Source organism: Setaria viridis, chromosome 9 (assembly GCF_005286985.2).
Source record: "Setaria viridis chromosome 9, Setaria_viridis_v4.0, whole genome shotgun sequence".
NCBI classification, from domain to species: domain Eukaryota; kingdom Viridiplantae; phylum Streptophyta; class Magnoliopsida; order Poales; family Poaceae; genus Setaria; species Setaria viridis.
In genome coordinates, this window is record NC_048271.2 from 47,718,678 (window position 1) to 47,788,826 (window position 70,149).

At 48.9% G+C, this 70,149-nt stretch overlaps 4 protein-coding genes across 6 annotated transcripts; 2 read left to right on the forward strand and 2 right to left on the reverse strand.

Annotated features, from left to right (window-relative positions):
- Positions 1-8,834: 8,834 nt before the first annotated feature.
- LOC117839071 (oxysterol-binding protein-related protein 3C) lies at positions 8,835-13,444 on the reverse strand. The gene is made up of 10 exons (XM_034719316.2): positions 13,102-13,444; positions 12,274-12,367; positions 11,173-11,289; positions 10,772-10,844; positions 10,574-10,692; positions 10,362-10,483; positions 10,043-10,219; positions 9,727-9,871; positions 9,432-9,610; positions 8,835-9,304 (listed from the first exon to the last, which is right to left on the reverse strand). Exons 1-10 carry the CDS (start codon positions 13,212-13,214, stop codon positions 9,058-9,060), a joined length of 1,386 nt encoding a protein of 461 aa, XP_034575207.1. The 5' UTR covers positions 13,215-13,444; the 3' UTR covers positions 8,835-9,057.
- Positions 13,445-15,571: 2,127 nt separating this feature from the next.
- LOC117838085 (scarecrow-like protein 9) lies at positions 15,572-19,258 on the forward strand. 3 transcript variants are annotated; one of them, XM_072290647.1, is made up of 3 exons: positions 15,572-15,789; positions 16,325-18,689; positions 18,828-19,258. In XM_072290647.1, exon 2 carries the CDS (start codon positions 16,370-16,372, stop codon positions 18,572-18,574), a length of 2,205 nt encoding a protein of 734 aa, XP_072146748.1. In that variant the 5' UTR covers positions 15,572-15,789; positions 16,325-16,369; the 3' UTR covers positions 18,575-18,689; positions 18,828-19,258. The 3 variants fall into 3 exon arrangements, with proteins under 3 accessions (XP_072146748.1, XP_034573853.1, XP_034573854.1); XM_034717962.2 differs by having other exon boundaries at positions 16,347-18,689; XM_034717963.2 differs by lacking the exon at positions 15,572-15,789 and adding an exon at positions 15,802-16,232 and having other exon boundaries at positions 16,347-18,689.
- Positions 19,259-32,830: 13,572 nt separating this feature from the next.
- On the reverse strand, positions 32,831-34,922 carry LOC117840995 (uncharacterized protein C24B11.05). Its single transcript, XM_034721555.2, has 7 exons — positions 34,761-34,922; positions 34,417-34,488; positions 34,218-34,283; positions 34,019-34,116; positions 33,794-33,919; positions 33,435-33,704; positions 32,831-33,297 (listed from the first exon to the last, which is right to left on the reverse strand). Exons 2-7 carry the CDS (start codon positions 34,460-34,462, stop codon positions 33,076-33,078), a joined length of 828 nt encoding a protein of 275 aa, XP_034577446.1. The 5' UTR covers positions 34,463-34,488; positions 34,761-34,922; the 3' UTR covers positions 32,831-33,075.
- Positions 34,923-50,723: 15,801 nt separating this feature from the next.
- Positions 50,724-53,732, forward strand: LOC117836596 (laccase-10). Its single transcript, XM_034716061.2, has 6 exons — positions 50,724-50,931; positions 51,143-51,294; positions 51,624-51,871; positions 51,964-52,092; positions 52,188-53,144; positions 53,246-53,732. Exons 1-6 carry the CDS (start codon positions 50,836-50,838, stop codon positions 53,374-53,376), a joined length of 1,713 nt encoding a protein of 570 aa, XP_034571952.1. The 5' UTR covers positions 50,724-50,835; the 3' UTR covers positions 53,377-53,732.
- The last annotated feature ends 16,417 nt before the right edge of the window (positions 53,733-70,149 follow it).

Consider the following 70,149-nt stretch of genomic DNA (forward strand, 5'->3'; position numbering starts at 1 on the left):
TCCCTCCACCCCCCAGGCGCTATCCAATCCTCATCTTGCTCCACACTGCAATTGACAACCCTCTCCTCTTGGAGCCTTGTGACAACGCTCGGCTCTGGCGCAATAGCGGGTGAGGCGGATCTCGGCGGGTAGATGACGGCGATAAGGAAGGCACACACATAGGGATAGGGACGGATAAGGTTTGATGGGGTGTTTATATCATTTCTCTTATATACATGTTCTATTTTTTTTGAAAACTACGTGTGAAATTTAATTCATCGAGTTACTCATTTTTCACACCTTTTATGCTTCATAAGTGTAGCACTTAGTCATTGCCTTCAATCTAGAACTAAACACATTTATGCTTTCTATGACTATTCAATTTGAACTAAAAAGAAAACAGAACCAAATGGTGAAGTATGGCATGTTCTTTTCTCTGATTTTTAGCATCCGCTATTACCGAATATATGCACATCTCCACTGCTCAATATTTTTTATTTGAATATAAAACATATGTTGCTCCAATGCTAAAAAAAGCTAATTATCTGAGTTCCCATCTTCTCTTAGTTACAAATTGTATTTTCAGATTTACAATAATCATAAGGTCTGATCAAATTTCAACTAAATCTAACTTATCGTTGTTCTATGGTCAAGCGAGAGCTTATTTATGTACATTGCCATTGAAAGACACAGCTTTTATAGATTGCTTCGAAATCAGAATAATATTTTTGGTATTTTAATTGATGTTCAATTCAATCTAAATGCCAAACTTTAGATTTTCACCAAATTAGTCTCTTTTTCTAGACATCATTGCATATCAGCATATACCTGTTTGTAATATGCATGGCCCATCTGCTGAAATTCTCAATACGTTATTCATATGTCCTTATTCAACTAAAATGGTTATACCTTTCATTCTTTGTGAGATTATATAAATCGGTTTGGTAGTAAACAGAATTGCAGGATTGTCAGAAATAGGCATGAAGGACCGTTAAGTATTGGGCTTTCCATTTAGAATTTGTGTCCTATAATTCAAACATACACGAAGGTCCAAAAGTATATCTGGCTTATTCAATATTGTTGTCATTTACCTTAAACGTGTACAGTTTACATGTTCTTATGTTTGCTTATGCAACATTATAGTTATCTAACAAAACCTGAGTTTACTTTTTGGTTGTTCTATAATATTAGTTTGTAGTGTTATAATGCCTGACTGTAAAGTAACAGATGATTCGCTACCAACCTTTTGATTGTTGCAGAGGACGTCCAGGTTGAGATCTCCAGGTATGACTCCAGACACCTGGCACTCAAAAAATCACAAATATGATATCAAATAATCATGTGGGCAGGTAGCAGATGGGCACTCATAGGAGAATGGGCAGGCAACCTGTCGCAGGCTGCATCCTCCAGCTGACCGGAGGAAAGGTGCCACCGCCGCACCTTTGCATGCCCCCACGCAACATGGCACCCGGAAGGAGATCTACTCCGGACAAGACGGAACAGGGGCTGGTGGCAGCGGTTGCCTCGGCGATCCTGAGGCTGGTAGCAAGCATGGACGGTGGCCTCGCACGGGGTGGCAAGGACGACTGTGGGGAAAGAAGCGAGGGGAGGTGGCGGCGGGGAAAGAAGTAAGAATAGGCACGGAACGATCCAAGGGTCCAAAAAAGCAGGAGGTCACGAGGAGGGGCGTTCCTGGGCGCGGGGTGCCCTCCTTCCATCGTAGGGCGCTCGGGCTTCCCTTGCCGCTTCTCACGGTCACAGAGGGCGCAGAACACTAGAGCGCGGGACGATTAGACGGAGGACCCCTGACGTACGACATTTTAATCTTGATTTTGGTTTTTTTAGCTGGAGAGATAAAATCCTGGAAAGAATTCAACATGCCCCAGCATGAAGTTACCTACACTCTTGCTAAACCCTCGTTCCCACTTTGGTCAAATACCGTCCAAAGCCTCCGCCCCCCTTTACCTTGCTGTCACGGGAGCTCATTCGTTCAGAATTCAGAGATATCATTCACCCCTGGGTTCGATCTGGCCCCAGCCGTCAGCGACACGGGCGCCGACGCGGCCCGCGGCCCCCGCTCGCAGGGAACGTGGGGGAGACGACCACGGGAGGGCTTGCTTGACGTGTAAGGCCGGCAACGTAGCCAAGCCAAAGGAAGCAGCAGCGGCAGCGGGCTCGATCCCAGTCCGGCTCGAACGGGGAGCGCGTGCTCGGCGGCGCGCAACTTGCGGTCCCTCCCCTCCCTTGCAGTTCGCAGCTGCAGACTGCACTTCAGCCCCCCTGTTTCGTTGGTGTGTTGTGCTCTTCCTGTGGATGGTGGTGGATCCCTGGCTCGGGCCCCTTGCCAAACCAGGAGGCAACCTTTTAGGCTGGCCATGTGCACTTTATTACTCCTGTACTACTAGCGGTAGTCCCTTGTGTTAAAACCCTTGGACATCGCTGCCAACCTAGCATTTTCCGCTTAATGTAATGCGACATTTAAGTTGCCGAACTTCATCCTGCGCAGGTCCTAGATTTGAATCGTCGACGCCTCGACGGCGCCCAGCAAAAGAAAGAACCGCGCTTTGTTACCTGTGGTCCATATGGGGGCAGTAATAAATCGGTTTGCGGAGTGCAGATAGGGACATACAGTAGGGTCACTTTGGTGGTAGATAATTTGCTCATTTTTATATGGCTGCTAGAAAGAAAGAAAGCAAGCGTGGTTAGTTGAACGGCATGCATACCACGACCCAGCTACGCAGAGAGCAGCGAGCGCCCATGCCTTCCAATCATTCCTAACCCCTCTCTCCCCGAGAAAGAAACCCCAGCTCCAGTCCATCACTGCTGACACGAGATGCTCCTCCTCCTATCCTATCACAATTCACACAAGGAACGGCCAGCCAGCTGCAACCGTCCCATTCTCACCCAACCGCATCCTCAGCTCATCCACGGAAACGGGAACATGAGGACTGAGGAGGGACGGAGAAAACGAGAGCGCTCCGGAAAGGCGTCCGTTCGCGGGCGAAACCGGGGCTCTTCCACGCGCCATAACACCCGAAAAATGGAACGCCGACGCCGCGCCAAGAGGGGAATGCGCCGGGGCTCCGTTCCCGGGCACGTTCACGTCCCCGCTGCCCCCCAGAGGCCCAGAGCGCGGGGCGCGGGGTTAGTTAGCTGGCGGCGACGCCATTGTCATTGCCGTTTTCCATTACAGGGGTGTGTAAGCCGGCAGCGCCTGAAAGCACCGTGCCTAAATGCCGATCACTGTCGATGCGTCTCCTGTGTCCCAAAGTCTATACCACGTATTCAAGTGTGCTCTGGGACCACTTTTTCAATTCCCCTGCTCTACCACCCTTGCTTTCGCGATTGGTTAACCTTCTCAAAGTGGACCTTTCAGCATAGTCCAAGCCGACCTCCCTCTCTCACATGGTCCGTTGGACGATAGGAGAGAAAACAGAAAAAGGGCTCGCTAATCATGTTACCATGCCATAACAAATCCGCATCGATCACATGCTTTGGCGCTCCATCCATGTTAATACGGGAGGTAATAGCGCACCGGGCGCGGGACAAAATCAAGCGTTAGGGGAAAACTAAGTGAGTAGGTCTCACTCTCACATGCATGGACGAGCCCTTGTGATGAGTATGTTTGGTCTAACCGCAATCATAGAACGCTTCAAAAAATAGGAAAGGTCACGGTCGCCTCAGATCTGTACTGCATACTAGCTAGCACCACCACCAACAATAATAATAATGTTCAGCTTGGGCGAGCGCAAATTGACGGCTCATCCGTTGGGTGGTCAGAATAATCTGGTGGTGGTTGCCAATCTTCGTCCCAAAATAAGAATGAGGAGCAGTGATCTGGTGTCACACTAAATAATGCAACAACCGTACTGGAAATTATCTGTTCTAGCAGCAAATTGTAACAAATCCAGCCCAAAAGAGTTGAATCTGCGGCGATGAATTGACACAGGATTTTAATTAATCCATCCATCAGAAATTCAGAGCACTATATAATTAGCAGTACAAGCACACAGTACATTGGTGGTTTATGTGAGGTGAGATCAGAAAGCAGAGCATCATCAGTACTGACCACAGGATCCTATGGCACTGCCAGAAAGTATTGTAACAAATTGGGCAATCATTAAGAGATTCCTCCCCTCTAATTAGGGCCCCATCCATGGGGGGAGAAAGGGAATAATGAGGCGTGCATCACATTGGTTGTCTACCTGTGGAGAGAAGTAGCTGATGGCCTGATGCCACTCTCACCAACTTCCCCGACTAAGACGAGAGAGGGGGAAAACATGCATGGTGCCTATTTTATTGCGTATATTAACTAATGCTATTAGCCAGTATTTGTTTTTTCTTCTGTAGTAGTATAGTTTATTTCTCATATATGTTTATAGGGGAAATGTCCCATACTCCCATAGTCCCATTGGATCATTGGGGTAGGAGGGGTTCATGAGAGGGTTTAACAAGTGAAGAAGGCTCACATGGCAGGTGTGAGCTCTAGTGGGCTGATCACATGCTTATCAAAAAGGGGCTTCTTCCTAGTTGCTGCCCGGGGGAGGGGAGGATCTTGTCCCGCTGGGTGCAAAATCTACTCCAATCTCTACTTTCCAAATTTAAAATTAACATAATTTTAGGATGATTAGGGTTTTAGTGTCGGTTTGTGAGAGCTCAAACTGTACTATCACAGTTGTGTCCACACAAAAACCACAGCCATGATACATTAGGTAGACTGTACCATCAACTTACATCGAAATGAAATGTATCTCTGCATCTATCCAGATACTTGTAAAACCTCTAAGGTGGTAGGGAAGGGTGATACTCCATGCATTGACTTCCTCTTATTAACAGAGGCAGACCAATGAGTTGACCTTTTCAGTGAGCAAATATATAGGTTTCCATTATTCCAAAATTGTTTTTTAGCCTATATTGGAGGCCATCAGTACTGGTGCCCTCCCACCTTGATCTGGATGTGATGCCTAGCTATCTCCTACCTAAGACTGTCCACCAATGCCATTGTTGCAGACAGATTAAGAAAGTGAGGTACCTAGCTGCCCTACACCAACTAGCATGAATATACTTCCCAAATTCCTTGCTATCTTTTCAAAGTAGGATAGTACTATATATAAAAAAGCCCACTTGGTAGATCAATTTTTTTGTTCTTTAAAGCAACGACAAGAGATTACAAAACTAACAGTCTGGTTTTCTCCGTATAGATTAGAGGAAAAGTAAGGTGTCATGTGAAGGGAGGCTCATGTCACATGCTACTCTACAAGAACAGGTTGTTGCTTGCCGGAGGAACAGGTCACGCTTATGATCAGTTCCCCCCTCGCTACCCATGAGATCAAGGTATCAAGCAATTAATTAGATGTATTTTTCGTCTCCGGTGACCTTTTTTTAACTCTTCCTTTTGCTGAACAAACGTTAGCCAGGTTGGGAAATCACATGGATCGATACGCTTAAGGTAGCAAGAGCTGTTTATCAGATCACATGCGTTGTGAGAAAGAGAAATTATTCCTTCTTTAGAAGCGATGGAAAATGTATTCTTTGGACGCTGCTGGGAGTTTCATATCAAGACACAAGTTTACGCGGACTAGTTCGCGCTTAATAATGTATTCTGCTGAAAAGGCATATTTTGCTAAATAATTTGCATGGGATGTGTATTTAAATGGCAGTTGATCCAGCTCTACTATTTTTTGCTAGATCTCTCGAAAAGCACACACAGAAAATCAGCATGACAATAATTGAGTAACATAATTGCAATTAAAATAACAAAAAGAGAAATTCATAAAGATGTGTAGTGGTGTGCCGACTTCACAGGCACTCACTCATGTCACTTTACGTTCCCCTCTTTTCTTCGGTTCAAATTGACCTTAGAAGGCTTCAGGAAGGGTATATCCTTTTCTTGGGTCACATCCAACCCATCTGTTTCGTAGGGGGAAAAAGGGGTGAGGACGAATTTACAGCTAAATTGACATGTACTGACTAGACTACCTGGTGTGAGTACAGTTCCAGGAACCAGCTGCAAATGCTAGTTTAAATTAAGTGGCTGCTGTTGCATCTGGATTAGGCAGCTGTAGGGTGTGATATGAGGTGAGATTGTTAGGCTGCCTGGTGGCTGCTGGCTGATGTGTCCATGCAAAGATTCCATCATGCTCCGCAGCCTGCAGGGCCCCACACATAATAACGGTATACAATGACAGCCACGCCGATCGGATAAAGAAACAAGGCAGCAACTGTGCCTGTCGATGGTGCATGATCTGTTTCTGTTTACAGCGGGTGTGAGCACTGAAGCCAGGTGGGCGACATCTGCACAGTGAGGGTTCCAGCTTGCCGAATTCCGGTGTCCTGACGATGATTGAGATGGTTATTTCGATGGAGGCGCCGGCGACCCTACGAAGTTGTTCGTGGCTACGCGCGAGGTAGGGCGTTTTAGCGGCATGGATCTACGTGCTGAATGGAGGCTCAGCTTGCGAAATCTGATCCCGGAAATCTGAGAGCTTGGCGTGATGGCGTCCGAGCTCCGCACTGGATGGATACGGGCAGGGGCTCGCCTGATCTCTCATCCATATGTCGATCCACCCCATCCAAGTGGGAGCCAATAATTCGTCGCCCCCAAGTACACATGGACGCATGTGGCATTGAAAACATTTCTCTCCCTTTTCCTTGAAAACTATAAGCTCCGGGCAAAGCCGGTGCTGGTCCCCTCTCCGTCTCCCTCCTCTATCCGCGGTGCATCTCCGTGCCTACCGAAGCCGACGAGCCCAAACGGAAAAGAGCAGCTACGGGGACGGCGGGCTCGTGCCGGGCCAGCGCGGCACACATGCCGATGGACGACGACGAGGAGGACGCCGCTTTGCCAGTTCGCCGTGCCGGCCCCAACGCAACGCAATCCAGTGAAAAACAAAAGATGGCTGGCAGGAATATCTCTGCTGCATCGCCTGTGCCCAGCCAGGGTAGGGAACGGCGGGGGGCGGGGGCCAGTCGGTGGAGGCTGGCAGCAGGTCGCGCGTCCGTCAGGCGTCAAGTGCCCTCCGCGTCATGGGAGGTCATGTCATGTGTGGTTGCCGGCCGCGCCCGCTCGTGCGCCGCGCTGTCCCCGTGTGCGCTGCGCTTCGTTCCAGTTCGATCAGGCCGCCCGGCATGGGCCAAGCGGGCACAGGGTGTACCTACCCAACGTGCCTGGCGCGTTCCGTGCAACGAGCGCAGGGCCACACGGTTGTTAACGAGGCTAAATTTGTTATCGCCGAACTGTTCGTCTCGCCGTCATCTTTGGTTGCTTTGCTTTATATGATGGTGATGGCGACGCGGTTTACTGGGAAACGAAATGCGCGCGTGACGGTCCGAGGGGAAAAGGGCGGGGCGTCACGCACCCGAAAGATGCAGTCCAAGGTAGGGAAGGGCCCGGCGAGGTGGGAGGTGGTCCATCCACCGTGTCTGTTGTCCAGAGCTAGAGGGACGCCCTGATCTGACCTGACCTGACCTGACCTGACGGAAGTGTGGTTCCGGCCGGGTTGGGTTGGGGACGGATGGGGATGGTGGCCGTCCAGCTAGAGCGGAGAGGGACAGTTGGGTTTTAGGCGCCGGGCTCCTCCATGCATCTTGGATCCTATCAGGGACGGCAACTTTTTCCGGTAAGTAAACCTTTCGATTCAGACCACAGCTGGGCTTCGTCCTTGCGAGTTTTTGTGCGTCCGGAACCGGCTCTCGAGTCTTGATCGCCGTGACAACGACGGACATGAGTGAGTGTGTTACTAGTAGCAGCGGCGTCGTTCGCCTGTCCGGCCCGGGGCTCCCGGTAGTTGCAGAGCTTCTCGTGGCGAGCCCACGCGCCGACGCGCGCGTCGGGATTGGCATCTGGCGGAAGTGATCTGAATTGGGCGGGACCACTACCGTGGGACGCCCTCCCTTCCCTTCCCTTGGTGCTTGATCCAATCATATCTGCGGCACGACAAGTGGCCACCGTTCCTCGAATCCTCCTCATCTCCTTCCCGTCCGTTCCTCCGTTCGCGACGCGCTACACGTGACCGTTATCGCCTTGGCCGTTCTCCCTTTTCCCGGTCTGTTCTGGGGATTCTCGTTCCAGCTACGCAAAGGAGTTGGTGTGTGCGTTCACTGTTAGCTCCAATCCATGCACGAGAGTTCTCACTGTCAGCTAAGCAGAGGAGCTAGCCTCCAGTCCGTGTAGAGAATTTCTGTAACCGCTCAACGCTACTGGAGGCCTGGAGCAGCTATAACTGGCACTGGCAGCCCAAAAAACTGGTTCTGAAGGTTCGAATGAACTGAGAACGTCTTGTTTTCAGAATTAAGATTCACGCGTTTTTACTTCAAGTTTCTAGTGAATGGCAGCTGTGTCTAGAACGCTGGAATTTTCTCTGGAGTCTTGTAGCGAGTAAACAGGTTCTTGTAAGTTCTCTGTTTTTATTTTGAACTCTGAAGACAACGAAGTGATTTGTTGAGCACTAGTAGCTCAAGGCAGCGCTTGGCATTTGGTGCGGCTGGACCGGGCGGGGCCTGTACCAAAATGCATTGCTGCAAGATGCCAAGGCCAGGCACACAGGTCCACTCGCTATTCATCACCAAACACTGCCATTAGTGCCACCCATCGAACACAATGACCCACAGCCGCTTGCCATGCACGATTAATCAGCCAGCCCTGCCTGCTTCTGATCAGATCAAGTACACAATTCAAATGATGCATCGGGCCAATGGTTTCAACTTTAGCAGAGATGACAGCCAACCTTCTCCGCGCTACAGTGAACATAGAGACACAGGCCAAACGAGAACAAACGCAACGCAGATTACACTGCTCCATCCGTATGTATCAGCGTCGTTAACTTCGATTATCATGCATAGACACAGCCACCCAATGGCTCAATGAAACTCTGCAATTTCCGCTAGATTAACGACAGTAGATGGGCTACATCAAATACATTACTTCCTGAATAATTGTGGCTCGACTGGGGACGAGGAAGGTCATAATGCTACAAAGAGGCATGAAAACCGCTGATAGCACAACAATCAGCGCAAACCGAGGCCTGGGAGCGTTTTACACAATAACAATAAAGCTTGGCAGCTTCAGACCATGGGAAATCATGAGGATGATGAGTTGCCGTACTGCCATGGGTTGAACTTGATGGAAGTGACATCTGTCTCGTCACCGACACTGGAGCCATCGATGGCAGCCCGGTGCTCAGTATATTTGCCATTGTATTCATAAATCTCCAACTCACCCCAGGGAGTAGGGGCGACTACATCCGTCAAGTTAAACCATCTGGGTGTAAATTGCTCACCCTTGGCCTCACGAGTTCTTTTCTCAGCTCTCTGTTGTTCCTCCAGCCTGAAAAGTTTGGAGAAACTCAGGTGTAAGGACAAAACTAGAAGGCAGGCACCATGCTCAAAATTACAGCATCAAATAAAATGGGCGTACAAACGAGTGGTCTGAATTCAAGAAAAAGGGGCAGTACCTGCTCTTTTCTGCGCCAGACTTCGACATGTCACCCTTCTCGAGCGCGTATCGGTCAGGCCTCAACCGGGAATCAGATGGCAACAGCTTCTTAGGAGCAGTGTCAAAGCTATTTATTTTGTGAGCAAAGTGTGTGTACTGGTACTTGTCATTCTGTGGGGTTGGAGCAATCCTCCAGATCTGCAGTACGTTTAATGTATGAGCAGTTAAGTGGATCTGACATCCGCAAATATGGGACTGGCATTGCATGAATATAGCAGAAGTCCTAACTAGAAATGATAAGTGAAAGAAACTACCTCCTTCAGCTCAGTGCCTGGAATAGGTTCGCCCTCTTGATCACATGGTTGGCAGCTCATAAACGTATTCCATTTCCCTGTAATCATTATTTTGGGTTCTTCCTCTGCACTGTACACATACCCATCCACCTCATACCGGCCAGCCCTGAAATGTACAGTCTGTTGAGACAAACCCTTGGCAAAACAAAATTGAAAGAACTGACCCCACCCTCGCAACGAACTGTAGACAAAAAGTAGTATAATACTAAAACTGAATAATTGGCAACATGAACTGTCAATTACTGATGCAACAAGAAATTGATGGCCAAGATCATACCCGAACCAGCCGCATGGCTGGAAATATAGCACAGCTTTGTCTCCAGTTGTCAGGTTTGTCATGACCATCTCTCCAGGTGAGTCAACCCATGTGCGCCCAAATATCAGGTTGTTAACCTTTGTTGGTGGTGGCACCAAATCCAAAACGACACCAGATTTTTTAAGTGTCACTCTAGTCCTGTGATATGGAAGTACATAACAGGGGTTAAATTTAGTGATTTCAATAACTGGTTCCAATGCAACCTTCAGAAAGATTTGCAGTTCATTATCAACTCAGCACAAGCCAGCTCCAAGAAACAAATACAATTCTAAATAATCACCTTCCAACTGGGTAAACTTCCAATGAATTTCCCAAGAATTTGGTCTTCAACTTAGATGTGATATCATAAGTAAAATGCTCATTCTCACAATGAGCAACACCCATTGGAGGATGATGGCTTACCTGAAAAAATAAGGGTAAAAAATGTAAAATTAGCAACATTTGTTGATGAAAGTTGTTGGCATTCCAGATATCTGCATTCGTATGGCTAACCTGCTCCGCAAGAAATGTAATGCCCTGGTGGTTAACCATTTCATAAGTCTCTCCAAGGATTGGATTGAAAGGCTTCCATGTACGCTGATATGCAAAGTAGACCGAAACAGCCCATGCAGCTGAAAAATTGACTAAAAGCTAAGTCAACCATGATACGGCATTAGAGTGGTGTTGCAGGTGAGGGAAGGAGAAACTCACAAGCATAAGCCATACGCATGTATGGATCCTCAGATTCATCTGCTTTGTCTAACAACTCACAGTATTCCATCAACTGCAGTCAGTAAGAACAGGTAAAAGCATCAGCACAAAATCATCACATGAAAGATAATGGGAAGTTCCTTTCCGTATGGGGCTCATTTAAGAACAGGAAGAGACTTATATAACAGAATGGGTGACTAAATCCCAGCTTTTAATAGGTCACCACAGCCATAAGGTAGCTTGTAAGATCATTATACCATACATTAGTAATTATTTGGTCAAGGGAAAAACTGCCACAACATCTACAGTTTATGCGCAGAAATATTTTTGAAAGTTGCAGAGGATCAAACAATTGCAGACACACCCTTTAGCGCTCTAATTCATAACTTAGCAGTACAAACCTCGGCCATTTTCTGAAGCATTGTCATTGGTTCAAAAATGATGACTGGAAGTGTCACAAGTGATGTAACATCCGATCCTATGTATTTATGCATCATCTTCCAATAACTGTCACGATCCTGCAAAATAGCCACAGTATCAAAAAACAGCATAGGGGGTGCAGTAATTGGCACAATCAGGTTGAACAACTAAAATACAGAGTCCAAATGACTCATTACTTGCATTCATAAACCAAGCAATTATCAGATTGATAGTTTTATCTAGAAAGAACCAAGCAGTGTGCAACATGAAAGTCACTACACTAAACATGTCGTTCTATATATGAGTACAAATTACTATGTTTTATAGCCTTCAATACCCATGTTCATGTCAAATGGTCAAAAGATACAGAATTTGAACCAAAATACCAAATCACTCTCTACTTCATGACCTATGACTACGAGCAAGCCTGCAAACCATGAATAGGAGTACAGTAAACATGTGATTCCATAGTCAGACAAATCAACTTAGGGTGACACTGAGTCACTGACCAACAAGGTAAGGGTCTGCCAACCAAATGAGTAGATTCATATTCATAGGAGACCAAGAAGAAATCTCAAGATTGGAAGATGGCAATCAACCCCAACACAAAATAATAAAAATACACTCTAAGCATACATAGTCCAAGAAAAATGTGGGAGCACTGTAGTAATCATTAAGGATGTTTAAAGGTTTTGTGATATCCAACAGGGTAGAAGCAGAATATTCTTGTACACTTGATGAAAAAGAAGTATTAAGAAATTAATTTAGCAGAAAAAAATGTATGTTTTTTTAGTTCAAATCAATTTCCCCAGTAAAATGTGAATCGTGTTCCCAATTTGTGTAGTGTTTAAATATAATTTATTCTCGTGACTTCATAGCAACTAGGGATGCAAGTTGCTTTCGAATGGTGTTCTTGGGTTGGCTAATTAATTACAGTAACTTGCCATCATAGTTCATTTCACTCCTCTACATTACACGGCATGCCACTGTAGTTCATTTTATCAAATTTTGGGTCGACCCAATGATCCAAAGGAAATATAATATAGCAACACACTATGCAATGATAATTCGCTTATCCTTACCTCCTGCTTCCATCGCCCCCTCAAGGCCTCTTCTTCAGCGTCATCCGTGCCTCCATCAGGGTTAATAACTTCAAGGCCTTCATAACCGAGCAACCTACAGATATTACACAACAGCTTATTACAAAGAGCCAAGCAACGGCAAACTGTCTCATCTACTACAAAACAATGAATTTGCAGAGGATACCAACGACAGCCAATTAACCATGTGCATTTCATGAGAATTAAAGTCCAAAAAAGGCAAAGCATAAGTATAAAGTGGAGAGAAAAAACAGGTAAACTTGAAAAGTGAAGAGGCAACAGATGTTGCGCACGTCAAAGGAGGTCCATTTTGAAGCAAGTCAAGCCATAGATCGAACTGTTGGCATCGAAATTCAGTACGGATCACATCATATAAACTTTGAATTGTACACTTACATACCATCTAAGCTTCAAAGCATCATATGTTAGTACTTAAATACATACAAAGGAATTATCATTCAACCTAGCATCCACTTTATCACTGTAAGTGAGAATCTATGGCATCAGACTGACAGAAAGGTAGGCATAAATCACTGTATGATAATTGCAAAGCTACTGATCGAACGGTACCGTACAGTTACTAAATAAACAAGCTTGAACTTAGACGAAATACTCAATTCAAAAATTCGCCAGTAACACCGGGCAGGATCAGTAGCAGCAGCCGGGATCGGACTCGGGAGCGCCAGATCACGGAGCGGGGAGGTCCCGATCCCCGCCGATCAGCTCTGTCAGAGCTCCAACGGGGTAGCTCAAGGCGGATCTGAGGAGAAGAGCGGGAGAGAGGGGACGCTATGGGGCCGGACGACTCACCCGTTGACGGATTTGTGCACGGCGGTGCCCCAGCTGCGCACGCCGGCGGCGAACGACGAGAAGAAGCCGCCGCCCGAGGAGGCGGCCCCTCCGGCCTGGTCCTTGGATCCCATCGCCGGCGATCTGCGGGGTCAAGTGCGAGCCGCGGCGCACCAGGGCGTCCGCGTGCGCGTGGGGGGCAGGAGGCTTAGGGTTTGGGGGCGGCGGCCGCAGCGGCTACCTACGTATAGGCGAAGGAAGGGGGAGCGGGGCGGCGGCCGCGATGGCGACGTCGCCGCGTGGAATACGAACGCGAGGAGGAATTTGGAACGGTCGCGGGAGGACCAGAGCACAGGCGCAGGCCGGCGGGGGTTCGGTCAGGTCGAGCCGCCCAGGCGGTGGTGATATTAACGAACCGGGCCGGGCGCGGCGCAACGTGGGCGGGCGAGATGACCACGATGCCCTTCCCACTTTACAATTCCAACTCCGTGATCCGAGTCTCTCCCTCATCCAAATTGTCAAATTTTACACTGACGAAAATTTAGTATGAGAAAGTTGAACCAAAAATATTGGAAAACTTAGTATCTTATACACCAAATTTCAACTGAATTTTTCCTTTCCTCCCTCAAAAAATACGAAGATTTAAATTTTCATAAGATATTTCTTTGGAAGAAAAATAATTAAGCTTGATCTGGGATTTACTACTATATAATATCCTTCTCTTGTGAGATGAGAATAAAGTCAATGAGGAAACAGGACAGCAATGTTTTGTTATTTCGATTCCTAATATGACCTGGCTGTTTAGAAAATCCGTTGATCCCTCCAGTTCCTTTTGAGGTGGAGCACGATCATGGTCGCGCAGTGCCAAAACGGCAAGTCGTCTAATCCTATTCCGATTCCTCCTCCTCTTGCAGTTGCACATGCGAAAGCTGGCCACCGCCGGATCTTCGCTGGAAAAACAACGCTGGTGCCATGAGTATTTGTGGGCCACTAGCGTTCCCACACGCCGTGGTGGGAACGACGAGAGGCGAATATATTATCCAGCCCAGTAGGCCCTCGATGTATTTGGGCCAGATGTGTCTAATAGAGGTGCGCGTGACCATCCTCCCGGCCCATATGTACAGCCCGACTTTTCCTCCTTCCTGGGCCATGTATCAGTCCGCCCTTCTCCTTTTTGCTGCGTCTCCATTTTCTTCCAGCCCCGCTTGCTGACATCTCATGGAGCCCGTACCGTGCTCGCGCCACCGTCCGGCGGTCTGCAATCGCACTAGCCCGCTGCACGCCACCCCCAGGCACAGAATCCGAAAAGGGCGGGGGGATGGCCGACGCCCTCCCATGGTTGTTGCCGACTGCTGCATCCGGCGACCTGACGTCGATCACCGAGGGGAGGGACGGGCAACAACCGCCCCCCCTCCCCAACTTGCCAAGCTGGGGCTGAGCGGCAATTCGCCGGACACGACGGCCTGCGGCTGCTATGGACATGACGGCGTGCTGGGCCTTTGTCCGCGCAGGACGACGACTTTGTTACAGTTCGAATTATTTGGACAATCTTAAACAACAAAAAGAAAACGTGATGGTTTTTGCTTGCGGCAGCAACCTGAATGGCCTCATTTTGGCGCCGTTTCACGATCAGTCGATCACCGCGTCCACCAGAGCCACCACTGCGGCAAGAGGCTATTATCAACATTCCCAAAAAGCACGGTACGAGAAATCGAGCTCTCTAGACCACACCCACCGTCCAAAGCTACACTCCCGCCAAGATCCTCCCGACAAACCTCCGAGTAAAAAATATCACCGTCACAGCCGCGCTAGTGGTGGACCCGAAAGGCATCACGCCACGCTAAAATCTTAGGATCAACCTCGCCGTAACCAACCAAAAACTACTCGCATCACCACCATGGAAAGACGCACTCCGAGTTGCTGCATCAAATGGGCGGCCGTCCTCGTGCGCCACGCAACACATCTTTTCCCTCTACCTCACCTCACCTCAGGGCGGGGGGGGGGGGGGGGGGGGGGGGGGGGGGGCGCAGAGTGGTGAATCGTGACCACTCGTCGTATCAGGAAGGGTGCCGGTTATTTTTAAAGTTAAATACAAGTAAATAAAATAATTAAGTACTACCGGGCCCGGTTGCCCCTGTAGCAGGGTCGTGCCGGCATGTGTGCTGGTAGCCGGCGGCATCGGCGCCCGTACGCGCCAGATGTGGGACGGGATCGAGCGAGCGAGGACGACGAGGAGATCAGATAACCCAATTTTCCGCAGCCGCAGATCACCGGCTGGGGCCCCGCGAGAGGAGACGCGCCGCGACTGGGCCGCTATCCCGCGCTCGAGTTTTCCTTAATATTTTATCCCCCGGGCCCGATCCTTCCGGACCGACGGCCCCGATCGCGCCACGCCGCCCTGGGCAGGGCCCCGAGAAGGTTCGGATGCCCCCGATTTTCTAATCCCGGCACACACAGAGAGGAGGGGGATAGCGAGCGAGCGGGCACACCGTCCCCCGCATTATTCTTTTCGGATTTGCTCCGCCTCCATGCCCGTGTCCATCACAGGCTGCATCACATCACCATCGCCCACACCCAGCACCCGCGGCGCGGCGGCGGCGGCGGCGCCACCACCAGCGCCAGCGCAGGCGGTGGCGGGCACGGTTGCCCCGGCCGGCGCGGGATACAGGACTGCTCTTCCTCGGCGGCGTCCCCTCCTGCCAAGCTAAGGTCAGCCTCGCCCCGTCCCCTTCGCGTTACTCGTTTTGTTTTTTCCTTTGGCGGTCAAGCGAAGCCGGAAAAGCTGCTTTTCACGGGCGGATTTTGGCGCCCCGTTCTCCAGGATCCGAGGAGGAGAGCTGCTGTGATCGGTTCTGGCCTGTAGTCCATGCCGAAGTGCTACAATTTTAGTTTTTAGAAGGGGATGTGGGTACGACTGAGGAGGATCCGCTGTTTGGTTGCTTTTTGCTCACGCGGTAGCATGGATGAAGGGAGTAGCTCACCATTTTTGTTGTGATCAGCCTTCTCTGTCTTGCTTCCCGGCGTGATTTTAGGCTTGTTGATCCGCGTCTTCAATTGTTTCTTTACTCATTGAGGAACTCGTCAGTTCTTAGTATTAATGGCAAATTAGTGTGTTTATATAGAGCAAGATCCATCGCTGTTATTACGGATAGGTAAGATTTGTACTACACAAAGAAGATTTTAGTGTGGATTTTATGCTCGTTTGTTTTTCTGCACTTGACAAATTTGTTACTGACTGCAAAAGGTGAAATGAAACATGTAAACAGGCGAGATTTCGTGGAGGTCACCAATGGGTCTGGATAATACTTATGGCGAGCTATCTGGCATGTTCTGTGGAGGCTTGTCTTACGATGGTTACGCAGACCACAGCAGCTCAAGTGATTATTTCAGGTTCATAGATCCACTGCCTGCGGTTGTGCCCCAGATCGCAGCAGAGCCCTATTCCAATCCTTCATCCACCGTGTCGAGGGCCAACACTGAAACTGACAACCCGGAGGATTGGGAGTTCATCTCAGATGAGTCCCTCAACTATATTAGCCGGATGCTCATGGAGGAGGATATTGATGAGAAATGCAGCATGTACCAGGCGGAGTCAGCAGCACTACGTGCTGCTGCAAAGCCATTCTACGACATTCTTGGGCACAAGTTTCCACCGTCTCCTGATCACCAGCTGACCCCTTGGTCTGTGGACAGCCCCAGTGAGAGTGGCAGTAGCAGTCGTACACAATCTGTGGCAAGTACTGTTACTAGCAGCAGTGTTGGTGGTGCAGTGGATAGCAATCGGCGCTACGATGCTGGACGCAGTGGACAGATGGAATCTTATCGAGGCTTGTGTGGTCAGTCTTCTCAGCCGCTCGTTGGTCCATCAAGTGACGCATGCAGTGCAGCGGGTGTGCTAGAAGATCCTTTGATCACAAATGGGAGGATCCCTGAGTATTTGTTTGAGAGCCTTCCAACTTGGGATTTCAGGAGAGGCATCGAGGAAGCCCAGAAGTTTCTTCCTGTTAGGAATAAACTAGTAATTGATTTAGAAGCTGGTGGTGTTGCTAGACCCCAAGAAGCAAGGAAAGATGTTTCTTTAAATGCTAGGAAGGCAGATGTGTTGAACAGCAGGAAAAACAGACAGAGTGAAGACCTTGACCTGATGGAAGGACGGAACATTAAACAGTCTGCATTTTGTTCTGATGAGCCTGATTGGATTGAGATGTTTGATGATTTGCTTCGACAAACTGAGAAGAAGGCTACAGATCTGCGAGAGCTGATGCGCAATGAAGCTTCCAAGAATTCTCAGGTCACTCAGACGAAAGGGCCAAGTGGGCCACGGACACGAGGAAGGAAACCAACAAAGAAGGATGTGGTGGACCTTAGGACTATCCTCATCCACTGTGCACAGGCTGTGGCAGCAGATGACCGCAGAACTGCTAATGAATTGTTAAAACAAATAAGGCATCATTCCAAGCCAAATGGTGATGGCGCCCAGAGGTTGGCACATTGCTTTGCAGATGGTCTTGAGGCTCGCTTAGCAGGCACAGGGAGTCAGCTTTACCACAAGCTTGTGGCAAAACGTACAACTGCCTCTGACATGCTTAAAGCCTACCACCTTTACCTGGCAGCATGCCCGTTTAAGAGGCTTTCACATTTTCTTTCCAATCAGACAATCTTGAGTATGATAAAAAATGCATCAAAGGTGCATATCATTGACTTTGGCATTTATTTTGGCTTCCAATGGCCATGCCTAATCAGGCGCCTCTCCAAGAGGGAAGGTGGTCCGCCTGTTCTTCGCATCACTGGAATTGATGTACCTCAGCCAGGTTTCCGACCTACCGAGAGAATTGAAGAGACTGGACAAAGGCTTGCAGAATATGCTAAGAAGTTTAATGTCCCTTTTGAGTACCAGGGAATAGCATCAAAGTGGGAAACCATCCGTGTTGAGGATCTCAAAATTGGCAAGGATGAAGTTGTGATTGTTAATTGCCTGTACCGGTTCAGGAACTTGATTGATGAAACAGTTGCTGTAGACAGCCCTAGGAATAGGGTGCTCAACACCATAAGGCAAGTCAACCCAGCTATTTTCATCCATGGAATTGTGAATGGGTCATACAGCGTTCCCTTCTTCATCACACGTTTCCGTGAGGCATTGTTCCATTTCTCCGCATTGTTTGACATGCTAGAGACAACTGTCCCACGGGATGATGCCCAGCGTGCACTTATAGAGAGGGATCTGTTTGGCCGAGAGGCACTCAATGTTATTGCATGTGAGGGCTCAGACAGAGTTGAGAGACCCGAGACGTACAAACAGTGGCAGGTGAGGAACCTCAGGGCTGGATTTGTTCAATCGCCTTTAAACCAAGAAATTGTGATGAAAGCCAAGGACAAAGTAAAAGACATTTATCACAAGGACTTCGTCATAGATGAAGACAGCGGATGGCTCCTGCAAGGCTGGAAAGGAAGGATAATCTATGCCATATCTACATGGAAGCCTAAGAATAACTAGGTTCTTGGTCTCATTCTGCGTCTCCTATCCCATTTTGAAGCCTTGGAGGGGGGCTAATCACAGTCATGCTATTTTTTCTGGTTTGGACCTTGACCTGTGAACCTGTGTGCTCAAGGTAAGCTGCAAGCTAAGTTTGGTGCAACATTGAATAAATTGATGGGGTAGTTACCATATAGTATTTCAGTAATGTTGGTCTAACAGACCTGTTCTCAGAGCATAGTTGTGACAATGACATGAAATGTTTTGTCTCCAGGAAATGGCTTGAAGAACGAACAATTATCAATGTGATAGCTTTGTTAGATTTACATCTCTCCAGCTGGTGCTGCGATAAACTGGAGAAAAGGAGCAGTTGTTGACCTCTCTTCCTTGGCGTTGGTATCATCACCCTTATTTAATTCGTAGTTTTCTTCTTTCCAGTTACTTCCATGACCATCCTATTAGCAATAACCAGATCTCAGCTTCTATTATTAGTTAATTAGCTAGCCAACTACCTGCTGTCTTGAGCTCTGTATTTTTTTTACTTGTATCCATCCATGTTGGCAAACATGAGTCCGGTTTTGAGCTTCAGCAGATCAAATATTCCCCAACGAGTAAGCTAAATTATCTACCTTCGTTCTATGAGAATGGCTGGTGCTGTTTGTGTGAACTATAGTTAATATCTCATGAAGTGCTTTCCTTTTGGTCGATCTATTCTTCATTTATTTATTTCGAGCGATGCGTTTTTGTCACAAAATGAGTCCATAAACTTGAGTGGAGCACTAATTTGAGAATATTAATAGAAAAGTAGTGCTACAGATCAGCATAGTACTTGCTTTTCTGTGGCGATAACTAGTGCATGGTGCCACCACAAGGTTGACATGATATCACAGGACTGGCAGGTGGCAACCACTATCTCCGTATCTTCATTTTATTATGCGTTGTGTGGCTTATCTTTTCTTAGTCGCAGGTTGATTTTGTTGTTGGGCAACTGATAATTGGGTTGACTTTTAAGAGCCACTTATATGATAATTGTTTAACGCTTTATGTTCTCTGCATAACTGAATTTGTTGGAATCTTTGTATTGTCTGTATTGCCGTCCACAGTATCCTAACTCTTTTTTGATAAATAGAGGTTGGAGTAGAATGCAATGAAAGGTCAATCTGGCTGCAATGCCTAGATTCGCCATAACTTTGAAGGCCTTTCTTCTTAACCTCATATTGTTCTCATGATTGACCAATATTAATTGCCATCCGAGATATGATGCCGACTTCTTGTCTCAGGTGAAACTCGAGGCAAACCAAGCTGAGCCTTGTTTGCAACTTGCATGAACGGGCAGTGTTCTATGAAAGCCTCCTCCAAGTTGACTAGCGTCAGGCTCAAGTTGCACAGAGCTGTTTAGAAGTGTCCATGCTTTTCCGCTCTCGTTCGCTCATCACCATGTCATTCCTGTAGTGGAGACCAGGGCTGGGCGACCGTGATCACAGCCGCGAAATCAATTCGAGGCGGCACGGCACGTCTCGGCTCGTGTCATGTGAGCCGGGGGTGTAAAGGAAGATAAAGGCGACGGGGACATGGAACCAACAGGGGGGGCTCAGGCTCAGCTTGTGAACTGAAAGAGGCCTCGCGCCGTGATGATGGCGCTGATGTCTCTCCGGTCTGAGGGCATGCTTTGAGGTGTTGTTTTCCCCATCTGTGATTCCCTGGTGTAAAGGGAAAGCGGCATCCATGAGAGGCCCATGTTTTTTCCCCTCATTATCGCGTTTTATCGGTTGATTAACTGCTTATTCTGTTTGCATTTGTTGTGAACCAAGCATTGTAGGAGTAGCTTGCACGTATGACATATCACCTGCCATCGTTGAGAGGGTGGAGAAAAGGGTGGGACTGAAGAAGAGACCCTTGACCTTGAGGATGGGCCAAGCTTCGTTTCCTTCTCTGTTCTGAAAGACTTACAATTCTGCTCTGCATGTTAAGAGTCCTGACGGCGCAGTGCAGAGAGAGAGAGAGAGAGAGCGAGGGAGTCGCTCGGGTAAAAGCACGATTAGGACTTTATTACAGGCACGGGAAGGGTGAACGCTCACAGCAGGCGTTAACCACTTTGCAGTGGGCCTGCACTGCGAAGACTGTAGAAGCCTGATGTAGGCTTTTCTTTAAGCCCACACCAGGCATGGAAGAGCTTCTTCTATAAGCTCGAAATTGTGGGAACGTCAGTTTGGGCCCAATACCTTCATTCTCCCTGCAAGGCTGCTGCCATGGTAGTATATCTTCTGGAACAAAATAGCAACCAAGGTACTAGGTTGGCAATATTTTAGCGTGTAGTATGTATGACTTAGGTTGTGCAAGTATTTTCAAACTAATGTAGAGGATTCCCATCAATGATAGATTGGTTTTATGGCCATTAACTTTCCACACTAGATTATCTACCCTCCTAATCTAGGATATCTAAACTATGATCTTCTGCACGTTCTTTGGCTGATATATTCAGAAATCGGTTGGTTGAGACTAATTGCAAAGCCGCAAAGGGATCGTCAGTTTGGCACCTTTTGTCGTTAATCGAACCTGACGCAACGTGCCAACAACTCCTTGGATTCATGCGCAAACTCATGTCGACTAGGTTTACCAACTTTCAAGCTTCATCATTTCCCAGTAGTCATTCATCCATAGGAAAAATATCATTTCAGTCATTATCTTTTTATTAAGAAACTGATCATTAATTCCTCGTGTTTTCGCCGGGGGGCTACGCTTATCCGGCCGAGCAGCAAGCTCCCATCCCAGGGCTCGATGGTCACACGAACGATGACAGGCGCAAGCAAGTACGCAACAAAAGGCCGCCGATCCAAACAAAAAACGGAGCCAGTGACAAACTGCAGATCCATGATCCATCCACCTCACCCGTCTGAGCTGACGGCCGCCAATTATGCGGGACGGGACGGGATCGCTGGCCCTGGCCCTGTGGACAAGCGAAAGCCTCCAGCCTCCTGCCTTTGCCGTCCCCATGGGGCAGCACGGTGGCCACGAACGCCGGATTCATCTCACACGTACCGCTCCTCTCGTGCCCTCGTCCCCGTCAGAAGTAATCCCCGGATAATTCCACGCCACTAGTGCGGGGCCCACGCGGATAAGCGCTGAGCTGGACGTGGTTTCGATGGCCGCAAGCTTGATCCGCTCCAGCAGCGATTGCTCGGCCAGCCCGGCCCACCGGGGTTTGTCCCCTAGCTGCCTGCCTTCTGGTTCTATAATTCTTCTGTTGCCATCATGTCCTGCCCAAATCATTTTAGTTTGCTGTCCAGATAAAATGTCAAGGGAGACACTCATGTGTGTCGTTGATCATTGTTCGGAGTTTCTAGCTCGTTTTTCAGTGTGAGATGGTGTCTGGTCTATGTTTTTTTTACGCGAACCGGTAAAAGGGCTGCCCTCTGTATTTAAAAATAGGGATAGCCGGATGGCCAAGTTCACAAAATTACACCCCGCCAAAAACGACGAGGAAAATAGAAAAAAGAAAAGAAAGCTGTATGTGTTAGAGACTCTCTCTCTCTGTACAAGGTTAGCTAAATGTTTTGCTCCTACCATGATCCAGGTTAAAATCTCATCTTTGATTTTTTGAGGATAGTATTGTCGTTGATGCCTCGACGTGATTAAAAATTGTGCGATCTTTCCAAACCTTCCAACAAATCAGGATGACAAGCGACTTCAACCCTTTACGTGGCACACCGACCGTCGACGCTCTAGCAGACCACCAGCTGTGAACTGATTGGATATGATTCGAATTATAACGTGTCTTGTGGGGACGCCTGCAGGACCTACGGTTCGGGTTATATGATTAACGGATTTGTTTTCGTATTTAGCTGCAATCAGTTTAGTCCACCCTATATATACATCTTGTAAGTCACACAGGAAGAGTAAGATGACTTATTGTATTCCTCACGTTGTAACTCTTCAATTATAGTGAAGATCGCCGATTGACGTCCGTGATTTTTTGCCGCAAGAGTTTTTCACATAAAAATCGTGTCTCGTGTTTGATCATATTTTCACTTTATTTGCTAATAAGTGGTACCGGAACTGGCCACGAGATTCGATTGGAAAATAAATTAGCGTTCCAGTCCCTGTTCGTCGCCGCCGCCGTTTTTTTCCTTCGCCGAACGCACCTGCTATCAGGCGGTTCATCAATTTGGTGGCTTGTCGCTCGTGCGCGTCATCTATTGTCGCGCGTTGCTGCCTCGATTTCGAGGCGGAGTCCAACGGCATCAGGTGCCGTCTTCAGGTCGAGTTCCTCGGCCGTTCAGTTTCACGCGTCCACCCGCGTAGAGTTTCTGTTCCGAGGAGTCGGCGAGCTCCGTGTGCAGGCGGCGGGCCCTAGACGAAGTCGCCGAGTTCGAGACCACAAATCAAGCCGCTGCTGGCCTGCTGCCGTCTCCTCCCTGATGGAGAAATAACCTGCTGCCGCACTACTGTTCACGCAGATCGAGGTGCAGAGGTGCAAGACGTCCAGAAGCGGAGGAAATTCCTACTGCTGTTTGTGTGCAAGCATCGAGCCATCGAGGTGGAGTACAGGCTCCGCTCGTTGTCCTCGCGCTCTCAATTTTGAGCAGATTTGCTACGGCCACACGGAGGTCTACCAGGAGATTTCAGTAGCTCTTTGCTAATCGTACACAGGAGGCGTACACAGGCTGCAGGTTTTGTGCTAGGGTTACACAGTAACATACCTAAATAGATTATTACTGCAGATTATTTTCTTCTGGTTCTTTCTTCCAAATGGTTTCGATGAAGTATGATATTCCGCTGCTGGATCGAGATACAAGGTTCGTATTATGGCAAGTCAAGATGCGAGCTGTTTTAGCGCAAGCTGATTTGGATGATGCGCTTGAGAAATTCGGGAACAAGATTCAAAGTCCTGGACCGATGATGAGAAGAGAAAAGATCGTAAGGTCTTTTCTCATATTCATCTTCATCTTTCAAATAATTTTTTGCAAGAGATTTTGCAGGAGAAAACCGTTGCTGCTTTATGGCTCAAATTGAAGTCAATTTACATGTCTAAAGATTTGACAAGCAAGATGCATATGAAGATGAAGTTGTACACGCACAAGTTGCAAGAAGGTGGTTCTGTGCCTAACCATCTTTCGGTCTTTAAGGAGATTGTTGCTGACCTACAGTCTATGGAGATAAAATATGATGATGAGGACTTCGGTCTTATTCTTTTGTGCTCATTGCCTAGTTCTTTTGCAAACTTCAAAGATACCATATTATATAGTCATGATACTCTAACCATGAATGAAGTTTATGAAGCATTGCAAGCTAAGAAAAAGATGAAACAGATGGTGTCTACTGAAGGTTTAGCTTCCAATGGAGAAGCTTTGTCTGTGCATGGCAGGACACAAAATAAATAAAATAATGAATATAGAGGCAAGAGTTCGAATGGTTATAGGGACGTTCAAAGTCTAGAGGCAAGGATGAGAAATTCTGCAATTATTGCAAGAAGAAGACTCATTTTATATCTGAGCGCTACAAGTTGAAGAACAGGGAAAAGAGAACTGGCACGTATAGATCGAAAGGTAAATCTGATGAAGTTAATGCTTTTGTTGCTGCTACTTCAGATCGTTTTGAGGTTCTTGTTGCTTTTGCTGGATGTGCAAATAGTGGTGATGAATGGATTCTTGATTCTGCTGCTTCCTTTCATATATGCATTAATAGAGATTGGTTCATCACTTATGATTCTATCCTAGGTGGTTCTGCTAGAATGGGTGATGATAGATCACATCAGATGATTGGCATTGGATCCGTCCAGATTAAGATGCACGATGGTATTACTACAACTTTGACATATGTGAGGCATATTCCAGAGTAAGAATCTTATTTCTTTGAGTACTCTTGATGGCAAAGGGTACAAGTACTCCGGTGGAGACGGAGTTTTGAAAGTGTCAAAAGGTTCTCTTATTGTTATGAAAGATGATTTGAAATCTGCCAATTTGTATCGTATTTGTCGTACTACAATTACAGGTGATGCCGCTATAATTTCTAATTTATTATCTACTTCTGATGCTACTAATCTTTGGCATATGAGTGAGCTTGACTTGGCAGTGCTAAGAAAGAGAGGACTTCTCGATAGTCATAACATTAGCAAGTTGGATTTCTGTGAGCATTGTGTGTTTGACAAACATAAGAGGGTGAAATTCAATACATCTACTCATACAAGTAAAGGTATTCTTAATTATGTGCATTATGATTTATGGGGACCATCTCACAAGCCTTCTCTTGGTGATGCTCATTAGATCGTAATTGATGATTATTCTAGAAAGGTATGGCCTTATTTCTTGAAAGACAAATCAGAAGCATTTTCAGCATTTAAAGAGTGAAAGATTACGGTTGGAAACCAAACTAAAAAGAAAGTTAAGAAGCTTCGCATTGATAATGGGATGGAATTATGTTCTAATGAATTTAAGTCATATTGCAAATCTGAAGGCATTGTTAGGCACTACACTGTTCCTTATACATCCTAACAGAATGGTGTAGCTGAGCGTATGAACAAGACTATCATCTCTAAGGCCCGTTGCATGTTGTCTGATTTTGGTCTGAATAGATGTTTTTGGCTGAAGCTGCTTCCACTAGTTGCTATCGTTCACCAATATTGCCATTGATAAGAAAAACTCCAATTGAGGTATGGTCTGGTTCTCCAATTGATTATTCACAATTGAGAGTTTTGGTTGTACTGCTTATGCTCATGTTGATAATGGTAAATTAGAGCCTAGAACTATTAAGTGCATCTTTTTTTTTATCAACCTGGTGTTAAAAGTTATAAGTTGTGGAATCCACAAACTCGAAAGGTTGTGATTAGCAGGAGAACCAGAGGGTCCTCCACAACAATCTATTGCATCTGATAGAGCTAGCAGGGCTCCTAAGACAAGTTGATTGAAGAATGCAATATTGCTTATGCCCTGAGTGTTGCAGAAGACATTGAAGGTGTTGAACCTTCTAATTATTCTGAGACTATTACTTCTGCTGATGGTAACAATTGGATGACCGCTATGCAAGATGAGATGGAGTCACTTGAAAAGAATGGTACTTGGGATTTAGTAAAATTGCCTAAGGATAAAAAGCCTGTTCATTGCAAATGGATTTTCAAAAGAAAGGAAGCTATTTCTCCAAGTGAGCCAGCAAGGTATAAAGCAAGGTTGGTTGCTAAAGGCTATAGCCAGATTCCAGGTATTGATTTTAATGATGTCTTTTCTCCAGTAGTGAAGCATAGTTCCATTCGTACTTTGTTGAGTATTGTTGCTATGCATGATTATGAGTTGGAGCAGTTAGATGTTAAAACTGCATTCTTACTGGGGAGTTAGAAGAGATCATTTATATGGACCAACATGAAGGTTTTGTTATTCCTAGAAAAGAAAACCTTGTCTGTGGCTTGAAACAATCTCCTAGGCAATGGTATAAGAGATTTGACTCATTTACGCTCTCTCATAGTTTTAAGCGGTCGAATTATGATAGCTGTGTCTATTTGAACATAGTTAATGGTTTAGCTATTTATTTGCTTCTTTATGTTGACAATATATTGATTGCTGCAAAAGATAAATCAGAAATAGCTAAGTTAAAAGTACAATTGAATTTAGAATTTGAGATGAAGGATTTTGGTGCAGCTAAGAAAATTCTTGGTATGGAAATTATCAGAGATAGAAAATCTGGTATGTTATATCTCAGTCAACTTATATTGAAAAGGTCCTTCGTCGTTTTAATATGCATAATGCAAAACCAGTGAGTACTTCGTTAGCTGCACATTTCAAATTATCTTCAGCATTTTGTATAGTGAAGTACATGTCTAGAGTTCCATATTCCAGTGGAGTTGATTCAATTATATATGCCATGGTCTGTTCTCGTCCTGATTTATCTCATTCATTGAGTGTTGTCAGTAGATACATGGCTAATTTTGGTAGAAAGTATTGGAATGCAGTTCAGTGGATTTTCATATATCTGCGTGGTACTTCTAATGCTTGTTTGCAGTTTGGGAAATCTAAAGATGGACTTGTTGATTATGTTGATTTTGATTATGCTGGTGATTTGGATAAGAGGATGTCTCTCACAGGTTATGTTTTCACCGTTGATGGTTGTGCTGTTAGTTAGAAAGCAAGTTTACATGCTACTGTTGCTTTGTTCACTACTGAAGCTGAATATATGGCTATTTCTGAAGCTTGTAAAGAAGCTATTTGGTAGAGGTTTATGCTCTGAGCTTTGCGGGATTTCTTCTTGCATTACTATACATTGTGATAGTCAAAGTGCTATTTGCCTTACTAAAAATCGGATGTTTCATGAAAGAACAAAGCACATTGACGTGAGGTATCATTTTATTCGAGACGTTATTGCTGAAGGTGATGTTAAAGTATGCAAGATAAATACTCATGACAATCCAGCTAATATGTTGACTAAACTTGTTCCTACAGCTAAGTTTGAGCTCTGCTCAAGCTTGGTTGGTGCTAAAGTTTAAGTCCTAGCGACTTTGGCGTCGGTGATTATTTACTATTAAAGTGAGTTCATTAATGATACTTCATTTGCTACAAATGGAATTCGTCTCAAGGTGGAGTTTGTTGGATATGATCCAAATTCTAACGTGTGTCTTGTGGGGATGCCGAGGGCCCACGGTTCGGGTTATGTGATTAGCGGATTTGTTTCCGTATTTGACTGCAATCAGTTGAGTCCACCCTATATATACATCTTGCAAGCCGTATGGGAAGAGTAAGACGACTCATTGTATTCCCTGCGTTGTAACTCTCTCATTATAGTGAAGATTGCCGATTGGTGTCCATGGTTTTTTCCCGCAAGGGTTTTTCATATAAAAATCGTTTCTCGTGTTCAATCTTATTTTCGTATTATTTGCTAACACTGATGTTGCAGGCTCCCATTGTCCTGGGTGCAGCCTTTCCCCAATCCAGTAAGCTAACTGCGCCCACGTACTCTTTGTGAATCTGCACTTGAAGAAGAGGTGCTTTCCTATTGGAGGGACCGAACAACATAAGGCACATGCCGGATTGTGTGGCCAGCCTCTTACGCTGAGCCTATCCGCCGTTCAAATTCTGTCTTGAATCGCTAGTCACCTAAAGAATTTGCACTTCGACGGCACCAGACGTGCCAAATGATCTTATTGAAGTTAGTCGCTATGGCCTCCAGGAATTGCGCGTGGTAAGCTGAACTTGCAGAGTATTTGTTCGACACATCTAGCTTCCAGCTTCCAGGCGATTTCGTCCTGAACATCTGATATCAATTGGACCTGTCTTGCTGCTGCCCACAATTGAGTGAATCCGGCGAATAGGCATGCCGTGAACGACTGGTGGTGCAGGTCCAAGTTTTGATCCATTGTCTTCCAACAAGTGCATCTCGTAATGATCTATTCTTTCTCTTGGAGATTCTGTAGACAGAGGGCGCAATGTCTCTGGGTCTTTGTCCCTGCAGCCAAGCACTGTTCCAGAACGATGTTTTTTGCTCATTCCCAATTTTGATTTTGGTTGTCGCCACAAAAGGAGACGGTCAGTGTTGTTGCACGGGATGTCTGGTCCGATCCATGGTTTCCCTTCGTCGGTCCACTGCCGCCACAGCCAGCGAAGTTGCAGAGCTAAAATGGTGTCTGGTCTATGGAGCCCATTATTCCTCTTCTTGTCTTCGATTGGCTTAAGCGGTTAAGCTATATAGCCTCAGCCTGAGCACAAGTAGAGTCTTTTATCAATAGGCTATGTTTGCAGTCCTACATAAGAAGAGAAAGCTCTCATAAGAGCACTAAACATCTGCCGTATGATCGATTGTGATCGTGTGGACGGCGGGTGACGAAAGGTAAAACCCAACTAATCGGCGTAAACTAAAATGGGCGGCCACACTATCCATCTCCAAATACATTTATGCGTGGGATAATATTTGTGACTAAGAAACCAGTTCTTAATGCCTACACGATATGCTAAAAATGTTCTAGGTTCGCCTCCTAGTCGGCATCAGCCTCCACACACTAATTCTAGTTTAACCCTTTTTTAAAAAGTCCTAGTTTAGCAGCCAGCCTACTCCGAGGCTCCTTTTTCAGCGCACCTACGCTTTATGCCCACCGAACCGAGACATCCCCGGAGCGAAACAAAGGCAAGCCACCAAAACCCCTTGCCGGGTCGGTCAGTGGTGGCGAGGACGGACGACGATTACTGGTAAGGGGGAGGCGGCACTGACCGCCGCGACGGCGACGCCGATGGCGACAGCGACGCGCCCGTCGGTCCCCATCGCTGGTTCGGAGGACGGACGGGCGCGAGGCAATGCCGAAAGGCAGGCGCGCGGGGGTGACGGGAGAGGCCGGGCGCTCTCCGCGGCCGTGCGCTCCAGACCGGCCGTCCAGCTCTTGTTCAGATCACCAGCCGGTTCGCTCGCTGGAGCCCTTGGCCACCGTTGCGCGGGCGCACCACGACAAGGGCGACGAAGCGACGTGCGCGCCGCGCACTTGAGTTCCCGCGCTGACCCGCACAGCAACACCCACCGCAGGGCCCAACTATTTTACGCACTTGTGGGGGGTGTCCTGTTTGTTCCATTCGTTGTTGCTGTGCAATGTGAATAGGAGGAGTTCACCGTTCATGTCACCGGATTCCGCCGTCCCTCTCGGACGCCACCGACAACGCCGGCCCGGCCGGCAGGGCGGCTCGTTGCGTACGTACGGACGCGCACGCGTAGCCCTCCGATCGCCGTTGGCTCTCTCGGCACATCGGGGTCAAGGTGCCGTGAGCCAACCGTGGTTAATTCTAGCTAACTCCGTCTGCATCTGCATCCATCGTCCGTGATAAAGAAAAAAAATAGTCCAAGAAAGTTGCAATGAGCTCATTCGTGTGAACTGCTAGTGCTATATTATAGTGTACTTAAATCCTCACGTCGTGCAGCATTAAACTAGTGTATTTGCGTGCCCGTTTTAGACAGCAGCTTACGTTGAACCGTTGACCTGGAGCCGGGTCGAGTTTCCATAATAGCAAGCGGCCATTTTCTTTTCTCCTGACGAAGCTGCTGTGTCACTAGCTGGATACAAAATTGTTGTCTGACCCGTGATGAGGTGCACACTTATGTAAAGCTCGCGGTTGCCGGAAAAGACTAGGCATTATTTCGTGGACCGTGGACTAGTAGTGAATGAATAAATAACACGAACAAAATAGATTTCAGCGGCCACAATCTTTGCCTCGAGATTGCACGGAAGGGTCCGTTAGCTGGCTGCACTATGTTAGTAGTATGTTACAGCTGGGAATGGGACAGAAGAAGCGATCCAATGTGACGAGCTGGAGTCCATCCCTGATCGCGTGGCCAATGGGCTAGTACGCACCAGCCGTGTCGCGTTACGCTTCTTGTCGTAGTTTTACCGCGTCCCGTATATATATGGACGATCACAGTTCGCAGATCGAATTGTTCTACTTGTAGGCTTGCAGCTAGCAAGCTGTCAGCACGTACGCACCAAGCTGCCGTGTAGTTTCAGTATTTGCTATTCGTTGCTTTCCTAATAAATACTCTCTCGGTTTCAATATGTAAGGTTATTTTAGTTTTGTGTTAACTTGAACTTTTTAAAACAAAAAATTAACTAACATTATAAGAAAAAGGGATCAATATCTATAACTTCAAATTTGATTCTACCATAAATATGTCCTGATACCATAGCAGTTGGTACTTCATAGTGCGTATCCATTTTGTATTATATATTTTTCTTCTATAAATTTGATCAAAACTAGTTAAATTTGATTTAGTATAAAAGTATAACAAATTACATTTTGGAATAGATAGTACTAGGTTAGTTCATGAGAGATAGCTTACCGGTTGATTAGGAGTATGTTTGTTTGAGTTGCAGCATTATAAAAATTGGCTTCGGTAGGCTGATTCTAAAATGTCAGATTTTGAAAAATTGGAAAAGATATCTTTGTAAAGTGGTTCTTGAGAGAATGAAATGTATCATACATACAATACTCCTCGGAACAATATTCCACGTAAGCCATAAAAAAACTCCATTTCTGCTTTGAGCTTCTAATGCAAATGTAGCTTTGATTAATTTTCTAAAAGCCATTTATACAAACATCCTATTTGTTTCAGCTTTTGGCTTCTAACGACCAGCAGAAGCTTAAACAAAAGGCCTAAGATCCGTACCGTTTCAGTTTAGTACGGTAGGATCCATCCTCGTTGTAATGCGCGTGCTGATCGACCGAACAGCTAACTGAAGCACCCAACATCTAGATAATGTATCGTACCAATAAACTGGATTTCCATGTGATCCACGCGGGTGCTTTAATCCAACTCCGGCTTCCGTTCTGACGACGCATAGATGCAACAGCAACGATACATATAAACATCCCGAGGGAACTTGACAGCTTCACAGCCGTGTGTACACGCTGACAAATCGGGGTGCATGTTCTGGGCGTTTCGAAGTCAAGCGGCAGTACTTAAAAATCACCAATTGTTTAGCACCACTGCCACTTCAACGACCACCGGAGGCAATTAACACCGATGGTTCCCTGTCATTTCACTCCTGATGTCACCGCGGCTGGCAAATCACATACACGTTGTTTTCACGCCTGTCAGGTCGCCGTTAATTATTGGGAGATAAACCCGTAAAATAACGCGGAGTGGCTTTGCCCAAGGATCACCGGAAAGGGAGCTTCATGTCCGTGACATTTCTGCGATCCTGTCGTCCCCTTCACAACTTGCGCACTAAGGTGTGTTTGATACCCACTTCTAAACTTTAAGCACATGTCACATCGAATGTTTGGATACTAATTAGAAGTATTAAATATAGTCTAATTATAAAACTAATTGCACAGATGGAGTCTAATTCGCGAGACGAATCTATTAAGCCTAATTAGTCCATGATTTGATAATGTGGTGCTACAGTGAACATTTGCTAATGATGGATTAATTAGCTTTAATAGATTCGTCTCGCGAATTAGACTCCATCTGTGCAACTAGTTTTATAATTAGCTCATATTTAGTCCTCCTAATTAGCATCCGAACATCCGATGTGACCCTGCTAAAGTTTAGCACCTCGTATCCAAACACACCTTAAATATTGCCCTTTTTTCTCCCAGTCCTAATCTTTCAGCAAGTAGGGGCTGGAACGTCTCGTCAGTCGTGTCATCTGCTGATTAAGTACTGAGAACAATCTTGTCTGATTATATGTATATTTTTTTTGAAAGGCATTGTTGTCTGATTCTCGCACCAGAAAGTGGGATCTTTTCTTAGTCCTTCGGTGGTTGCTCTTCCTTGCACTCCAGAACTCATCAGTAGTAAGTACATGGTTCAGTCCTTTCTGACTCTTGTGTTTTCAACCCTGAAAACACCAGCAACTCAGCAAGTGTTGTCCTTGAAACCTCTCTTCCTCAGAAATATATGTTAAACCCTTGGAATCTGAAACAATCAGGGTGGAACCATTTCAGTCAAGCTGTTGTTGTTGCTTCACAGGATGTGTCGATCGAATGATTTGGCCACACGGCAAGGCAAGCTTAGACAGATGCAAACGACATTGACTTGAACTGTCGTTCAATTGCTAGCTGAAATCGGGCAATTTCAGAGCAATCCGCACTTTTTAACCATACTCTCTAGTTTCCTCATTGTGTCACATCCTGTTTTGGATTCTTGCTCTCAAGTCCGAGAGCGATGACATCGATGCTTTCACATGCTCCACGCACGGCCCTTTCTTTCCTTTTTTATTTTCTCTTTTCGTGCTGTTACCTCCCGAGCAGGTTAGACAGGAGAGTGTGTGGCATGCTTTCAAAGTTCAGACTGCAGGTTCAACAAGCCTGCAAGCCAAAGGCAATGAAATCTGGTGCGACGGTGTGACGCGGAGATACTAGTGTTTATCGTCCTAGAACGATCATCTAGCACTATGACCTCTAAATCATGTTCTCCGTTTTTTTTCTTTTTACGATTACAAGGACAATTATGAAAAATCATGTTATCCTTTTTTCAAGGGAAAAAAAACTTGTCCAGACTCTCTAAATTTGATATTTTTTTTAACGAGAAAGGCACATAGCTTTGGGCGTAGCTATCTGTTGCGCTGCTCGATCCCGCACGGGAATATCCCCGATCTCCAGGCTTTTGGTGGTTTGGCTGCTTCATCGGCTCAACAGCTGCCAAGAGGTTGACGTCTCATGGAACAGGAGAGATGGAAGCGAAATCTGGCACAGTTCAGAGAAGCAGCTCCTGCAGAGTTGCAGTCTTGCCAACCAATTTTATTGCCTCAGCTGAGCGAGCACGGGAACACGAACAAGTAAACTCCATTTCTCTTATTATTATTACTTCTACTGGTAATTTACAAGCAAAGGTCTGGCCGATACATATATGTATATATATACTATAGGACCATCCCAACATGATCTCATCTGTTCCCCCATTACATGCTGCACCCCTCCTGTTGTCGGAAATTCCCGGCCCGGCCATCGCTGTTCCCAACCGTGAGATCACCCAGCCCTGGCTCGGGTTTGTGATGTGTGATCGCTGCGGCCCCGGATGTCGAGAAAGTTCGGCTGACGGTGCACCGGAAGGAGCCTGGGCATTTACGCCGTGACGGAGGTCTCGATCGCCACGCGGTCGGCGTAGAGCACGTCCTCCGCCTTCTCGGCCTCCTCCCACAGCCCCGGCAGCGCCTCCCTGATGTTGTGGATGCTCTCCAGCGCGTGGTCCGCGCCCTTCACCCGCTGCGACTTGCCCACCAGCACGGTGTGGAGGCCGATCTGCTTCCCGGCCTGGATGTTGCGCACGCTGTCGTCGAAGAAAATCTGCAGGGGATCAGGTAGAGCCTTTGTCAGGGACATGAGCGCATGGCCAAACAGAACAAAGATTCTGCAGGTATGAATGATTGAATGCAACTTCAGGAATGGGAATCACGTCAGGCTGTCAGAGCTCGGAAACTTACCGCCTTGTGGGGGTTGACGTTGGCGATCCTGAGCGCCTCCTCCATGGCGTCGACGTTGGGCTTGCACAGGACGGGGGTCTTGGGGAGCTCGCCGGCGGTGCCGGACCGGGCGAAGTGGCCGGCGATGTCGAAGATCTCGGGCTTCTGCTCTCCCTGCGGCGGGCACGGCGGGTTCAGGGTCTCGAAGCAGATGATCCCCTCGAAGCAGTCCTCCAGGCCCAGCCTCTTGAGGGCTCGCAGGGCGTGGACCTTGTCGCCGTTAGTGAATATCTGATGCAAAAGCAACGCAGGTATCATTCAGCAACTCCATATTGTCCGGGAGAACGAGAAAATCTGAGGTATCTGAAGAAATCACTTACGAGCTTGCGGATGCGCAGGTTCTTGAGAATGTGCTTCAGAACAGGGTCGGGCTTGATGTTGTCGTAGGGCAGCCTGCCATGGACGAAGGCGTGGTACTCATCGTAATCGAAACTGTAACCGATCGCCTGGAAAATCCCGGGCAAAAAGACAGTGCTTTTTTAGTACACTGATTTGACAGAAAAATCGAACAATTCGTGGGATCAGGAAAGCTGCAATATACGTACCCTGAGGCCGGCCATCGTGGTGCCGTAGTTCCTGTACAGCAGATTCCCCAGGTTCTCGATCTTGCTCTCATCAATACCCAGCTTCTCAACCATGTAATCTGAAGTGAATGACAAACATGAAACAGTACAGACATTCAGTTCACCGAAAATTCAGAGAATAAAAACAAGCAGAACTCAGTAACAGCAGGACAAAGCGTACCTTCAATGTTCTTCTTGACATGGCCTGCGATCCCAGAGCTCAGCGGGTACAGAGTGTCGTCGAGGTCTGCAGGCAAGAACAAGTCAGAACCTTTTGCATTCCACGAAGAGGCAGAGGAGGAAGGCAACAGCGGAAAGGAACAAAAGCAAGACAGCAACGGACGGCGACATTTTTGCAGGAAAGGCGAGCGGCGGCTTACCGAAGAGCAGGCAGTCGAACTTGTGGCAGCGGTCTTCGAACTCCATGTCTCGGGACTCTGGTGAAGAACGAGCTGCACAGAGAGGAATCAAGATTAGCAGGGTGTTCGATCGATTACTTCTCCCAAGAATTTCAGCAAGGGTGCTTCGAAGTTCAGTTCAGTTATGCCATTATTTCCTCCCCCAAAATTTTATCATCTTCTCTCTAGAACCCTAAAAATCATATCATCATCATTTCCAATCTACTGAAAGCCCGAAAACCCCCGTCCATTTCCCATCCTCGGCACGGAGTTCATCAGAGCTCCGAACCGACCCACATTTGCAGCGGCCAAGAACACGAGCATACCTAGCTATAAGCTCAAGGCTCGCGGGCTGCAATGCAACAGCTAGCGCGGCGGCAGAGCCGTTGGAGCAGAGCAGGGGCAAGGCGGGTCTCGAGGCTTCAAGAGAGCTCTCCGAACCAGATGCTAGAGGGAGTGAGAGGCGGAGGGGGGAGGAGAAGAGGCGGGGTTGGGCGGGTTTATATAGCCCCAGCGGCTCGGCCATGGCCGCCCGGATCGGAAATAAAGCAGCCGCGGTTAGCAGCTGACCAGTCCAACGGCGTGCCCGCTAACCCCAGTTGTTAACAGCCCTCCGGGGCAGTGCCACCCAGCTGTCGCCGCATGATTGGCCCTAACGAACGATGGGGCAGTGATTTTTTTGTCCAGTTCTTCCGGAACTGCCCCGCAATCCTTCTGGAAAGTTTTGGGCCGGGGCGTGTTGCCTTGCCCCGCGGAGGACAGGACGGGGATTTTTCCGTAGCGGAAGTGGCACAAAATTACTGTGCTGTTATGGTATGAGTGTACTCCGTATATTATAGTGCGGCGAAGAAGAAACCAGATAGAGCGCGTTGCACGAAGGCTGACGATACAGATTATTATTACGTATTAGGACAATTTTAATGAAATTTCATTGAAAGTTTTGTGTGCACTAACAAGTTGAGGATTACCAAACTGGTTGATATGGCAAAATAATTACGAAGGGAGAGAAAAAAAAAAAAGAAAATTTCATCCTCACAATACTTTTCATTCTCAATTACCAAACTCGTGAAACTGAATAGTGGGTCATTATGAGGGGGCGAAAAGGAGAGTTTCATCTTGATGACACTGTATACGGTTATCAAGATCTCGTGAAACAGAATGGAAAAGGAAGAAAAGCCCGTGAAACTGAATGAAAACGAGGAGAAAAGGAGAGTGTGGATGAAATTTTTATTTTCTCTCCCTCATAATGATCCGGCCATATACAGTTTCATGTGGTCTTGGTAACTGAGCTTGTAGAGTATCGTGGGGATGAAACTCTCCTTTTCTCTCCCCTCATAATAATATTGCCTTATTCAATTTCATGAGGTCTGACCCTGCAGAGTGTCATGGGGATGAAACTCACATTTTCTCTTCCCTCATAATGACGTGCGGATGAAACCTTCCTTTTCTCTGCCTTACTCAATTTCACGAAGTTTTGGTAACTAAGCACGTAGAGTGTCGTGTGGATGAAACTTTTCTTTTCTCTCCCTTCATAATGATCCCGCCTTATTCAGTTTCACGGAATCTTGGTAATTGAGCACGTAAAGTGTCGTGCGGATGAAACTATCAGGTTCTCTCGCCTTGTAATGATCCTGCCTTATTCAGTTTTCAGGGGGTCTTGGTAACTAAGCCTGTAGAGTGTTGGGGGGATGAAACTCTCTCTTTTTTTCTCCCCTCATAAAGATCCTACCTTATTCAGTTTTGCGAGTTTTAGTAACTGAACTTGTAGAGTGTCGTGGGGTGAAACTCTCTTTTTCTCTCCCTCGTAATGATCATGCCAAGTCAGCAAAGTTGTTGACGTGTCTTACTATTTGATGCATATGAAATTTCATTCAAATTGGCCTTATGCATGATGTATTATCTTATGGTGTGGAAGTTGTTCAGGGGGAATTAATAGAGGAGACCTGACCAGGCATTGCTTTGCCACCCGGTGACGTGTGGCCTGAGGCAAATTATTTGGTCACGAACTCGTTCCAAATTATATGGGCACGGCAAGGCAACAATTATGCGATGTTAGCGATCGCTGCTGTGCCGATTAAATATAGATGATAATTGAACAAGCAACGGAGGAATCTTTCGAGAGATAGAGAAGATAATTACCGTGCAAAATTGTTGGTATGAAATGGCAACTTTGGGAAATTAGTACTAGTAAAGGGGCTAGCTGGCTATGGGTAGATTCAGATGGCTGGCAGTAAATAGTGCTGGAATATCCAAGCGGATAATCCCGGCCGAGATCAGGAAGATATGGGGTATGGAAAATCTGGAGAAATGGTTGGATCAGAGGGCAAAAGGGGTTCATGTGGCTGTGTGGGCGCAAGGAACTTGGGCCTCTTCCCTCTCCGAATCCCGAACAGCACGTTTGTCCTCTCCAACTTCTCCTTGGCTACAGACGGTCTCCTCCTTTTCTTTGACACGACTTCTCGTTGAACCAACACTTGTCGAATTTTCTTCTACGGAAGATCACAGCTGTCGAGAAATTCCACTGCGAAAATTTCACGGGGAGTTTCAGAGACCATGCCAGCATGTTTCTTGATCAGCAGGAATTGGACCTGGCAAAAGAGAACGAACGAGGCTGCACTCGCGCGCAGATTGATTGTGCAAGGTCAATGGGGGAAGCTGGGGGACAGATTGCCACTGGCGCAAATCATTTGGGTGGCCAATTATTGGAGCAAATCATTTTGATAATGGCGTTGATGGGCCACGTGGCGTATGAAAATCGCCCATTTCGCCTGGCGCACGGGCCGACGCGTCAGTACCCGCCATCATGCGCCCATCGTGATCCTCAAAAAGAATATATCTCGGTGAAACAAGAAATAAAAACTCGGGAAAAGAAAACATACTAACTCCCGATCGAAACGGTGTCCCATCGTAATCCTTGAGACGAGACAAAAAAAAACGAGAAGATACCGCCCGGCGCCCGTGCCAACGGGAAGAGAGCACCGCAGGGCTCCGGGCTCGGCCCCGCCGCCGCGCGGCGCGGGCAGCGTACGCGCGCGTACGGGCTCGCTCCGGCCATTGGTCGCCGCGCGCGGGCGCGCCGGGGGCCTTGGCCGCCCGGCGCTTGGGTTGACATCAAGCGGCCGCGACCGCGACAGCGCGGGTACGGCAGCACGCGTATGATGCGCGCCGCGTTGGGTGGCTGCGGCGCGCGCGTCGTGGCCCGCCCGCGCCCGCACCACCCGTTCGCGCGCGGTTGGTTGGTCCCCGCGCTCCACCGCGCGCCGGGTGCCCTGCGGCGCTGTCGCGACGGGGGCACGGACGTGCGGTGCGCGCTTGATCTTGGGTTTGGGCATGCCGGCATGTGATGCGGGGGACTCGCGGCGCGTCCGTCCACCGCGCTCGGCGACGGCGCCGCGGTGGAACGCGACGCAAGGATGGCGCGTTCGTACCCCTGCTGCTGGCTGCTGCTGCTGCTGCTAATGTTTTCTGGAAATATCTGGCGCCTACGAGACTCGGACGACGAGGTCGATCCGGTGAGATATCGGACATGAAGTTAATGCGAAAATGTGACTCCCTGCGACCCTGCCCCCAGCGTTGACAGATACTAACCCGTGCGCCATCGGTGTTGGCCAAGTACCTATCAGTACATTTACAACGCTGCTCGTGTTTACTACCGTTTTAGTAGTAACACTAACACAAGCTTCTTTTTTTTCATCCTTAGTTGATTGGTACTAATAGCCCCCGTGTTTTATCACATGAACTTCAGAAAAAAACAATCTAATATCTAATGCCCAGCTTCCCCAACAGAGCTTCGAAATTTCGCTGGGACAGGGAAAGGAGAACAAGTCATGCTTTGGGTTTAGGTAGTACGCACAAGTCTAGGTTTGATTTTTAGATAACGAAGTCTATGCTTGATGTGCCGCTTTTGATATTAAATAGTACTGAAAATAATATCTAGAGCTGCTAATTTAGCTTCAACTTTAAGCTGAGCCTGTCTTATTATTACTATAGGCATCATGCATGAGGGTCCTAATCCCCCGCTAAACCTATGCACTTTAGGGACCCAAACAAAAAGGTTAGGCGGCATGTCGTGCATGGAAGCTAAGCTATGAGAGCTTTTTCGAAAACGAGCTATTGCAATGAGTTGGGCCAAGGGAGATGGAAATCTGGAACCACGCGCCGGATGCAGCAAGCGGATGCAACAAAAGCACAAATATCTTTGGCCGCTAGTACAAAACCAGTACCACGGACATGGCTGCGTATGATTCAAGCGCAACCGGGGGGGCAGTGGCAGGCGCCAATAATTCCAGCTGCCGCGCTGCCACTGAGCTGCGACGCACAAACAGCAGTGCCAGCCAGGCAGCTTTGCCGTATTTGCATTAGCGTGGCAAACGCAGGTCGAGAGTCCAAACCGGTGCACCGATTGGTTTTGTTTCGTCTCCTTCGGTAACCACTACTACTTTTTTTTAATTTTTTTATAAAGGTTGTTTGGTTTACCGACTAAAGTTTAGGCCGACTAATTACAAGTATTAAACGTAAAGCAATTATAAAATCAATTGCACAAATGGAGAATAATTCGCGAGACGAATCTATTAAGCCTAATTAATTCATGATTAGCATATATTTATTGTAGCATCACATTGTCAAATCATGAACTGATTAGGCTTAATAGATTCGTCGCGAATTAGCCTCCACTTGTGCAATTGATTTTATAATTAGCTCATGTTTAGTCCCCTAATTAGTATCTAAAATTCAATGGGACACGGGCTAAAGTTTAGTCTATGGAACCAAACACCGTGCATAGCACGTTTTTCATTAAGTAGAAGAGAATTACAACGAAGTAACTTCAGGAGAAGTCTCAAAGCGCAGAGTTACAAGAATCACCATAAGCGACCAGCAACAAAAACGCAACAAAAGAAGATAAAAAGAAACCCTAGCACCACCACCACACTAAACACGACCTGAAATGACCGAAACCTGCAGGAGAAAAGGTCACCAAGAACACACGCACATCACTGATTGCCTAACAACCTGGAGTCAGCGGAGGTAGAGCGAGAATGCCATGCAAGATGATGCCTCCAAGGGGGAGCGACACCATCGTCCGTCTGTCCACGGAGGAGCAGACCAAGTCTTCACATGGCGAAACCAAATGGATTGGGCGGCCACGACAACACCCCCAGCGAGGTGAGCTACACTAAGGAACGCAACCGTTGTCGACACCGGCAAATGCCGGGCAAAGCTTTCGCTAAGGTCCCAAAACCAACTCCTCGCAGCTGACCTCAAAGGCCCGGATGGGAGCCAAATCGATAGGATGGCAACGAGCAATCCACAACGACGACGATGGGGAACATCTGCAGGCCAGCGACCGCCATTACGACGACCCACAGACGACCAATAGCGACTGCAACAACCAAAAGATCACCACGGGGGGAGAGGGGGTAGCCGAAGCCCTCCGTCATCCTAGCAACACTTGATGGCGAAGAACGGGACGACCCGTGGTAGCGGAAGTTGCCGAGGGGTAGCGGCGACCCGAAGCACCATGGGGAGGATGAAGACCCATCCTCCCAACCCCACCAGCGAAGAAGACGGCTGGAGGAGGCATAGCCTCACGAGCGACAACCATCAGCAAGAGCGGCTAGAGCACGACCAGGGTAGGCGGAGAAGGAAGAGAAAAAAGAGCGACCTTGGAGCCCGCGCCGCTCCAGCTGGAAATCCTGCAGACGCCCACCTCATGGCCACCGTACCGATGAAGAGGTTGGGGAGAGCGAGCGGCGGCGACCTGTAGCGGCAACGCCGGACGTGGCAACAACAGTTGCGCTGCCTCTCGAGCACCGGGAGACGGGGCGACGGCCCAGGATGGCGGAGCGGCCGAGCCAGGTGCGGCCAAGGCAACACCGGCACCCGTCGCGCTCGCTGGAGATGGAGCAACAGCGGCGCCGGGCGCGAGGGTGGCGGCCCCACCCAATGGCGAGGGCCCTGGCCGTTGGGATGGCCACGCCAGGCGTGGTCGAGCCGAGCCCCGACCTGGCAGCACCGAAGGCAGGGGAGGTGGTGGCGACGCCTACGCAGCTGAGCCCGACCCCGGCGGTGCCCACCGCAGCCTGCGCACCGGAGGTGGAGGCGGCCCAGACCCACCTAGATCTAGGGTTTCCCGGGCGCCAAGAGGAGGGGGAAGGGAATGGAGGAGAGGGCGAGGTGAGGCGGAGAGGGCCGCTGGTGCCAGGGGTAGGGGAGGAGGCGGCAGCGGGTGACCTTGGGAGGCGACCTCGGCATGGTGGGGTGAGGGGAGGCGAGGGGAAGGGAAGGGGAGGGAAGGGGAGGAGGGAGGCGCGCACGGCCAGGGCCGGTCGTGAGATTTGGGAGGCTTGGGGCGAAAGTAAAACTCGGGGCCTTTAATATATACATTATAACAAATATTGTGTTCTGAGAGTCACTTACATTGTTATCATCGACGTTGATGTTAACATTTTCTTCCTGATTCCCATTAGTTGGTTCATCCACAACAACTATTGCCAACTCATCTGGGTTCGTTGAAGCGCCCATATTACTCTTAGTGCCCTGATTACTCTTGCAAAATTTATCCATAGCTCCTCTCTGTGATTCTATCAACTCATCCACACGTCCTTTTCTTTTTTTTCTCATAACCTGATTCATATTTTCTAGACGACATGATATCCCACAGTGCTGAAATTATTATAAATACACAATAGTTATAAATCATTTGAGATTAAATAACTTGTGATAGTGAATTAATAATTAATGGTATGAAGAATTGGGGAATTGGAAATCGAATCACCTGATCACAGAAGCGAATTGGAGCCAACCGCAAGGCCCGCAAGCAACAAGCCGAGAACCAGCGGCGCACAGGGGTTCTCCATGCTTGCTGAGCGCTTGCTCGCCGTGTGCTCGTTCAGCAACACCACCTCGTGGTCACTCAACGTGTGCAACTGCATGCATGCACGCACGCCGCAGATTGGTCAGGAACAGCAATCGCCGGGCCACCGGGGGTATGTGCGCGCGCGTATACAGCGATGAGTACCATACCTGGATGCCGGCGCAGATACAGCAGTCCAAAAGCGATGCGCGACGCGTATACAACACTCCAACAGCCGATCGTTGACGCACATGACGTGGCGGCGGTCGAGAGTTGGAGTTTTAATCGCGATTTGGATAATCCCCTGGCCACGTTTCTATCTGCGTTTTCTATCTGTGTTTTCCTATCGCAATTTGGTCAGGCAATGTTCGTTTCTACCTGCCCGTCGATATCCTTCCTAATCCTATGTTCGTTTGACCTGAGGTGGGCCCCTTGGGATTTGGGCCCCGGGCGGCCGCCCCCTACCCCAGGGTCGGCCCTGCGTGTGGCCGCTGGCTTCGGCGCCGCCGCTGGCCGCCGCCAACAGTGGTGGCGGCAGCCATCACCTGGCGGCTCAGGCGGGCCTCTTACGGCGGGGTGAGAGCCCCGAAGTCGCCCTCGAGCGAGAGCGACGCGAGGGAGAAGACCGCCTCCGAGGACTCTTCATCAACCGTAACCACTACTACTAACCAACAGCAAGCGAACCCTGGTAACGTTCTCCAATCTCCCAAGTACCTCGTCCCCATGCACGCCCCCCAGTTACCGAATCAATTGGCAGTGATTTCTTCTTCTTAGAAGTGAAAACTAAAGAATTCAGAGTTGGCATTGTCAGAAAGGAATGCAGAAGACGTGTCGCAGTCCGGCGCAAATTCCATATAATTTTGGGGCGCGGCAGCCTCTTGAACTCTAGTTCGGATTGTTCCTGGGCAGAATTATTGGGAGCGAACGAACCAAACCAAACCAAGATAAGAACGGCCGCTGGCGCATGATTATTACTGACGGAGCGATGCGATGCAGGGAACGGAACCATCCGGGGGCCTCAGCTCAATCATTCAGAGACAGCACATCAGGCTATGGCGTGCGGCCAGTGTGCTCTACCACCGGGTGGCTAATCATTGGCAGCCATTTGTGCATATCATCAGCTGTTTTTTAGTATAGCCGGGAGAGAAGAGAAGAGAAGGGGCGCTGCACGCATCGCGTAATCGGCAGCTTGGGTGTGTGTTGGACTGTCAGCTCACCAGCCGCCGTCAGGCCCATCTGGTGACACTACTGTCCTGCACTGCTGTCCAGTTTTGCTGCTTGGCAGGAAGCATCGGGATTATGACCATATATGAGCCTTTTTCGTTCTCAGACATACGAAATGTTAGAACGTCGTAGAATGGGGCTACCTACAAGGCTCCGGCCAGGCGGCCACCGTAGGCAGAAGTATCTCCCCAAGATCACGGTTGCTGGCGGCAACAGTGACCTGACTGCAGCAAAAGCTGGAAAGACGAGTACGGAACCTCGAGTCATCGATTAGCCAGGACGACAGCGGCAGCCTTTATTTGTTGCCTGTCCGGAGAGAATGGAAATGGGTTACTCATGCCACACATGTCCTAAAAGCACGTGTGCCAATGGCGATGTCCTTTGGCGAATGATTTGTTAATCGACCCCTCGCGCGTCCCTCGCCGAGCACGCAGATGCAGCCGTGCAGGTCGCATCCGCGTTTCACATGGGTGGCGCCACGCGCCAACCACTCCCAGTAGATCCTAACCACAGCATGGGATGCTCCTGCTCCTGCTTGTGGTATGAACACACGAAATTCCTGCGGATTTCAGCAGCAAACCACACGGTCAGGCCGGTAACCACCGGTAGACCAAAATAGCAAGTAAACGTGGGACAAGATCTCGCGCGCGGCGATACAAATTAAAGCCGTAACACACTGGTTAGGTTAACACACGGGTATACTGACTAGACACCGCGGTTTCCTGGTGTGCGTGTGCGTATACGTACACGATACACACATGGGACGCTGTCTGGCGTCTGCCGTGCGCAGCAATAATTTGACGACGACCTCGGCGACGGCGAGGAGGATGCACACGCAACGCGACGTCCCCGTCGCCGGAAGTAGTCGTCGTCCGGAGCATACCGCTCCCAGCTTTGTTTATGCCGGCGACTGGCAGCAGTAGCAGCCAATGGCGTTGTTTATCGGGGCAGTCAATTTTAAAGGATTGGGAGATCCGCGCAGCCTGTTTGGGACAGTTCAACTACTGCAGCCCTTATAGTTTGGACACTGCTGAAGACGTGAAGTGGTGATGCATGGCTGGGCATCGTCTACTGGCCAAGTGGCGATCACCTCCGTTCACACTGCAGCCGGTGCAGTACATCAAGTGCAATTCTCATAGAGTTTAAAATACCTTGTTGCTACTTGTCAGCTTCATTGCTAGCGTGTGGTGCCAGCCATCAGTTCCACACACAAACACATGTTGCGCGGTGTCCTCTAGCTGCGATGATTTTTCTACCCCAAGTTTCTTCGTGCATATATGCCAGCGTGCGTACTGGGGAGAACTGTTTACATTCAGCAGATGCGATGCGATCGCGGGAGGATCCGACAAACGCGTCGAATTATAGGAGGGGTTCTCTCGCACCCAATCCGTCTACACTCCGTCACATCAGGATTCAGTTCGGGTCGCGGACTAACGGCTCACCTCGTCGTCGTCATGGCTCGAAACCGCCGCAAGATGGCAACCCTCGCGCTGGTCATGGGTCGAGGCACACAGTTGCGTGCGGAAAGGACGCTGGTCACCTTGCCAAAACCACTGCCGAAGTGCTAGCACTGATGTTTACGCCGGGCGCGGAGCTGGCGCGCAGTTGATGAGGGCACCGAAGCCGCCACCTTGCCGTGCAGAGACGGATCCGGCTGGAGAAAGGCATCCACGTGGTGAGCTCGAGGCCTGAAAGCTGCTGGAAAATGCAGTTCGTGATGAGGGTGTGCTCCCGAGCGGCAGGGGGCCGAGCTGGCTTGAGATGGATCGGCGCGTCGCGATGCTGCGTGGCCCTAGCTCGGCTCTATCTGTGCTCGTCCGAGCCGGACTTTTCCGCTAACCAGCGTCGCGATAGCCCAGGCCAGGAGGCCAGGACCACGGGCTCGCAGAATGCGCGCCAGTGATGCGCGCATGGCATGATAATTGAGCACATTGTCAACCATCTTTCGTGATTCATGAAAGATACAGGACAAGGCAGGTAGCAATAGCATCGGTCTCAAGTCTGAACACTGAAGATTTAATTAAAGCCTGAAGTCTGAACTCGGAAGACATATGCCAGAGATCTTTCCACGGGAACCGAACGGATTTCGCTCTCTCCCTTTTGCGTTCCTTTGCTGTTGTGCAACCTGCGGTCCTGCTCCTTTCTTTTCCGGTGCCAACTGTTGCTGACACAGAGCTGCAGATGGACACTGCGGTACTGACGTTCAGCAGGCAAACATCTTCATCCGGACAATCTCTACTACGCTGCAACAGAATCAGTTCGGCACGCTGCACTCCTATGAGCCTAGTAGCCTACCAATCCTCACCACACCACACGGATCTGTTTCATTGACTGGCAGCTCCATACAATACTACCAGTTGATGATATTTCCATGTCAACTGAAAACGCAAGCCATCCCAAGACCGTTGAGCGTCACTGATTGGTGGACACTGGACAGCTTCAGGTCATGACGACGCAATGTGCGAGTTACACGTGAGGCTTTTCTAGTGGAGGTATGGGGCGGGTTGGTTGTAGAAACCTGCAACGTGCACGACAAAATTATCCGTCACGCGCTCCCTCGTGCTGGGCGGAGGGCTTAAGAAATTGCGAAAAACTTTCATGTCTGTGAATCTGTGACGGTGGCGCGAGTAACTGCCAGCAGAAGCTTGTGCCAGTTGCGGATCTTTGTGACGACGGAATTCAACCGCTACAGGACCGGGAGCAGCAAGAACAAATAGCTAGCTTGTGTAACTGAATTTGATGGACTGATCGAGTGAGTGAGACTGCAAAGGGCCGCTCAGACCACTACTGCTGGCTGATTGAAATGATTCGTTCTAATAATATAATAAGAAGAGTATGCCAAGATGCACGCAGCGTAAACTGAATGAAATGACTGAAATCAAGTGTTTAACGTCCTATCAGATTGCTGGCCAAAAGAAAATCCGGTTTCGCAAAATCTGATCATGATCACTTAAAAAAAATGTAATTACATACCGCATTCACTGGTCTCTTCCGATCAGACGTTAATAATTCGTTATTCAGTCACGTCGGTCGTGATCCTTCATAGAATCATAGCTAGGGCCGTCTCCAGATCAAAATATTTGGACTTGGCGCGCCAACGACGCATTGAACCACTGCGGCCACATCTAATGTGTAGGACCTCGGTTTCATGAGAAAAAAAAAAAGAGTAGGACCTCGGATCCATTCGCCCACTGCCCCCACATGTATCACAACGCGCGAAAGGGATATCATCGCGGGATCCGTGTGCACGACGACCGTGCACACGATCCTTCCTTCATAGGAAGTCGTCTCTAGATCAAAAATATTTGGACTTAGCGCGCCAACGACGCGTTGAGCCGCTGCTGCCATATCTAATGTAGGACCTCACCTACATTGCCCCCATATGTATCCCAATGCGCGGAAGGGATCGTCCCGGCGAAAGGCACCAGGGATGCTGCTCCGGCACATGCGCCTGCCGTGTGCCGCGGACATTATCCTTTACGAATAAGCATCGTTTTCGCAACCCTGAAAGAAAATGACCATGCGCTACGCGAAAGAACGTTCAACGCATGGTCGCGCGATCTGCGCGGCACGCAACGGTGCTCTCGATCGCCCGCCGTCCCCACGTGATTCCAGGTTAAAGAACACACGGGGACACGGGGTGAACTGCTGAGCTTTACTCCGCTTTGTTTGAACGGGAGTCCTTGCGTGAGCGGTGAGCCAGGAACATTATCAAGGACTACGCGTGCGTGAGGCGGTGAGGGGCGCCGGTGCGCGATTCATCCTCGTCTTCGGGTTCCCCGACGATAGTAGAGAGGAGGGCTAAATCCAGGTTGGCAAAGCCCGAAGGAAGGCTGCTATCCCCTACGGCGCGGCTCGATCGCGCACGGAGGCCGCCGGCAAGTTAGCAACCGGGCCGGGTATATCTTCGGCCAGCGTGGGCCTAGGCCTTTCTTTCCTTTTCCTTCCTGGTCGGCCGCCGTTAACAAACAACAGATCGAGCCTCCATCCTACTAAGCCTCCGCGTGCAAATTGGACGGGTGCGCCAACGTGGGCTGAGCGGTCCTCACAGAGCTTTCTTCAAATGTAAATACAGTTTTGGGCTGAACAGGGACTACTACGTCCCCTTGGCAAATGGACTCGGTAGCATCCGCAGGCTAACATATTATGAACTTGTTTGACCTGCAGCTGTTAAGCTTTTCTTAAAAAACTGATGTTACCTTTTTTTTTTAATGAAAAGACGATACTAACTTTACAATATGTAGTTAGCTTTCTGAGCATAGAAAGCTACGAAAAGCTCTTAAAATTGAACTTTCTAACTTTCCATATAAACTCAAATTCAACTTTGCTGAGCGTCCAGCTTTTGGAAAGTTGCACTAGAAGTTCGCTATTTGTTTGAGTTTTTCACATAAGCTGTCAGCAAGCTCAAATAGGGTCTAACGCTAATGGGATGCTAAAGTTTCGTATTTTCTTGTATTAGCCCATTCAAACAGGAGGGCTAAACTTTAGCCCTTTAGCCCTCCCTAAAAAGTACAAAAGCATTAGCTGGTGAGGAAGAGTTAATGGGTGCTAATGGCTTATCAAAAGATCAAAAAGGGGAGAGAGAAAGAGAGAAGGTGAGGAGATAAAGGGTAAAAGTAATATTTTATGAACTTTAACTCTATCCATTAACCATGTTTTCAAACACTGCTAAATTTTAGATCCTGCTAAACTTCAACGATAGCCCATCTGTTTATAGAGAATGCACCCGTCGCCCAAAACTAATCCTGTGTCTCACCAGAAATCAGTGGCATCGGAAGACCTTTCCTCGTTTTCCAAGTGTAATCAGCACTATAGGTTTCAGTTTTCACCATGTGTTTTGCACTTATAGGATCTGACGCCACCGTGAGTTTTACAGCTTCCGGATATCTCCCGTTAACGCCAATCCCACGAAGCATGTCAGTTTCTTTCTTTTTTCCGTGGTTTTGACGTCGCACCTCAAAGCACTTCGTCAATGTACTTGCTGCACACATTTTCGAGCGCGTGCTCCTGGCCCCAAGCTTTGTGTTGTGTTGGGACATCTGCGGTCAGAATCCCATTATTTTTCCTGGTCTCAAAAAAAAAAAAGAATCCCATTATTTTTCCTAGCACTAAGCCACTCACTGCGGTTGCTTCAACCGATGTAAAACGTGACGAAAACAGTTGGACTTGTTCATTTTTCCTTTTCTTCGTGGAGCTACCCACTTCAGCAAGCTTCAACTTGCTCGGTAAAGAAACACGCGGGACGTGAGACTGAGAGGTAAAGAGACTAAATGCCTTAAGCTAATTTTTTTTTGAAAAAACATGAAAGGCAAAATTAAAGTTAAGTTCTTTGAGAAAGAGCTCGTGCTCCAGATCTTATTTACTTTATTTGGCTTGCTTAGATTGTGCTGCATTTGCGTAAATGGAAACGAGAAAAGTGCTTTGGAGAGCTGCCTCTTGCAAGTTGCCATGCAGCCGGCTACGACGCTTGGTCCTCCATGACATATGCTTGCTAGTGCTAGCCTGCTAGGTGGAAGCCGGTGCATGAGCTGAACCTCTACATTCTATGAAGCTATCCCTCTGATGTTACTCCACCCTTGTTTGGTTTAGTGAAACTTTGCACTTTGATATCATTTTGTTTGACACCTACGGTTGGAACTGTGTAACACATGTGACGACATTTTCAGATGACAGAAAAGTCCGTCAGTATTTATTTGTTCTATTGGCTAAAATTGTGAGAAAAAAATGTAATATTGACGGCATTTTCTTCTCCCACTACTTTAGTCAGGTATACTGCTGCTTTCTCGGATTTTGTTGGAACCTTCCCTGAGTCTCATGATTTACTTATTTATCAAAGAAAACGCCAAGTCCAGGACACTTGATAGGGGATACTAATCATCACCAGCTGGACTATTTGGACACATCTCAATGCCATCAATTTTAAACAATACTAGGAGCTTATCTCTATCACAGATTCACAGGGGCTTAGAGAATTTCAAGAATGAGTTTGTGTCAGTCACAGTGAATAGAGATAAGCAGTAACTTCATGTACAGCAGCGACTCATCCATGATAATTACTGGCAAATTAAACTCGCCCTTCAATCCTAATCACAATGCGTAAGTACTTTGAAATAGGTTGCCATCCTAAACATTTGTTTTTTTTCCAAACTCACATTATCTAAAATAAGAAATTCATATCCTATCTGTACACAAACTCCCTTAATTTTGTTTGTTATAAAATGCAGTAGGGCCTCCTCTCCTAGTTCAGTAAAAAGAAAGTTGGCAGCCCTAATATACTCTTATTCTTGAAACTGGAATTTTCATCAGTATTATGTCAGGTCTGCAGCCCGCTGCAATACCCCTGATTCCCAGAATATATATGATCTGATGGTGTCTGCAGCATCAGGTCTGTTGAACTTCCATTCTGCGTGAGTAATACCCGAAACCCCTGGATAGTCCAAACAAAGGCAACTTAAACTTGCGAACAGACATTCTCCCATTGCAGTTTCAGGTCTGCATTTGCCATGATAGAGCCGTCTCGAGAACGTCGATGGCGCACACGTCCCGCGCAGTTCGAGAATCTGAGTAGGATGCCGCGTCACTGTCCCGACAGCAACCTAAAAGCCAGATCAGATCATCAGATACATGTCCTGGCCCTGTCTCCTGTCACCAACCAGAAACCCTCTTCCTTGTGCGCGCGTGTGTTTCCGGTTGTACAATGAGAGGAGATTATTAGAGTTTTACTCAAAGTTATTTCCTTCATGTCCAAGACAAGAGTAAAGGCGCCGTGGCGACGGAAGCCCAGACATGCACAACACAAGAGCTTGCAAAAGGACATGCCGCTAAACCACACACCTGACCAACACATGGCGCTTTGCTTGCTAATCCTGCAATGGAAATTGAACTACACTCGTAACAGCAACAACAGTGCATATGCAAGCTGTTGCGGTACATGTGCCTCTTGTAGCTTCAGGTTGCAGTAACTTCGTGGCCAGCAGTGAGTCAGTGACATTGTCGATATCGGTTGTTTTGCAGTGACGTTCCAACTGCAGCCTGCTTTACAGCCCTGTACCTGCTTCGGATTGGCAGATGAAGCAATCGCGTTGTACGTATGTGTATGCACTTGTGCCTGCATTGCATATTTGCACGCACCAGATCCAGTCATGTTTCGTAGCAGGACTCGGACGACGTGTTGTACGCAAGGCCGGTGGCAAGTGTTGGATTGCTGAAGTGCAGGTGCAGCCTGACGTTTCAGCGACGATGTTGGTAGAAACAGCCATCGCTCATAGGTCAAAGCCGGGCTCGCCGGCCTACGTCCAACCGGTGCATCGACAGAATATGTCTGGGTTGTTCAGACATGAAATTCAGCACTCCTGTTGCACCAAGACTAGCTTTGGAGATTGGACAGGCGAGAGTGCTTGCTCGCGAGAGCCGTGGATACAATCATGGGTGATCTTCGATCTCGCACAGTGCTCTGTTAGGTGCCTGTTTAGATAATGTCTTGATATGGCCCGCCCAAGAACAGCAACCCTATGAGTTGCAGCGTTCTAATCCCTGCTTTGTCCGTCTATCGATCAGTTCACAGGAATCAAACTGTTGAAATTAACCGCCGAGGATCCAGTCCTTAGCCGGATGTTAATCAGCCAGCGTTCGATCTGACTTGACAAGGAAATCGCAGCAAAATGACACGAAGGTTGTGGTCGATCCTTGAGAAGAACACAAGATCATATCGGACCCGATCAGATCGCACACAGCATGGATTTCAGTCTGTAATACGCTCAAGATAGGTCACATCAAATACGACTCGTGAGCTCAAAAGTTTCTTAAAAAAAAGAGGCGTCGCTCAAAAGGACAAGAACCAGGGATAAGATTCCGCAGTAATTTTGGAGTGTGTCTGGACTCCGGAGCAGAGCAGAGCAGAGCAGCATCGCCTACGTCAAAAAGGGGCATTCCTTTGCCTGCACTCTAAAAGCCAGGCCGACCCAACTCTGTGTACATGACCAGCAAAAGCGGCTGCTGGCTGGCGCTAAGCGTCGCCCCTTTTCCCGTCAGGTTTTCATCATCTTTCCATCTCCTCCGATCATCATCCTCACCTAATTCCCCAACCCCCCCCCCCCCCCCCCCCCCCCCCCCAATTTAATTTTCTTGTCCTAGGAAAAAGGAAAATATCCTGTCGTCACCTAAAAATTTGCAACCACCATTTTGTACTGATGTCCTTGCTATATAACCCTTCTTCTCCCCCACATTGTATCAGCCCTGGCCGGTCGTGCTAGCTGCACCCATAGCTATCGACCGCCTCCCGCCTACATCCCCGGCACTGCGACCGCAAATTTGAAGACGGGGATATGGAGGCGCCGTGTCTTGCATTGCTCCTGTTCTTCGGTACGTTGCTAGTGTTGCCACAGTCGTCGCACGGCGCGACCAGATACTACACGTTCAATGTAAGTGCATTTCAAATGCATATGCATTCGTTTGTTTTTTTAAAGCATGCATATGCAAGGTGCCGTTCATATTATTATGTACTCCGTACGAACTGATGATTTAGCTTCTTGCGCATTGATTTGTTCTTCCACCTAAGAAGCTCCATCCGGACGTGGATATGAACACGTTAACAAAGTTTTATGTTGTTTCATGTGTGTGTGATTTTGGCAGGTGACGCTGCAGAAGGTGACGCGGCTGTGCACCACCCGCGCCATCCCCACGGTGAACGGCAAGTTCCCCGGCCCCAAGATAGTCACCAGGGAGGGCGATCGCGTCGTCGTCAAGGTGGTTAACAGTGTCAAGGACAACGTAACCATCCACTGGTAAATTATTCTTTCTACACTTCCCATTTCCTCCCACATCGTTCATGCGTAGCGATCACCCAGTTCAGCCACACCTAGGACTTGACAGCTCGTTTTACCAACTGCGATAGTCTTGGTCATCATGTTTTGCAATCAAATAAATGTTTCAATAACAAGCAAATCATAGATGCGTACATCTCGAAAAGGCTCTCTTGGTTTGGTGTTACCAACTAGTAAGCGCCACCTTTTTTTTTCCTTCTGGAATTCTTGAGATGTGATCAGCTCGATCAGCACATGCATGGTGGTGCTGATAATCTTTCATTTGATCTGTCTGTCGGGTGGGCGAGCAGGCACGGCGTGCGGCAGCTGCGGACGGGGTGGTCGGACGGGCCGGCGTACGTGACGCAGTGCCCGATCCGGACGGGTCAGAGCTACGTGTACAACTTCACCATCACGGGGCAGCGGGGCACCCTCTTCTGGCACGCCCACGTCTCCTGGATGCGCGCCACGCTCTACGGCCCCATCATCATCCTCCCCAAGCGCGGCGTGCCCTACCCGTTCCCGGTTAAACCCTACAAGGAAGTCCCCATCATCTTCGGTACGTGCCCTACCTACCTGCTTCTTCCTTCTTGGGTGTGTGTGTGTGTATCAGTGTCCAGACGAACTTGAGCATGGACTCGTGTGGTGCAGGAGAGTGGTTTAACGCGGATCCCGAGGCAATTATCGCCCAGGCCCTGAAGACTGGAGCAGGCCCAAACATTTCAGATGCCTTCACCATCAACGGCCTTCCGGGCCCGTTGTACAACTGCTCGAGCAAAGGTAAATTTAAGCCCAGTTTGCCCTGTCTGGGAGCTTGTTCAGCCCGTTGGGCAATAGATGATGACCCATGTGTTGCTTCCCCACCCACCACGCAGACACGTTCAAGCTGAAGGTGCTTCCCGGCAAGTGGTACCTGCTCCGGCTCATCAACGCCGCGCTCAACGACGAGCTCTTCTTCTCCATCGCCAACCACACGCTCACCGTCGTCGACGTCGACGCCGCCTACGTCAAGCCGTTCCACACGGACGTGGTTCTCATCACCCCTGGCCAGACCACCAACGTGCTCCTGCGCGCCGAGCCGGACGCGGGCTGCCCCGCGGCCACGCACCTCATGCTGGCGCGCCCCTACGGCACGGGCCAGCCGGGCACCTTCGACAACACCACCGTCGCCGCCGTGCTCGAGTACGCGCCGCCGGGCCACATCAAGAGCCTCCCGCTCTTCCGGCCATCGCTCCCGGCGCTCAACGACACGGCGTTCGCGGCCAACTACAGCGCCAGGCTCCGGAGCCTCGCCACCCCGGACTACCCGGCCAACGTGCCCCGGGGCGTGGACCGGTCCTTCTTCTTCGCCGTGGGGCTCGGCACGAACCCGTGCCCGGCGAACCAGACGTGCCAGGGGCCCAACGGGAGCATGTTCACGGCGTCCATGAACAACGTGTCCTTCGACATGCCCACCACCGCGCTCCTGCAGGCGCACTACAACAACATCGCCGGCGTGTACACCACCGACTTCCCCGTTGCGCCGCTGGAGCCGTTCAACTACACGGGCACGCCGCCTAACAACACCAACGTCTCCAACGGGACCAAGGTGGTGGTGCTGCAGTACAACACGAGCGTGGAAGTGGTGCTGCAGGACACCAGCATCCTCGGCGCCGAGAGCCACCCGCTGCACCTGCACGGCTTCGATTTCTTCGTGGTCGGCCAGGGCTTCGGCAACTATGACTCGTCCAAGGACCCGGCCAAGTTCAACCTGGTCGACCCGGTGCAAAGGAACACCGTCGGCGTGCCGGCCGGTGGCTGGGTAGCCATCAGGTTCTTCGCCGATAATCCCGGTGAGTACCACGCAAGCCAGATTGTGGTCTTGCCATTGCAGTTTCTCGAATGTTCGATGACAAAGATACTGAACTCGTGTTATGGAAAAATTACATCGCAGGTGTCTGGTTCATGCACTGCCATCTGGAGGTGCACACGAGCTGGGGGTTGAAGATGGCGTGGGTGGTCAACGACGGCCCGTTGCCTGAGCAGAAGCTGATGCCTCCGCCGGCTGATCTTCCCATGTGTTGAAGATCAGTCAGTCGTTGACATTGACAAAATTGTGATTCATTTTTATACGTATGATTTGCAGATACTTATCAGTGGAGATAAATTGTTGTCGTACATAGCTACAAAAAGGTTAAGAAAGCTTGTGATTTCCTTTTTCAAAAGAAAGCTTGTGACTTTTCTATACATTCTTTTCTCCATTCTTCTAAAGGTTTAAAAGGGTTTTGTTTTGTGACTGAAAGAAATAGTTTTACTTTTGCATCATTTCTTCATTTAGAGTAGTTTGAAAGCTTTTGCTGTAATTCGAACTCAATAAATAGTTTGAGACTCATGATAAAGGTGACCCGTTAATATATGTGTTCGAGATTATTATTGTCGCATCTACCCTTGCAAAAAAATAATAAAAATGTAGAGGCTGCACGTGATCCGATGGCCCAGTACGTTCAGGACTATACATTTCTCAGGAGGAAAGAAACCACACTGAGCTTGTTAACAAGGCCCAAGCCCGAAGTCCTCGATCTGACATCCAGCACCTAGCTGCAGCCTCCAAAAAACCCCCCAAAATCATTCAGAACATAGCTATGTAATCCCAAACAAAATTGACGTAATATATAAACGCAAGCTTCATAAACTGTTGTAACTGTTGCCACCATCTATTTTTGTTGTCAACAAGCCCTCGATGTGTACTACTCTAATTGCTACAAGTAGTTTTCTAATCTTCAACTAGTTCTTGTCCTCCATGTAGATCATGCCGTCCTGCACTATAGTCTCCATGTGTGATACGTCTCGGTGAATAGCCCCGTATTGTAGGACTGTCCAGACCTCCTGGTGGGCCCATAGATATATGGCCGACAAGCCCCCGAGTACTTTTTAGTCAAATGTAGCAGTCCCGAGTAGTTTTGTAGGCTTCTCCGACTAGTTTGTAGTGCTCTTCGAGTACTCCATCGGATCTCAGTCTTCAAACATTCTCGAGTACTGCTATGCGGCTAGAATGTGCTCAACCCTCATTTAACTTGGTCTTCAATCTTCAACCTTGAATTTTATATGAAAGTGCAATGAGAATCGCACTCCATATGGAGTAGCCCCTGAGCCTTAGGTTGACTCGAAGAATCAGGCTGAGGGTCAATCTTGTAATTTCACATCTCTTTCACCTTAAAAACCCAAAAGGAATTTTTTTAGCCGATGGGCACGTGGCACGCAACCCCGAACCATTACTTGACTAGTTTGGGTATAAGGGTCAACCATTGGTCAACGTGACCATTCGCCAACAGTAACCTTATCTCTTCCGAAAAAATTGGAAACTGTCCAGCGATAACTGATGCCTTTTAAAAACAGAATATTCCCCGTAATTTTCGCATCTCAGTTAACTGTGTCGCGATTATAAATAACGGAGGAATTCATCCCTTCCATTTCACCCGAGCCATTATGCCCATTCATCTTTCGCATGGTAGCCCTAGCGTTGCCGCTTTCCATTATCGAGCTCGAGTGCCATTCTTCTCCATTGCCTAGCCCCCGTGCTTATGCGCAATAAGACCCTTGTGACAATAGCGTCGAAGAAAATATCTTCCAGCAAGGCAGCGGAGAGCAAGAAGCGGAAGGCCACCAAGAAGGAGAAGGAAATCCTGCTACCGGCGCTGAAATATGGCAAGACTGATCAAACGGTGCCACTGAACCAAACCTGCGCTTGGAAGAAATCTGTAATGAAGGAAGCGGACATCCAGGCATTAGTGGACGCCGATCTTCTCATGGAGCAGGACTTCATCTACTGGAGAAAGGCCCATAGCAACCCGTGACCTATGAAGAGTTTCACCAATGAGACAGTCATCTTTGCGCACTTCATCGAGCACGAACTGGCTCTCCCTTCGTCCGATTTCTTCCGGAGATTATTGAGGTACTACAAGCTGGAACTAGTCCACCTCAATCCCAACTCAATCCTGCACGTCGCCATCTTCGTGCATCTCTGTGAAGCGTTCCTTGGCATTCAACCACACTTCCAATTATTGAGGTAGTTCTTCAAAGTTAAGCCCTAGCCCCGAATGGATCATACAGAAGTAGTCGGTGGGGGGGGGGGGGGTTAAGAATCCAACTGCGGGAGCAGGTTAAATGACAGTATTTGGATTATGAACTCATAGATTTCATTCTGGCTAGAAGCAATGGTGGTTCTATATTGCAAACTATGAGCCCCGTCTTGCCAAGGTGACCGGCCACCGTCCATTATGTAGTAACCACTGGTTGGACGAGCCGAGTACTGGGGACAGCTTCCAACTGCCGAAGCTGATAGCGAAGATCGCCGCCCTCAAGAGAGAAGATCATGATTGTTAAAGTTGGATCCCACGTCTGTGATGATTCTATTTGGAAAACCGTAACGGTGTACGATTTCATCCAAGAAGTCGAGGACTCGGTCTGCCTTGGGGCAAGTAACTGGTTTGATCTCGATCCATTTGGTGAATTTGTCGATGGCCACGCGTACTCGGTTGAATCCTCCTGACGCAGTTGGCAATGGTCCTATCATGTCTATCCCCCAGCAAGCGAAAGGTCATGTTGGAGGGATTGTGACTAGTTTGTAGGCAGGGACGTGTTGTTGTTTAGTGAAGAATTGACAGCCTTGGCATTTTTGAACTAACTGTTTTGCATCTGCCAAAACCATGGGCCAGTACAAGCCTGCTCGGAAAGCCTTGCCTACTATCGTTCGTGAGGATGCATGGTTGCCGCAGATTTCTTTGTGAATTTCTTCTAGGATTTCTTGGCCATCTTCTTTGGTGACACACTTCAAGAGCAACCCTGATGATGCACTTTTCCTGTAGAGCTTGTCTCCAACTAGAACGTAGTTTTTTCCTCGTCGGGAAATTTGCTTAGCTTGATTTTTGTCAGATGGTAACTTATGGGCTTTGATGTAATCGATGAAGGGTGTCCTCCAGTCGACTTCTATCATCATAATTTCTCAAGTGACTTCTGTAGTCTTGACTACCGGTGGTGTAACTTGTTTTGGTATGGATGGTTTATGGAGTTCGTGCAACAGAAGCTGGGGTGGAGACAACAACTAAGGCTAGCCAGGATCCAGCTGCGACCCAACGTGCCGCGTCAAAGAAGTCATCACCCACCGTTAAGTCCCTACGTCTGGGAGTCGGGCCCTCCATCAAGATAAAGAGGTCCACCAATTAAGTATCTGATTTTAACGTGATGTTGTTGTGTAGTGTGTCTCTGACACTTGTCTTGTTTCAGGAAATCCTCCAGCATGGATATTGGGGGCCCAAGTCCGAAGTCTGCAGCTGATGGCGGTAGCCGCTCAACCCTCGAACTTGCCTTGGAGCTTGCAATTCCACCACCAGAGGAGCAGCCCGTACCCAAAATTGCTCCTGGTGTGGTATTCCTTGTCGCGGCCCTTATGCATGATGTCATAACGTCGCTTAATGTTGCTGTAGTGCCAACCCCTAAGCTGCCAGTGGCCGAGCCCATTGCGGCGAGTACTTCCATGGTGGTGGAGGAGTTGGTAGCCCTCATGCTAGATCTAGAAGTCGATGTGGAGGTGGTGGCTACTGGTGAAGTCAAGGCTGCACTTGTAGCCCCCGAGCCAGAAGCTGGCGTTGAGGTTGCTGGGGTGCTCCAAGTGCTAGCTGTAGTCCCGCCATCTGAGGCGGAGCCATCGACTAGTCACAGTGCGGCCTCCCTTTTGCCTTCGGAGGCTGGTCCATCAACAAGCCAGGCGTTGGCCCCTCTCGGTGCGTCGGACGCTGAGGAGCATGAGGAGCATGAAGAAGATTGAATTTCTTCCAGGGTGGACCTGGAGAAGATCTAGCTGATAGCTGACCCTCTGGCTACCATTCAGATGGAGGCTACAGTCTTGGAGATGCACCGCCGTGTAGGCAAATTCACAGAAGTAAGTTTCACCTCCACCTTAGACCTTGATTTGAAATTGGTACTCGCTACTTATATGAGTATTTGCTCTATTTTGTAGAAACTGATGCAACACTCCCGCGAGAAGTCAAAGATGTTCCAAGAGTATGGGGACACCATCATGTGGGCCTAGATGCTGGAACAGAAGCTAGCCAAGGAAAGTCCTCCCTACTACTCATGAAGTATGACTGGCAAGCCATGGAGTATTAAAATCTCGTCCAAAGAATCGTGGAGGAGAAAGACTGGCTCCGAAAGCGCAATAAGAAATTGAACCATCGGGTGGAAGGTAACCTGTTATCCTCCGTTGTCTCCAAGTACTAGTTTGGCCTTGGCGATGCTAATTGTTCCTTACCTTTGTTCTTGCAGAGCTCACCAAAGAGAATAAGGATCTCCAGGGTCACATCATGAACTGGCAGAACTCATACTACCGAGTCACGGATCAACACCACAAGTTGTCCGCCCAGTACGAGACTCTGGAGCACAAGCTTGAGAAGGAAAAGAAGTTGCGCGTGGACGGAGAAGTCCAAATGGTTGACCTTATGACAAAACTCTGAGCGCAAGAGGCTGAGTTGGCGGTGATGAAACTTGCTTTGAAGGAGCTGATAGAAGCCGCTCAGCCTATCACTAACATGGTTGAGCCCGAGAAGAAGGCGCGGAGCCCCGTCCTTTGACGGAGATACTCAAGGAAGTACCTGTGAAGATCACCAGCTACATCCAGAAGACGACAGAGTCCATCTCTAAGTAGCTGTTGGTGATGGTGAAGTCTTTCTACCCGCGAGCTGACTTAGCTCCTGTTGCAGAAGGCATCGCAGAAGACTGCTCTGATGAGCAGTTCCAACAGTGCCTGCAGGAGATGGCTCCTATTGCCATGGAAGTAGTGGATCAAATAGACCTTGAGTAGCTGTAGTGTAAAAATATTAGGTTATTGTAATATAAACAAGTCATGAAATAAAATGTAAATTATTTGAAATCTTGTCGCAATATCTATTGTGTATCGACTTGTTTAAGTTCATTGTTTAGCGCATCTCCCGAACTACCCGAATGGTTGCTCATGTGGTAGTCGTGAGTGTCTGCGCACAAGGCTACTATTGTGAGCATCTTCAGATACACGATATTGAGTACACTTAGGATACATCCCCTTTTGCGGAGTGCAAGTACTAGTGCAAGTACTCTAGTATCTGGGTAGTCAAACTCTTTGGGTGAGTATACTCTTCAAGACTTCGTGAACTGGAGCCTACCTTTGCAACATCTTTGGGTTGTTCGGGTGTTGTGCTCCGAAGACCTAGAACTATAGACTTGTTATTACAAGCTGTGACTAGACATAATTGTCTAGATAAGATCTCGGGTAGTATAGGTAACTCCCAAGTTCGCTAATGCCTTTTTTTTAAGACCATCGATGGACAGACTTGTCCAAAGAGCTGAATAGCTCAAGAATTTTGTGTGCAAGCCTGCTTTTTTTTTTGCAAGTTGCTGCTTTGTCTAACGAGTTGAATAACCCGATAGATATGTGTGCGGACTTGTTTTAGTAGAAGTCGCATATTGTCAATTTTTGTCAACGAGATGAATAAGTCCAGAATAATATTTGTGCAGACTTGTGAATACAAGCCGCGAGTTGGGTGATAGTACCCAGGGGAGCTGAATAGCTCGGCGCACTTTGCTTTTGCAAGCCGCGATTAGGCAGAGACTAGTCTTTTACAACAAAAAGTAACTCTGCTTTATTAAGTTGTAATTATACCACTGAGGCCAATGGCCGATTTACATGAATATTTAAACTATAGGTAGAATCGACACAAGTCTTCGGTATTCAACGAGTTGTCGACTTCTTCATCAGTGAGAGTTTGGAGCCTATACGACCCAGGTCCAGTGACCTTGGAGACGATCAAAGGACCCTCCCATGGCGAGTTTAGCTTGTGCAGCCCCTTGGTGTCTTGAATACACTTGAGGACCATGTCGCTTGTGTTGAACGAACGTTCTTTGATGTTGTGATCATGATAGTGGCGAATTGCCTCAAGATATCTTGCTGATGGGATGAGTGTTGCACAACGAGCTTCTTTGAGGCTGTCTAAGTCTAGACACCTTGTTTCTTCAGCCGCACCTTTCTCATATTGCTCGACTAATGGAGATTTCCACATGACATCGGCAGGGAGGATGACTTCCGATCCGTAGACCAGGAAGTAGGGTGAGTACCCTGTAGGCTTGCACGGCTATGTGCAAAGACCCCAAAGAACATTTGGTAGCTCCTTGAGCTACTTGCCCCCTTTGGTGTTGCTAATGTCGTGTAGTTTTTTCTTTAGAGCTTTCAGTAACATCCCGTTGGCACGCTCAACCTGGCCGTTAGCCCGTGGATGAGCAACAGAGATGCACCGAACGTCGATCCCGTTGTTCTCACAATATTCCTAGAACTCATGGTTGTTGAAATTTAAGCTCAGGTCTATAATGATGTGATTGGGGAAGCCGAAGCGATGGACAATCTTGTCAAGCAAGTCGAGTACCCTGTCTGCCTTGGGGAAGGTTACCGGCTTCACCTCGATCCAATTGGTGATCTTGTCGATTGCCACGAGTACTCAGTTAAAGCCTTCGGGCGCTGTACGTAGAGGGGCAATCATGTCCAGCCCCCATCATGCGAAGGGCTAGGAGGGTGGTATGGTGATCAGCTTGTAGGTGGGGACATGCTGCTGTTTGGCAAAGAATTGACAACCTTGGCATCTGCGGACTAGTTCTTCGGCGTCAGCAAGAGCTATTGTGTGGCGGATCCACTTCGGATTAGCTTGATTAAATAGGGTTAGGTCGCCTAACATGCGACACCCATGCCTAAGCCAAGTCAACACGAAGTGCTGTCGGATTTCATCCGATTATCCACCTTGAACAGGATCGAGTTTAGCAAACTCACACGAGGGTGAGTGGTTCCAGAGAGTACAACAAGTCCACCCATGTTAACAGATTAACCACTGGATTAAATTGCGAAAAGAACATCAGAGTTTTTACAAGTTTCCTGAAAACAACAGAAGGTAAACACTAGCGGAAGCAATCGTCGGGGTCGGATGTCCTGGTGGGGCCAACCGGGACATCACTGATCCCTCTCCTCGCCGTCCGAGGAGGGATCCCACTCGATCGTCCAGCCTGGCGGGAGCTGGGGCGGCCAAGCGCCAGCAAGAGAGGGGTCGGGAGCAGCAACTTCACCTGAAAAACAGGAGCCACAACAAGGCTGAGCTACTAAGCTCAACAAGACTTAACCGATAGGAGAAAAACTACTCCACACTCCTAGACATGCAGGGCTTTTTGGCTGGGGGGGGGGGGTTTGTTTGCCAAAGCACTAAGAAAAACCTACCTTCAAGTTTTAGCTCCAGTTCTACGTTCATTAACCGGTGTAGGTTTTTCAACCTATTCTAAGCAATCATAGAACCAAACAAGATGTGTAGATATATCAACAAACATGTCATCATCAGATTCCTAATTTACTCAGGGTGACATAGCGAGCAAGCAATCTCAAACTGTGAGAGGCAGACGAATCGATTCGAGTTCTTTAACCATGCATGGTGAACCTAGCCTCACGACATCCACGTACCCGGAGGTCGCTTCCTGTGTCGACCTTCCCCATCAATCCCCTAACCCGTGTCGGGCCCATTTCCTTTGGTGCAAGGTTCCACAGACCCGGCCTCTGCCGTTCTGGGGCCACGCATGCCACCACGTGCGACATCCAATAGGGGAAACTCCGTTCCAAGAACAATGGGGCGACCGCTCACGTCTAGGTTCAATCCGGTACTAGGCTTCCTCATCCCATACTAAGTATGAGGCTAGTACTTTCAAACACTTGATCAGGAACACCACCAGTGTCGGTCCTTAGTAAGTTTTCATAGACCGACGGGGCAACCATCCGACCACCAAAGAGTTACCAAAACCATGCCCCGTCCATCGTCCTTATAGTTATAACAGAAAGGTAGACATCCAACTCCTACAACTCGCGAGTGACAGGAAATCACTCGGCTTTTACCGTTTCCTAGTTAAGCAATGCAACTACTCGGTCCAACAGCTAGTGTTCAGATCATGGGGATAACTAAGTCATGCATCTAGGGTTTCAAACAACTCCTATACGTAAATGCACAAACATGTTACCGAAGGCATGCGCAAGTTTGGAAAACAACGTAGGGTTTTCATGCAACCGGGGCTTGCCTACAAACAAGGAGGAGGGAATCTGCTCTTCTGCTTGGACGGCTTCGACTTCTGGAATCGGGAGCTCTGCTGCTGCTTCGTCCTCTGGCGCCGGGTACAACTCGTAGAAGCCGTCGGCAGGCGCAGCTCTACACGAATGCAATGCAAGAGTTAGCTTAGACGGTTATTTCAACAGCAACACTGGCTCGCCTGAGCCCAGAAACTCGCGACGAAGAGCAGGAGGGTGGGGAGGTTGGAGAGAGCTGGTGAAGATCAAAAGGCAAGGGTCGGAAAGGAACTTATGACCTGATCCTCGAACTAGAGGACGTGGTATACTAGGGATCCTCAGACGCAAGCGCTGAAGGGTTCCGGGTTGAAGAAAAAGATCACAGTCGAGCCCTCGGGCGAGGCGGATAAGGGTCGGCGGAACAGATAGGGTCGGGCGAGACGGGACCGGGGTCGGGCGGATAAGAGGGGTCGGGCGAGGCGGACTGGGGTCGGCAGCTTACCTTCTTCCTAAAAGGAAAGCTTGGGGTCGGGAAGAAGCAGACTTGGGCGAAGGGACTAAGGCTTTGAACAACGGCTAAGACCGGCAGTGCTCCGGCGGCGGCGATGCTTCTTGCGGATCACAAGTAAGCTTTTACGCAGCACGGAGGAGCAAGTGGTTGGGTGACTTGGAAAACTGAGGGGAGCTGAGGGAAGAGTTCCCCAAGAACTTGGCGTGTGTCGCTAGAAGCTTGAGCAGGGAGCAAGAGAATGGCTGAAGGCAACAATGGCGGAGGGAACTCCGGTGGCTGGTGCATTCCCTTTTATAGCTGCTGGAATGGGGAAGGGAAGCGGCGCGAAGGCCGGGGAGAAGCAATGGAGTGCTCTGCCGGGGCGGCGATTGAGCGAAGAGGGCGGTGGTGCAGGACTCGGGGATGACGCCAGCGGTCATTGGGTTCTGCCGTCAGGGCGGCGTAGGAGCGGGTATGCCAGTGGTTGAGATTTGGCGGAGGCGGGCGTCGCCGTGCGGAAGATTTGATAGAAGCGACTGGTTTAACGGCGCTAGAATCGAGGGCGCACAGGTGAAAAGACATGCAGCCGCGGGCGCGCGGGCGAGCGCGGAGCAACAGATTGTCGGGCGGCTTCTGACAGGGCGGGGAAAGGAGCTGTCGCTGCCGTAGTCGGGGTTGGCGATGGAGGAATCGTCATGTAGCGGAGACCGGGCGGCGCGACTGTGTTCGAAGTGACGGAAAAGACGGGCGACATCGGGCTCTGCGGCCGGGATCTGGCGGTGTGATGATGAGCGCGGGAGGCGAGGCGCTGCAGAAAGGTTGCAGAGGGGCTTCCGCCGCCATTGGGGAAGGGGGCGCGAGGATCCATTCGGTCGCGAGCTAGAGACAAAACTGAGCGGCGGGCGTTGGAGAAGATGAGCCACGCGGCGGGGAGACCCTGAAGCGGGCATGCAACTCAAGTGCGCCTGTCGTGGAAGATCTGGGGGAAAGGATCTCGCGGGTCCACCGGGCGGATAGAACGGGCATTTGAGGAAGACTTAGAAGGATCCGACGGTGAGCTGAGTTTGCCGGGGTCGGGATCGAAGCGAAGCGGGGAGGGGTCGGGTCTCAGGGGTCGGGATCGGGCGGAAGGCTGAGCACTCAGGCGCGGCAAAACAAGGCAGATGATCAGGGCTAGGATTTAAGGTTGACCCAGAAGATTAAGGGTCGGTGTCACAGCCTACCCCTCTTAAAAAGAATCTCGTCCCGAGATTCGGGCATTAAAAAGGGGTGCTATTCTTACCTCCTTGGCGAGATAGAAAACCTGGGAAGTGCTTGTTCAGATACTCGTCCGTTTCCCATGTTGCTTCATCTTCGGTGTGATTTCTCCAGAGAACCTTGTACATCCTTACCACTTGGCACCGGGTATGCCTTTCCTTCTGGTCAAGAATTTGATCTGGGTACTCGGCGTAGGTCAGGTCGGGCTCTACCTGAAGCTGTTCTTGCTCAAAGACCTCTGTTGGAACTTGTACACATTTCTTCAGTTGAGATACATGGAAAACATCGTGTATGGCCGATAGTTGTTCTGGGAGTTGGATCCTGTAAGCAACGGGTCTACATATCTCCACAATCTCATAAGGGCCAATGTAACGGGGAGCTAACTTGCCTTTTACTCCAAACCGTTGTACTCCTTTGGTCGGGGAGACTCGAAGATACACATGATCACCAATATCAAACTGCAGGGGCCTTCTTCGCCTGTCGGAATAACTCTTCTGTCGAGATTGGGCAGCCTTGAGATTTGCTTGAATCACCTTTACTTGTTCTTCGGCTTCTGCCACTAAGTCAGGGCCATAGACCTGTCGTTCTCCTGCTTGGGACCAGTTCAAGGGTGTCCTACACCTCCGGCCATACAGGGCTTCGAACGGTGCCATCTTCAAACTAGCTTGATAGCTGTTATTGTAGGAAAACTCTGCCAAGGGCAGGCACTTGCCCCAATTCTTGTCATAGTGGATGACACAAGCTCTTAACATGTCTTCGAGGATTTGATTTAATCTTTCGGTTTGGCCATCGGTTTGAGGATGATAAGTTGAGCTTCGGATGAGTTTGGTGCCCATGGATGCTTGTAGTTGTTCCCAAAAGCGTGCCACAAACTGAACTCCTCGATCAGAGATGATGGTCTTGGGTACACCATGTAGGGAAACTATGCGGTCGAGGTACGACTCTGCATACTGCTTGACTGTGTAGGTGGTGCGGACAGGAAGGAAGTGGGCGGTCTTGGTTAAACGGTCCACTATAACCCAAATGGAATCATATCGCTGTGATGTAAGGGGCAATCCAACTATGAAGTCCATGCTGATGTCTTCCCATTTCCAAGAGGGAATAGGTAGCGGCTGCAGGGTACCTGCTACCTTTAGATGGCTGGCCTTGACACGCTGGCAGGTGTCACATTCTGAAACATACCGAGCTATCTCCGGTTTCATTCCACTCCACCAAAAGGTTTGACGGAGATCATGATACATCTTATTGCTGCCAGGATGGATTGAGAATTTGGAGAGATGAGATTCGTCTAGGATTTTCTTCCTCAGTTCGGGGTCGGCTGGTACAACTAGTCGGTTTTCATAATGCACACCTCCCGTTTCGTCCTACCGGAATTGCTTATATCCTTCGTCCTTTACTGAGATCTTCCTGATGATCCGCCTTATTTCCTCATCTTTTACTTGTGCTGACCGTATTTGGTCCTCCAGAACTGAGTTAAGGGTGATGTGACCAAGGGTTCCATGAGGAATAATCTCCAGACTGAGTTTTCCCATATCGTGACACAAGGTCTTGGTGAAAGCCGTTGCCAACAAGCAGTTGCAACGGTGCTTGCGACTAAGGGCATCGGCCACTACATTGGCCTTGCCGGGATGATAGTGAACTTTCAAATCATAGTCCTTTATTAACTCCAACCATCTTCTCTGGCGCATATTGAGGTCGGCTTGAGTAAAGATGTACTTGAGGTTCTTGTGGTCGGTGTAGATGTTGCAGTGAGTGCCCATCAGATAGTGTCTCCATATTTTTAAGGCATGAATCACGGCTGCCAACTCAAGATCATGGGTCGGGTAGCTCAGCTCATGAGGTCGTAATGCTCGTGAGGCATAGGCAATGACTCGGTTGTATTGCATAAGAACACACCCAAGTCCAATGCCAGAGGCGTCACAATATAGATCAAACGGCCTAGAAGGGTCGGGCTGAGCCAAACTGGGGCGGTGGTCAGCAAGTGCTTCAGGGTGTTGAAGGCTTCCTCACACTTGTCGCTCCACACGAATTTGACCTCTTTCTTCAACAACTCTGTCATCGGCTTAGCTATCTTAGAGAAATCCGGTATGAAACGCCGATAATAGCCTGCCAGTCCAACGAAGCTTCTGATCTGGTGCACTGAGGCGGGCGGCTTCCAGTCTATGACTTCCTGCACCTTGCTGGGATCGACGGCTATGCCATTCCGAGAGATAGTGTGTCCCAAAAACTTGACACTATCTAACCAAAACTCACACTTAGAGAACTTGGCATAGAGTTGGTGATCTCTTAGCCGTTAGAGAACTGCACGAAGATGATCGGCATGTTCTTCTTCGCTCCTCGAGTACACCAGGATATCATCAATGAACACCACTACAAACTTGTCCAGCTCGGGCATGAATACCGAGTTCATGAGGTACATGAAATAGGCGGGTGCATTGGTGAGTCCAAAGGACATGACCAGGTACTCGTATAGTCCATATCTGGTAGAGAAGGCTGTCTTGGGTATGTCGCAGGGTCGGATCTTGATTTGGTGATAACCAGAACAAAGATCGATCTTGGAGAACACTTTTGCTCCGGCTAACTGGTCAAACAAGACATCAATGCGTGGCAGTGGGTACTTGTTCTTGACGGTCACAGCATTGAGGGGTCGGTAGTCCACACACATGCGTAGACTGCCATCCTTCTTCTTCACAAACAGGGCAGGGCAACCCCAAGATGATGTGCTGGGTCGGATGAAGCTCTTTTCTAACAGATCATGCAATTGGGTCTTCAACTCGGCTAACTCAGCGGGTGGCATCCGATAGGGCCTCTTAGATATTGGTGCGGTGCCAGCAATCAACTCTATGAAAAACTCCACTTCTCTATCAGGGGGCATACCGGGCAAGTCTTTCGAAAACACGTCAGGGTACTCACAGATAACAGGGAGGCTTTCTAGATGGGCTCCCGATAGAGGGTATGCACAAGGAAGTGCGGATTCAGGATGTGTCAAGGGTAGGATAAAACTGCCATGGAAGGGTGAGTTGATGTAGAGAGATCGGGCTGCTGTAGCTAGAACCACCTGATGTTGGGCCATCCAATCCATACCAAGGATGACATCTATGCCTTCTAGATCAAGGATGATAAGGTTTTCCTTGAAAAGGGTCGGGCCTAGCTGGAGAGGTACAAGAGTAACGATCTGATCCGATGTTATCTTCCCTCCAGGAGTGGCGATCACATAAGGTTCCTTAGTGTGACCGACATCCAGCTCACATCTTGCCTTAGCCTTACTCCCGATAAAGCTATGAGAGGCTCCCGAATCAAACAACACAACAACAGCTTGATTAAAAACAAGGAAGGTACCCGTCATCACTGGCGCACCTTCGGGAAGTTCAGTCAAGCTGGTGTAGTTGAGTCGACCTTGTCGGACTTGCACCTTGGGCCTTCTTCCTCTGGCTGCCATGGGGTTCTGACCTTGATGCTGATGCTTGTTCCTGGGGCAGTCCTTTGCAAAATGCCCTTCGTTGCCGCAGGTAAAACAGCGGCTACTAGCTGCAGGGCGAGGTGGTGCTGGTGGGGTCGGCCGGGGCACCTGCGGTTGGAAGCTTGGAAAACGGGGCGCTGCTGCTGGTGGGGGTTGGGCAATCCACCTTCCTGACTGTTGGGGTCGGCCAGGGGCTTGTGGAGGAACCATCCGGAACCTTCGGGTGGGTTGACTCGGAAATGCCACGGAGGCTTTCCTCTTCTGGTCGGCCTTGAGAGCTTGCATGCAATCCTCTTGAGAGATGGCCAGATTGACCAACTCATTGTAGGTGTCCACCTTGATGGGGTTCAACCTTTCCCTGAGCTCCAAGCTCAGTCCTCGGCAGAATCGGTCCCGCTTCTTCTCATTCGTGTCTGCATGGTAGCCGGCATAACGGCACAGGTCGTTGAAAGCTTGAGCGTAGTGCAGCACATCTCGGGTTCCCTGGATAAGGGCCAGGAACTCGTTGAGCTTGCGCTCCAAGAGACCTTCCGGAATGTGATGCGCTTTGAACGCCGTCTTGAACTCATTCCAGCTGACTACATGGCCGGCCGGCAGCATGGCATGGTAGTGATCCCACCAAAGCCGTGCGGAGCCACGCAGCTGTTGAGCTGCAAATCGAGCCTTGTTGTTGTCGGGGCATGGGGCGGTGAGAAGCTCAAACTTGGATTCGATCGTACGAACCCAGGTGTCAGCGTCGAGCGGTTCTTGTGTCTTTTGGAACAAAGGGGGTTGTGTCCCCAGAAAGTCCTCATACCGAGCGATATGCGGCTGCTGCTGAGCCCTTCCACCATGGGGCTGTTGCTGTTGTCCTTGTACCAGATGCCTTAGCAGCTCAGTTTGAGTTGCTAGGATTGACTCCAGTGGCGATGAGGGCGGGGGCGGGGGAAGATCCTGTCGTTGTTCGCTACTGCCGGGCACAGAACCAAACCTGGTGCGATGCGCCATCTGCAAGAGTTAGCGTTCCATTAAATTCATAACCTTAGAAGTACTCCATCAAATGGAACGTATAAGTTAAATCCTCCGATGCAACTCTTGCTGATAGTGCAACACACATCCTCATAGGGGAAAAATACACTTTTCTCATTCTCATATTTGTTAGCATCTATCTTAGCCTTGTACTCAACTTCGGGCAATCATGTCCTACCCAGACTCCCATAATCCAACTCAGGCTAAGGGGTCGGGCTAGGCGATCCTCCCGAGAAAAAGGGTCGGCAACGATCCACACTTAAAAAGGGTCGGACGAGGCGGAAACTGCCTCGAAGGGTCGGCGCACCCGATCTCACAAACCGGGGTCGGCCAACGGGGCAGACTCCTAGAAAACAGCGTGCGGTCGCGGCGTAACTCACTTAGCTTAGCAGTTCAACACTTTGCAGGGGTTAAAGGCCAGGCACCAGAATTGACTTTATATACAGCGGTGTTCCAACACAGGGAGTACTCGACTCAAGGCTAACCTATTACAACCTTTCCAAAATTTAGGCTGCCGAGGAGTACAACAAAAGAATGATTCCCTGAGAACTCTCAATCTACAAATGGACACTATGAGTAGGAGAAGGGGCGCCATCTTCTTCGATATCCATGCTGGACGCTCCTTCGTCTTCCTCAGGGTCCTCTTGAGCTTCGAGTTGCATGTTGAGGGCATGCATATCGTCGAGCTCAGCTTGGTGCTCCTCCAAATGGGCATTGGCAACTGCCAGCTCCATTTCTATCTCCATCTTCTCCTCTGATAGCTCTATCATGCCGTCTACCAGGTCGGCGACTTCTCCTTCAAGCTCGGAGATCCGGTCTTGCATGTCGTGGATCTGGATACCCCGTTGAATAAGCCGGTAGGTGTGGCCTACCATATCTCTTCTAGCTGCCTGGAGGTACCCGTGAGCATCCGCTGCGGTCCGGGCGAAGAGGGTCATAGCTCTCCCTTGAAGCTCGATCAGCCGGTAAAGGGCTGCCATACACCTGACATTGGTGGAGATGGTGACCATGGCGTACGTGGTGGCTAGCACCTCAAAATTCCCGACGCGGTCGAGCCATGCCGGGTCCAGCCGGTTCCTGACAGGGAATAGGCCGATCGGGTCGAGCGTGATCTCCAGGGGATGCAACTGGCAGAACTGGGTGAGAAGCTGCAGGGCGGCAGACTCCCAAATGTCTTCTGGAGCAAGGCCATAGGCTATTATGCCGAAAGAGGGCCAGTCGGGCCACACAGGGGGAGGAGGTACCACCGCCTGCACTTGGCACGTCTGGATACCCTGCTCCAGATATAGCCGTCCGGCGTACAAGGGTGGGGACTGGTACCCAAACCACTTCAACATGTCCCACAGAATCGCGGGAAAACCCTCGAAATGCAGACATGCCGACTGGAAAGTACCGTCCGCTCCAAATAGAACATGCCTGGGAACAGCCATCTGAAACCAAGAAACCGAAACCACGTGAGATAGACTCCAAGGGTCAGGGGTTGGACAGAGAAGCATTCGGATTTAACCGAGAGCAACTGAAAGAACTAGAAATCCTTAGATCCGAAAAGAACTCCTCCGAACAAGGTTGCTGTTGAGAAGGAAACCTTACAGATTTCTGATTATGACGCATGCACGGCCTACCTTACTCTTAACCAAAAACAACTGCCCGAAACTTGGGTCTTACGCGGTCAGTGCCGGTGACAAGGCAACAATTACGTCTCTCCCTATAATAGCTAGTCGGTTCTACAACGTCTCCTAACGAACGCGGTTAGTGTACCTGCAGAAAACACCAACACACGAACCTTTCGTGCCAGCACCCACGAAAGCGTTCCCAAACATTACCGTTCACTATAGGAACGGCACCCATGCGTTTAAGGCTGCATGGACAACACTCAACCGTGGAAATAGGTCCCCTTTGAATGGAACCATACAACCCTTCACATACTCATGATGCGGAATCAGCACACGTATGATAGACGTGGCGAATCAACCGTGCTGATAGGTTCGTTTGAATCGAACCGTACCAACCTTCGTATGGAGTACATACGGAACCTGCACACGTGTGATAGATGTGGGCGAAAACAACCACGATGGTAGGGTCCCTTGAATAGAACTCCCTACCAACCTTCGCATGCTCGTGATGCAGAACTCAGCACACGTATGATAGACGTGGCGAAGTGCTGGGAGGGTTAGCAAGATAACCAAGTAATTATTAGTCACCTAAAACAACCCCAAAATACCCTAGGGCCTCTCGCACTAAAGCCATCCTTAACGATCGTACGAGACTTTTCAAAAAGTTTCTTGAAACTTTTATCTTTTTAAAGAAGTGTTAGGGCTTATTGTATTCTCTGTACTGCTAAACACGGCTCTGGTACCAGCTGTGGCGGATCCACTTCGGATTAGCTTGATTAAACAGGGTTAGGTCGCCTAACATGCGACACCCATGCCTAAGCCAAGTCAACACGAAGTGCCGTCGGATTTCATCCGATTATCCACCTTGAACAGGATCGAGTTTAGCAAACTCACACGAGGGTGAGTGGTTCCAGAGAGT

Bases quoted from the DNA above. Each gene is read 5' to 3' on its own strand.
- LOC117840995 (XM_034721555.2), bottom strand. From the start codon at position 34,462: ATGGAGTTCGAAGACCGCTGCCACAAGTTCGACTGCCTGCTCTTCG. The intron at 33,920-34,018 runs GTACGTATATTG...GGGATTTTCCAG, and splicing joins CCACGATGGCCGGCCTCAGG to GCGATCGGTTACAGTTTCGA. The intron at 33,705-33,793 runs GTAAGTGATTTC...CTTTTGCATCAG, and splicing joins ACCTGCGCATCCGCAAGCTC to ATATTCACTAACGGCGACAA.
- LOC117836596 (XM_034716061.2), top strand. From the start codon at position 50,836: ATGGAGGCGCCGTGTCTTGCATTGCTCCTGTTCTTCGGTACGTTGCTA. The intron at 51,872-51,963 runs GTACGTGCCCTA...CGTGTGGTGCAG, and splicing joins GGAAGTCCCCATCATCTTCG to GAGAGTGGTTTAACGCGGAT. The intron at 52,093-52,187 runs GTAAATTTAAGC...CCCACCACGCAG, and splicing joins GTACAACTGCTCGAGCAAAG to ACACGTTCAAGCTGAAGGTG.
- LOC117838085 (XM_072290647.1), top strand. From the start codon at position 16,370: ATGGGTCTGGATAATACTTATGGCGAGCTATCTGGCATGTTCTGTGGA.
- LOC117839071 (XM_034719316.2), bottom strand. From the start codon at position 13,214: ATGGGATCCAAGGACCAGGCCGGAGGGGCCGCCTCCTCGGGCGGCGGC. The intron at 10,220-10,361 runs GTGATTATTTAG...TCCATATCACAG, and splicing joins GAAGTTTACCCAGTTGGAAG to GACTAGAGTGACACTTAAAA. The intron at 9,872-10,042 runs GTATGATCTTGG...TGTACATTTCAG, and splicing joins CAGCCATGCGGCTGGTTCGG to GGCTGGCCGGTATGAGGTGG.